At 41.4% G+C, this 72,089-nt stretch overlaps 4 protein-coding genes across 5 annotated transcripts in view; 1 reads left to right on the forward strand and 3 right to left on the reverse strand.

Annotated features, from left to right (window-relative positions):
* The window catches only part of cdkal1 (CDK5 regulatory subunit associated protein 1-like 1), a 230,243-nt gene extending 210,806 nt beyond the window's left edge, over window positions 1–19,437 (reverse strand). Inside the window, exons 1-3 of the mRNA XM_070967372.1 lie at window positions 19,294–19,437; window positions 17,159–17,319; window positions 16,045–16,157 (exon numbers count right to left, since the gene is read on the reverse strand). Coding sequence (XP_070823473.1) covers window positions 16,045–16,157; window positions 17,159–17,313 — 268 coding nt within the window. The 5' untranslated portion in view covers window positions 17,314–17,319; window positions 19,294–19,437. The remainder of the gene's footprint in view (window positions 1–16,044; window positions 16,158–17,158; window positions 17,320–19,293) is intronic.
* A 3,870-nt stretch (window positions 19,438–23,307) lies between these two features.
* LOC139333976 (transcription factor E2F3-like) lies at window positions 23,308–31,321 on the reverse strand. 2 transcript variants are annotated; one of them, XM_070966701.1, is made up of 8 exons: window positions 30,837–31,321; window positions 28,519–28,639; window positions 27,460–27,590; window positions 26,699–26,787; window positions 25,366–25,524; window positions 25,085–25,199; window positions 24,421–24,562; window positions 23,308–24,062 (listed from the first exon to the last, which is right to left on the reverse strand). In XM_070966701.1, the coding sequence occupies exons 1-8, from the start codon at window positions 31,116–31,118 to the stop codon at window positions 23,767–23,769; spliced, it is 1,335 nt and encodes a 444-aa protein (XP_070822802.1). In that variant the 5' UTR covers window positions 31,119–31,321; the 3' UTR covers window positions 23,308–23,766. The 2 variants fall into 2 exon arrangements, with proteins under 2 accessions (XP_070822802.1, XP_070822803.1); XM_070966702.1 differs by lacking the exon at window positions 30,837–31,321 and adding an exon at window positions 30,487–30,581.
* Window positions 31,322–34,204: 2,883 nt separating this feature from the next.
* Window positions 34,205–46,655, forward strand: mboat1 (membrane bound O-acyltransferase domain containing 1). Its single transcript, XM_070967148.1, has 13 exons — window positions 34,205–34,494; window positions 35,008–35,153; window positions 35,521–35,598; window positions 37,914–38,009; window positions 40,281–40,336; window positions 40,561–40,615; window positions 41,680–41,872; window positions 42,747–42,939; window positions 43,061–43,164; window positions 43,310–43,374; window positions 43,455–43,587; window positions 43,989–44,140; window positions 45,505–46,655. The coding sequence occupies exons 1-13, from the start codon at window positions 34,399–34,401 to the stop codon at window positions 45,686–45,688; spliced, it is 1,551 nt and encodes a 516-aa protein (XP_070823249.1). The 5' UTR covers window positions 34,205–34,398; the 3' UTR covers window positions 45,689–46,655.
* A 4,496-nt stretch (window positions 46,656–51,151) lies between these two features.
* LOC139334060 (transmembrane protein 65-like) overlaps window positions 51,152–72,089 on the reverse strand; it is a 36,896-nt gene continuing 15,958 nt past the window's right edge. Inside the window, exons 4-8 of the mRNA XM_070966801.1 lie at window positions 69,528–69,595; window positions 68,090–68,144; window positions 62,921–62,963; window positions 55,704–55,809; window positions 51,152–55,112 (exon numbers count right to left, since the gene is read on the reverse strand). Of these exons, the coding sequence (XP_070822902.1) occupies window positions 54,963–55,112; window positions 55,704–55,809; window positions 62,921–62,963; window positions 68,090–68,144; window positions 69,528–69,595 (422 nt within the window). The 3' untranslated portion in view covers window positions 51,152–54,962. The remainder of the gene's footprint in view (window positions 55,113–55,703; window positions 55,810–62,920; window positions 62,964–68,089; window positions 68,145–69,527; window positions 69,596–72,089) is intronic.

The raw sequence follows: 72,089 nt of genomic DNA on the forward strand, positions 1-72,089 counted from the left end.
TACTTCGGTGTCGTATACAACATTGTCAGGTTTATCACGCTGTCATATTGCTTATTACTAATGCAATACAAGCTGGATTTAGCACTGTTGGCACAGGTTGCTGATGTAGGCTACTTTCTAATTTGCCCGAACGTCTCATAATGACAAATGCCGGTTTAGTCTACTCACATAAAATCAAACCGATTTAAACTTGTACTCCAGACTGGACTGGCAAACCCGTAAACCGACCCAACCCTACCATGGTTAATTAAAGTTAAAATGGATGTCTCTGAGGAGTTCAACGGTGAACAGTTGTTTTCCCTAAAATAAAGAATCTACAAAACAAAAAGAGCCTTTTGACCAACACTGTTGGGAGAGGAAGGGATGATGCAAGGCGGGAAATCTGGCCAACTGCTCAGCCCGAAGATATGTGACCACAGACACACACACACACACACACACACACACACACACACACACACACACACACACACACACACACACACACACACACAAAACTGTATCATCACCATGCTAAAACAGTTTGCATTAAGAGCAAGTTGCCTCAGCTTGCTATTGCAGCTAATAACCCCTTTGCATATTTACGCTCCACATGTAAAGCGTCCTAATTCGATTAATAGTAATAATTAGACCTTCCACTGCTTTTTTATTTCTGGGTGGAATTGAAACAATTTAGGTCATCTGGCCCCTAATTCCCAGATCCAAGCTGTGGGACATGCAAATCAGATGCAAATGCCACAGAAAAGTGAAAACTAGTTATGGGCCCGGGTAATAAATACTGAATTTAGCCTCTTGGCATTCCGAAAACAGCCAGTTGGGGTTCATATGCAAATGGTATGCAAATAACCCAGACGCAGAGAGCTTTTATTTTTCTGTTACAGAGAACATAGCAGGGTTTCCAGGTGGTTTAGTAGGCAGAGGCACATAACATGTCCTTAAGATGTTGTGGGTTTGAAGCCAGCTCATGTGGCGATCCCCAGACTCTCGTACCTTTATTTTCACTCTCCAACTATCACATAGAGAGAGGGTAGACGAAAGGAAAGGAAGACGGAAGATGTTCAAGACGTTAGACGCGAGGAGGAGACAAGGAGAATGGGAGGCATGGCATGTAATTTCAAGAGTAAACCCCCGCCACTGCTGGCTGCTGATTAGAGGATCAGAGTGGAGATGAAGGCAGAGAGAGAAAGACAAAAGCTGTAACAGTAAGAGATGCCATTTGAATGTTGGAAGGAGGCAAATCAAACAAAAAGAGACAAAGGTTGGACATGAGTGTGCAAAGAGAAAGAAGAAAGGAGCTGTCAACTTTGAGACAGACACAAGTAAAATCCAGGAAAGTTGGAAATACATCAGAAAGATTCACCATGAGAGACAGAGAGAGACGGCCAGGGACAGAGAGAGACACAAGAGACAGAGAGATACATATACGAGAGCGGCTTTGAAAGTGTGAAGAGAAAATATAAAGACCACAGCTATTTGGATGGGGGAAGCTAGATAAACAAACACACGCACATTCAGACACAGAGTATGCTGAGCTGTTCATAAAATAAAATAGGGGGAAAGCTAGATGTAACAAATTAATCTGGAGGAAACACATTGTGCACGCACAGCACATGATAAGCTTAGTGGACCACCTTGTTCAATTGGCAATGTCTCCTTAAATTACATGCATCACTGACACACACACACACACAGACACACACACACACACACACACACACACACACACACACACACACACACACACACACACACACACACACACACACACACACACACACACACACACACACACACAGGTTCGTCTCCACCTGCCGTTCCACCATATTAGAAATAATCACTATAATGCTCTTAATTGAAACCCAGTGTTGCCCTGAACACATCACCTGATCTCTCCACCTGTAATGCCACCACATTCAAATGAACACCGCAAAGCTTTTAATCACAGCCTCCACCCTCCAACACATACACACACACACACACACACACACACACACACACACACACACACACACACACACACACACACACACACACACACACACACACACACACACACACACACACTCCCACGTACACAAGCTTGTTGCTGATGTGCTTAGCACTGAGTAGTGAAAGGAATGTGGATGTTGGCAGGTAGACTGGTGATTAGAAAGGCTGTTCTGCTGAAAATATGTAGACCTAAACATTTTACACCATACACACACACTAGTACAAATTGCGAGCCTAGCTAGTTCAGTATCTGGCCCAAGGACACATTGACATGTAGACTGTACGGGATAGGGATCCAACGACCAGCCTTCTGAGTAGTGGAGGACCACTGTACCTCCTGAGCCACAGTGAAACATCTATTAACAACAGATTGAGAGATAGGGACATTGCACACAAGAGTACCAAGTGTCAAAAAATGAGCAGGGGTCTTATGATTGTAATAATGTAGGAATCGAGCAAAAAAATCTCAGATTCTGTACATAAACATAAACAGATCCAAACTAAAGACCAATTTAAAAGCTAAGCTAACTAAAACAAATTTTAACAACAGCTTATTGGTTATTTCTCTGATTTTATCAGTTATACAAAATTAATGTGATCACACTCTCTCATTTTTCTTTCCCGTCATTCTCCCATGAGTCTAGCATTTTCACCCCACTTCTAAACTGCTGAGTCTCATTAAAAATACATGTTCTCAATCTCGCTGCCATCTTTGTATTTGAACAAGAAAATTGCAGTATTTATTAAAATCTGATTTATGAGAAATTACAATGGTCATCTCAATCGATCCTGTGCAACTGTTTTGTGTTTTAATAACACAAAGCTGCCGACAGCGTGTGTGTGTGTGTGTGTGTGTGTGTGTGTGTGTGTGTGTGTGTGTGTGTGTGTGTGTGCGCACGCGTACATGCTTGTTTGCATGTGTGCTTCCACACATCAGTACATGAATACATTAGCTAGGTGGGGCGGACATGAAGCCAGATCCCAGAGACTTTGCCTCCTAATTAATAAATCATTACAAAATAGAACAATTTAAAGTGTTTTCCATGGTAAATAATTTATGTCTTTGTTCATAGTCAGTGCTAATAATGGGTCTGCTTTTCTCTGGGGAAAAAAAATGGACAAAAAGGCATGAAAATCTGCATCGCAAATATAAATAACAGGCCTAAAAAAAGTACCAAGGACAATGCTAGAGAGCTAGGGGTTGCACAGACACACACAGATGTACACACACACTCCCTCTCCCTCCTGCAAATTCCACTGAAAACAAATGGCATCAGAATTATCTGATGTCCTGTCTCTGTCTTTTTATATGCTAATCCAGCTCCAACACACAACTGAGTCCCTTTAATCAGATATCAGGTCACAGGAGCTAAATCAAGCTGAGACAATCACGCTGCTCGCGTATTACAATACATTGAGACAGGCAGTCAGACAGCAACGTATCAATGCACTTAACGCTGTGAGACTCGGCGGGAGTTAACATAGCAAGGGTGATGTTGCTTTCACAGCCATCAGAGCTCTGATCGTGATGTTTCTGTCTGTATGCAATGTTACATTTGGCAGAAATATTAAGTAGAGTGAGCTAAATGAACATAAACAGACTTAAATAATGCTCATATGCTTTAAAAGTTCAAAGTAAGGTTACATATGTGTGGGGCTGATAACTCACTAATCATGAGCAACTCCTCGAGTTTGAGACCAAACTGACCTATTTTCAAAGCCAGCCATTCAGTCCCTTCCTTTTCACTTTCCAGCGTATACAGTCCAAGTAAAGTTCAAATAAATATTCACATCATTTCATTTATAAACTCAGGATACTGAAGCATGACTGATCTGTGACCAATAAAACAGAACTATATGCTTGTCATAACAGCCCAGGTCAACCATTGATCAACTATCACCCAGAGTCTGATGGTGACAAAAGTGAGACACATTGAAACCGCAACTGTAAAATACGCTACACACAATAAAAGGCTGACGAACCACACACACACGCACACACACAGGAGTCAGCAGGGGACTTCTGAGGACAGATTTATTGAGTTCATCCTTGGAAACCACACACGGATATACACACACTCCCACCCCCCACCCCGCCACGCACGCGCTCACGCACACAGTAATCATCAGATCAGATCAGATCAGATATCAAAAGGCAGTGTCTGTCTGGAAGATTAGAAGAGCCATCTGTCTGCCATGCGGAAAGCCTCGGATTATCAATAAACTTCACACACTTCTGTACGTGCATGTATCTGTGCGCTCGTGTGTTTGATCCAGCCACAGAGTGTGGAATGCAAATGAGAGACACAGAAACAGAAGCACAGAATAAATAACAATATAAATACCCACTTTTCCTTTCAGTTGACCTTAGTTTGGGCTGAAATCCACCCAGCCGAGTGCCATTCCTGACTTGGTCTGAATACTGCATCAAAAATGCATCCTGATACATTTTAGGGACCAAGCTCTTCCAAAAGCATTGATTTTCCATCGCAAGCAGACACACACAGACAGCAAGGAAATGACTTGTGGCCACACATAATGTGTAATCAATACATAGCTATCGATCTCATTCCTGGCTAAACATTACCTGTATTTACTCTGTTAACTTTCCCCTGTATAGATCTATACTGCTAATATAACTACAGGACAAGAGAGAAGAGCACGGCTGAATAAGAGCGAGAGCCTCAAAGAGAGGAAGCACAGCGAGAACATACGAGTGAATTAGAAGTGGTAGCCTCGATGGAAAGTGGATAAAAGTTTCTGTGCACACATGTGCGGGCACACACACACATACACACTCCTTCAAGCTCAATTATAACTTGTCTACACCCTGCCTTGCAGAGTGGACAGCAGACAAGCTATTAGGCCTATAACCTGTGGATGACCACACACACAAAGGCACACACATACACATACGCACTTAAATTCATTCACAATTTCTCTCTTGGTCAATCAAGGTCCTGCCGATGCTTCCAGTCAAGTCATCTTTTCTGCTTGGTGATCAAGGTTACTTTGTCCGATGATGATTCAAATTAAACCCACCGCTCAAATCATCTGCGGCTTTTAAATCCACTTTATCTAATATCTGTGCTCTCACATGGAAATCTAGCACATAGCTGATTCATTTATATGTATGAAGGAGAGATCAGACAGAGACACATGTAGAATTAATTTATCACAAAGGACAGAAGAGCACACATACCCAGGCACACTTACACACACACTCCCTCATGTTAAAAAACTTGTGAGGACCTCTGAATTCCTTAACCTACTAAAGCATCCCCTTATTCCTTCGTTTGTCATTCTGACTGGTCCTAACAAACCTCATAGAGTCATACAGCACACAAACGCTCACACTTCTCTCTTCAATGACAGGCAGCCAGTGCTTTCCTTTCAGCAGGTAGCCTCATGTGGAGATCCACACCGGATACAGGTCACCCCTGCTTTCCATTTCAGTGAGTGGTCAGTGAATAATGGCACTGCTGGCTGAACATTGGACATTCAGACAGAAAGCAGGGGTTATCATCCAAAACAGCACCAAAAGGGCCAAAGGGAAGCGAGAGAGAGAGAGAAAAAAGCTCAAAGGGGGCCTTGAGAAGTCATTTACTACATGCCCTTGAATGCCTAACTCTCAATTTCTTTGCTTTTTATTCATATGTCACCCACACGCTTTCTCCACCCACACCAACAGTCTAGCATGCCACTTTAATTACTAATGTCTTTCAAGCTTTCATTTCCTCTTCATGAGAGAAATTACATTTGTTTTCCTCCTTGGGTCCAGATGACAGGGAAAACAAAGAGGAGAGGACAAATTGGAAGTGAGAAAGACTAAAAAGTCTCTTTCAGCTTGTAAAATAACAGACAAGCTAATTATTCAAAAAACAGAGAAAGTGACAATGGGTTGTCAAATGTCAGAGAACATAGATCCTCTTGCTTTGGTCTTTTTAGCTCTACTGCCAAGGAGTCTGATACAATATTGCACTGTTTGTCCCCCAAGAGAGGAAAGTTAAGCGAGTCTCTGACATCACTCCACTGAACAAATTAAGTAACTGTATAAAAACACTGACATTTTGAAATGAGGATAGTTTGTATTGTCAAATTACTGTCAATTTGTCCTGCACTAACAATAATTAACACATTGTTAGCTCTGTCGTATATTTGTCAGGGAAACTCTCAATGCAAACTCATAGCTCTCGGTTGAAGAAGGCAAATGTTATATGACAGTGAACTGAGGCTCCACTATAATGGTACATGCCAAGTGGATAGATGTTCATTTTTTGCCTCGTTGTCAAAAAAAAATCCAATGAAAAGAGCAAAACCAACCACGCTCTGTCTTTAATAGTATCTGACTTCCACAGTCTGTCTTTGTAATTTGGCCCAAAGCCCATTTGTTCCTATTGAAGATGCAAATCTTTACAGGCCCAACACAATTACTCTGGCTGATTAGACCTCGAGTCAGGCTGAAGTTGGGTAGACCTATGCCTGTTTTGTATATGGCCTCAAAAATCCTGCGAGGAGGTCTAATCAAGGAACGTGAGTGAAAACGTCTGTGGAGGTGTGTTACGCATGTGTAGGGGCTTTAAAAACACGGCATGAGCATACAGTAGTTGGACAATGCTTGATTATTTCCTCAAAACAATTGGGCAGTGTAGTCTTTAGCAAACAGTACTCAAGGGGTAAATAGCTCAGGGAAATTTGTTGGGGACATGTTTCTGCCAATGTTGATCATAGTGACGGAACATCTCAGCCAGTGGTACAATGTGGCTCATTCAAGAGTGGAGCTCTACAGCACACAAGAATAAGCTATATCAAGCTTTAGCTACACAGATTTGAATTTTAAATCAGAGTAATTAATTAATTGTTGTTAGTAAAACTATTTTTGCAAAACATTCAACTTCTCTATATACCTATTACATATGAATAGAAGAAGAAGAAGAAGAAGAAGAAGAAGAAGAAGAAGAAGAAGAAGAAGAATCGGAGGGACAATCCTCTTTATTAGTCACACAACTACATACATGCTCTCACACGCCATGCAAATTGGTGAAATTTGTCCTCCGCCTTTAACCCATCCTGGTTGCCTTCCTCTGCGGCAGACCAGGAGCGGTGGGCTGCCATCCGACTGGCGCCCGGGGACCCAATCTCTTCCGTCACCGCTGGTGGTGATCTTCTTGCATGTTTTTAGTGGGTTTTTTTTAAGGAGGATATCCCAGTACCCAATTTTATTAACAACAAGTATCTTTTAGGCACAGCTGCCCAAGAAAAAACTTGCAACACAATTTGCATTTCTATTAACAGACATGAGCTGGCAAGACGAGGGAACGGAGGGTGGGTTACATACACACAACTGAGAGCTGCCCAACATATCCACAGGCATGTGGTGTTGCCCACTGAGCAGCTCAAGTTGAGACGCTGGGGGTTAAATGCCTTGTTAAATGGCACCTGATGCAACTTGTTGAAGAGGAGGGAAAGCAAAACTCCTTCAATCTCCTGCACCATGCAGATGTTTTCGTCTGAGATTTGAACTGTCAACCTGGAGGCCATTCGCATTTTTAGCATCGCCTCCCTGCTTTGATTTAAGGCTCAAGACTTTGGATGTGAGCAAAACCTGGCCTAACCCCTTTCCAGACATCCTCCTTGTTTCCTAGCCCCTATCTTCTCCAATCCCCTCCACCCCCAAGCCGTTCCCTTGGCTCTTGCCCAATCCCATTACTCACATCCCCTCCATGATATTCCCATTATATCCCTTCAGGGTATTCCCAATCCCTGTGGAATGAGGCCAGTGTTCCTGGGATAACAGGGGGTTGACTGGCTTGCTGGCTTCTGCTGGGAATAGGGAATAGGCTCCCTTCCTCTAGAGGGAAGCAGCTTCTATTCAGCTTCTCCCTTCATTTATCTCTAGTTTTCTTCATCAGAGAAATGGAAGTGCGAGTGAACAAATGAATGGACAGAGGCAAACCCGGAACAGTGATTCTTGCTTCCATTATTCTTCCTCTCCTACCTTTCCTGCTTCTTTCTGGGTTGAGAAACAAGGGTGAGATATCACCACCCTTTGGGGAATCAATTTGTTCTGTTTTTTGTTATTTCTCAGAGGAACAAGCAAGGGTCTCTCTTTCAGTCGACTGAGATTCTCTTTCCTTGCTCCTAAATCTCACGTATGGGATGAGCTGCGAGCAATAAAGGAGATCTTTTTATCCTTGGAGAAGAGGGAAAAATAATCCTTGTTTCCCTCCTGCAGTTCCTGCCAATCATTAGTGGGTAATTGATGTGTTGTTGTTTTACCTATTTAGTTATTTACCCATGATTCATTTAGTAATGAAGCTATGAGTCTAAATCCCAAAAAGGTTGACATCAATAAACTGATTTGACTAATTTTGTGGTTTTCAAGTCCCATGACAATTTCTTACTGAAATGTTTGTTCTGGTTTGGATCTGGTCAGTTTGCGATGCTGTCAAAATTCATTTCCTCAGAGTAATCAATGGATTAGATTGAGAAGTGATCCCTCCTTTCCTCGAGCTCCCCCGTTTTCCTTCTTCTCCTCTTCAGCTCCCTCAAGGGAATCTTAAGGCTGGTTGCGGTCCCTACTCCCATGGCCTAAATGGTTACTGGGTGCTGCGACATGTGGGTCACCTTGTAGGATCACCAAAACACACACACACACACACACGCACCGGCACACCATGCACACACATAGGCACACGGCTTGGGATCACTCTAATCTCCTGGCCTCTAAATGGTTACACTTGACTGCCTGGACTCATGGGTCTATTTGTAGGACTTAAGACAATTTCAAAGCCATGGAAACTGTGTGTGCGTGCGTGTGTGTGTGCATGTTGCTTTACAGAGACGGGAGAGGGCTATCCCACTACCATTTTAACATTATTGCTCTGTTAAAGTTACACTGACATAAATACGAAAATGGTTTGTCTTGTCTGAGCACACACTGATGTGTATGTGCGCAGGAAAACAACTACAGACCGACTGTGATAGAGTATAAGTAAGATAGCAAAAATTAATGCCACAAAGTAGTTTTGTGTGATTTCAAAATCCCCATGCATAGAACAACACCTGTTTTGCTAAATGACAACTTCAATAACCAAATGTATTTAACACCTCTGTCGCCATACAAATAATTGAAAATTCATATATGCATATTAACAGCTTGTCGACCCGTCAGGTGTTTGCTCTGAACTTGAGACTATCATATTTAATGTATTCAATACATTCAAGTGCAGCTGCAGGGATGAAAATGTATTTATTTCTAAAAAGCAGAATATACTTCTGTTCTATTTCTACTTTAGTTCCACACAATAAACATCATTTGATTGATATCCATGTCCATTGCTGCCAGCTTCCATTTTCCCATTCACTTAACCTCTTTTTTGATGCACTGACTTTCTCTCTCCTTACATCTCTCCTGTCGCCATGTCTTTCTCCTCTCCGTAATTCCTCCATTTATCCATCTCTCCATTTCCCGCTTCTGCAGATTTGCCAGAGTCTAGTTTGTGTTCCCTGGCAGCATACTGCCCTCCCTGTTCACCTCCCCTTTTCCAACCATCGCTTTGGCTGATTTTGGCTTCATGTGCATCTCTCTCTGTCGGCTGTACCCTTCATCCCAGCACCCAGCTCCCATTCCTGCTGACGCTTTCCTCGTCTTTCCTTATATTGCTTTCCCCTTCACTCTTTTCACCCCTTTCCCTCTCTCAATCTGATGCACGCTGTTGCGAGACAGCAGAAAGACAGAATGAGCATATAGTCTTTCTCACACACATTCGCACACTCGGTGATACGTCTAATCTTGCAGAATGACAGCTGTCAAAAACTGAACTGTCTCTCAAACATTTCCCCTGAAAAATATCAATTCCCACCACATCTGCAACTGTGTGTGAGACGAAGAAATGTGTGTGCGAGCTGGCGGTGTGTGCTAACGTGTGTATATGGGAGAGGTGGAGTCAGAGAGAACATTGTAAGTTTTCATTGGCTATAACATTGCGGCGTGTAATGTTGCGTAGCACGCAGTCAGCCAATCAGAAGATCCTCACACACTCTGTTTTATGAATGAGACGGCATGTATGCGAGGTACACACACACGCTCAGAGTGAGAATACTCTACAGTGATGTAATACAATCACACAGAGCAGCAGAAGCGCTCGTAACACAAATGCAGTATGAAATGAATCAGAACAGTACGACAATGTTGCATCTTGCATTTCTAAAGAATAAGAAATATTGTGGGAAATGTGTAGAAACGGGAAAAAAAATGAAATCCATTGCCTACAAATGACACATACCATAGGGTATACAACACTTTACAGTCAATGTCAATACATCTATATTAAATTTACAAACACACTGGATATTTCTCTTCCTGCTGTGCAACGTGCCTCCAGCATTCAGTGATTCATTTCAAATGGAAACTAAAAGCATTATGATACCTGCTAATCAATATAGCTTTCTTTCAAAGGTGATCATTAGTGTGTGTGTGTCTATATATATATGACCATTATTATTATTTAATTTTTTATCACTCATAATAATTTCAAAGCAGTTCAAACAGCACAGTAAAATCAAATTTTATGTTACACCTCTAGCCTTTTCTGTCCACAGTCATACCTGTAATACCTACTGATCAATAAAGTCCTCGTATCATTTTATCAGAGCAGCTCACACCCTCTCTCTGAAACTCATATCCTCCAACCGTCTGTGTCCAAACCAGGAACTGAGAATGGCTGATTTGGCTGACATTGTGTACCAGGGAGTAATTTTGCCTAACCGGTATGTAAAATCATAACTGAAGTGCTGTGTGTGCGGCTGGCTGGCAGAGAGGAGATTGGGAGGGGAGGAGAGCAGCCAAAAACAATCAAAATATCCTGGTGTGACTTTCCATGAAGGGTGTGTGTGTGTGTGTGTGTGTGTGTGTGTGTGTGTGTGTGTGTGTGTGTGTGTGTGTGTGTGTGTGTGTGTGTGTGTGTGTGTGTGTGTGAGACAGTCTGCGCGTGCCCATGTGTGAGCATACACGCCTTTCTATGAAGTCACTATTCGGCACATTGCTCTGCTGCTCAAATGCGGTTAATTTGTATGAGTGCAGCATCATCATGGGTCAACAGTGCCCTCTTTGGTAGTTCAGAAGAACAACAACTCACAGGGAGCCAGGCTGAACAAATAAAGGCAGCATAACAAATGTGGAGACAATGAAAGCAGAGAGGTGAAGTGACACAGGTTGCCACAGCATGTTTCAGTAGTTTTGAAGTAAAACAGACCAAAACACAAGCCCAAAGGAGAAAGTTTTCTCTTTAGACTGCCCAGAGTGACGAAATATTGTGTATTTTAGAATTGAATAAATTAACAGGCTGATTATTTATCACCTCGACTTGCCAGCACCATGAGCTTAAACATTTGATGTGAAGAAATACCATTTCATGTGTGTGCGTGCGTGCGTGCGTGCATGCGTGCATGCGTGCATGCGTGCTGAAGATGGTCTCTCCAGCTGAAGAATGAGGTGTGGTCTCCCTCAACCAAACACCAACATTTTTACAAGCATTTTGTATTAAACCTTCAGCTCTTGTTATGTAGAAGTCTACATGATGTTGAACAGTAATACATTATATTGATGTTGATACTGAGGTGAATAACAGTGTTAACAAACGGTAGCCCTCACTTTATTACCATTAATGATCATATCATGTGTAGCCTTGAAGGACTGAAAGTTAACACTTTTAAAACTATGAATGAGAATACAGAGTGTGTTTTTCAGAAGGATGACCTCATCCTGATATTGCAGTGTATTTCTTCTTTCATCACAAAGCTCTTTCCATGAGCCAAGGCTGCCACCTAGAGGCCAAGAGAAGAACTGCTACTACGTCTCACACCAGGTGATGTCATAGTTTAAGAAAGAAAGAAAGTATTGGAGAGGGGGATGAAAGAGGGACAGGGGAGTGCAGGGGGTGTGAAAGAGAGAAAACAGACAGGAAAGATAAGAGGGAGGGAGAGAAAGTGATGTCATGCTTTCGGAGAAGTGGAAGCTGTCTTTGTCCACACTCTTTCATTAAACTCTGCAGATCGACACTGCGGATCAGAACGACAGACACTACGCGGAGGTACCAGTCTGACATTCACATGATGTCACCATTTTCAACAGTTGTTCTGAAGAAGGACATAATGTTCAACCTACTCGAAGTCCTCATATTCAATCTGGCCAAAGACTAGACACTACGACCTTGAGGAGACCAATTCCGTCCTTGTTATTCCAGACTATTCCACTCCTTCCAATGCGCTCCCGACAATTTCATGCCATTCAAGACTGCACTGCATTCCATACTATGCCATTCAAAACAATCACAGCCTGTTCTGACTGTAACCTCCCCTGATTCTGGCCATGACAGGCAATTTCTCCTTCCAACAATCCGACAATCCCACAGTGAAAAATACTCCCACACCCAATGAAAGGGTGTGTGTGTGTGTGTGTGTGTGTGTGTGTGTGTGTGTGTGTGTGTGTGTGTGTGTGTGTGTGTGTGTGTGTGTGTGTGTGTGTTTGTGTGTTTGTGTGTGTGTGTGCGTGTGGGTGAGTGGGGAGTCGAAAGAAAAACAAAAAAGTAATGCAGGAGGAATGAGACTGACGAGGAGACAGGGAAGCAAACAAATGAAAAGACAGAAACCAAAGTAATCCTTTAGTTTAGCAGAGAGATACTGACCTTTAAATTACTTTGTTGAGAGGGGAGTGAGAGAGAAAAAGAGTCAACAAGGGAGAGTATTCTGAAGCCTCATCAGTGAAGAATCAAGTCATCTCTGAGCTACACACAAGGGTAAACAACCATATTAATTGAAGTAACACTGGACTGCTCTTTTCCTCTGTTACCTGTAGGACACGCACAGACACAAAAACATACACACCTAGCCATCACCTTAACCTACATCAGCAGTGGATGTGATGTTCTAACTGTGTTATTCTCACAATCTGAACACAATCAAGATACAAACACACACAGATAGACACATATTGATGGTTAAGAGACTGCAGCACCTCATCAGAACAGTGTCAGTCATAGAGGAAAGTAAGCCTACACACAATCCTACAAGGTCCCAATCTCCAGCAAATCATACAACACCATCACAGCCTCTTGCAACTGCATGTGGTTGTGCAAATTATATGCGAAGATAACCTGAAAGCCATTAAAACAACTGAACTAGTACAGCTGTGACCCATTTTCTTTGACCCTTGTAAATATTTACAACACCTGTTATTCTGTTTTAGTGTTCAGTGCTCTTTCTCACAGCCATACACACACCAAGTGACGTGCATAATCTCAAATAATAACAGATGTGAACATGCCCAAACAGAATAGAAAATATTAAACAGAAAAAAAAAATTAAATAGAAAGAATTCATTGCTGATTTAATACTGCATAATGGTCTGTATTGTAAGATATTGTTGAACACAGATATTCATAAAACTACTGTGAGTACTCGTTCTACAGCGCTGAAACCTAATGACATTAAACAGCTGTAATATTTGCTGAATACTGTCTGGAACCAGGATCCCTGTGTGGTCACAGCATGGTTCTACTTTAAGGAGACGAGGAGACAAAAAAACAACCGAATTCAGAGTTTAGACAAATTCAATATTCATAACATTCAGTTTAACCTCATTAACTTAAAGTGTGTTACATACACCATCCTGAAATTAGTCTATATCTGCTGAGGACCTTAAGACAACCAGAGAATATATGTACTGTCACCAGACTCTGAGAGAGATACATTTTTCTCATACAGAGCTCAAAGTGGTAAAAGCATACTCTCTTACTACAAATGGGTTTTCATCACACTCACTTCCTGAAAGACAATTGCCACCGTTCCACTAAATTACAGCGTCGAAACAGCTCTGTGGTAAGATAATTAGCACACTAAATATCAAGCCTTGGTGGATGCTTTAACATAGGAAACGGTACTGTGTCAAGGGGGGTGAGAGACAACAAAATGGAGAGACAGTGTGAGAGAGAGACAGGCTGTAACTGAGACAAGCTCGAGGGACCCAGAAAACTGTTAAAAACAAAGAGAGGTGGAAAAGATAAAGAGATCAAGGGTTTATGCTACCAATGAGGAAGGGAGACTGTTGGCCTGCGTTCATGAGTAAATCATGTCTTTTTTGTGTGTGTGTGTGTGTGTGTGTGTGTGTGTGTGTGTGTGTGTGTGTGTGTGTGTGTGTGTGTGTGTGTGTGTGTGTGTGTGTGTGAGAGAGAGAGAGTGTGAGTGAATGAGTACATCTGCATTTTTGAAGTGTGTGATTAATGTCTCTCTAAGGCTGTGGAGACCCCATGGAGAGAGAAACGCCTGAGGGGTTAATATTAACTTTCTCTCTCTCTCCCTCTCTCCTACAGACAGACAGACACACACACACACACACACACACACACACTCACACACACAAACGCACACCAAGCATCACAGCAGAAAGAAACACTCATTTACGTGTATCTACTATATAACAAATCACACGTAACCACACACACTTTCACAAAAACTGCTTACACTAGATTCGATAATGTGACAATCAATGTTTTATATGGAGGCTTTAAAACATCCACCATGAGAAAAAAAATCAAGAACAAAGGTTCCTGAAAATATTATGCCTTACTGAAAGACTTTGTTCTTTATTTAAAGTGGAAACGAACAACTTTTCAACCACCCCTATAGCATTTCCAAGTAGTATTATTGTTGGCGCCACTATCAGACAAAAGGATCGCTTTCTGTTTTGTTGAGAGCCCAGCAACTACCAACAACAAAGGAAACGCCACATTTGTTTCCAAATTTCCATGAAGAAGCAATCAGCACCACTTTAGAAATACAAGAGAAGAAAGAAGCATGTTCGCTGAAGAGGTAAAGTGAAATTGTCATAAGTTTATATTGAGTAATGACTCAGTCTGAGTATCGCTTCACGCAAACAAGTGACTTCAGCAGGGGTTGGAGTCGGGGTGGAGGGGGGAGTAGAAGAAAACATTAGGAGAAAAAGCATGATTCAATTCATTTAATCTGTAATTGAGACATGAAAGCAGACAGAAACCTTGGCAGCTGGACTGGATCGCTAGTCAGCTTAAATTTCATTGTGAAAGTGAGGCTTATAGGGAACCCATCTAAATGAAGATGGTGTCATTATTCTATAGCCATTACACTGTGCAATCAGCTTTCACTTCATAATAAGTCAAAGCAAAAGAACTGGGTTTTACAGAGTGGATAAAACAAAGAGTTACCGAGTGGATTTTTCAGCAAATACATTAGCATGCTGCATCCTAAATCTCAAAGCAGAAAGACCAAAATGTAAATTGTATACCATTGGCTCACATTTTGACCAGTGATATCACAGATGTCCTAACTTTAACTACTATTTGGACTAAAAAAAATGCAAGCACCGATTTAAGTCATATTCTATTCAAAGTGTTCAGAAAAAAATAAGTTGTCAAAAGGCAGGTCAATTTGACGCATTAACCAGCTTTGTTTACATGTAATGCTGGTCCTCAGTGGACTTCAGCCTAAATTGAGCCTCACTTGGAGACTTTCTGCTCAAGAAAAGACAAATTCTGCCTGGTTACTGAGGATTAGCAGACTTCAAACATGACATTCAAACTCTCACAAACTTCAAACATGACGTCCAAACCCTCCCATGAACCTTCTCTGGCCAAATACATTAGCTTGGTTGAGTTTAATGAGGACAATACACAGCCTGGGAAGCTAAATTCAGGTCTTAACAAAGTCTTCCACTGGATGAATACACAGGGTACAGCTAACCTACAAGGCAAGAGTGCCCCCTTGTGTTTAATAACAATAACAATGATGACAATGGCGTCAGTTCCATGGTTAACTAAGATAGAATAATTACACAATTTTACCATTTCACCTGTTCTTTTACTTTTACATTCATTTACTTGTCTTCAATCAGTCTGAAACCCCTCCATCCTTCTATCTTAGTATTATTCTCTTAGAGTCTATTTGTAGTCTCATTCTATTAAATTGTTCTTTGTATCGTGTTATGCATTGACATCCAGTCACAACTAAACAATCTCTTACCAGTGATCTTGTATCCGCTGGCAGCTAGCTGTCCGGCCATGTACTCTCCATCTGAGTTGTTGTGACTGCAGCCCCACGTTTTCATCCAGATTTTTTGGGTGCCAGGGATTAAACTAAACACAATAACATTGAAATATGAGGTGAGGAAATGATAAAATCTATATCTTAGACTTTATATATATATATATTGCCATTAAAATGTCAATCCAAAGATCAACTGATAAGAACTTTTCGACTTTAACCTCTGTTTACTGTCTAACTTTAATGCGACAGATTTCAAGGAGGACAGATTTTCCTTCATTTATGAAAAAGTGAAAAGAAGTTAAGAGAGGGGTGTATTAAGCTTGTGTCCTACACAGTGAAATTTAGCAGTTCTCCAATAAAAAGTGAGAGAAACATAAAAAGTCCCCTGCTTCTGTCCTGTTTTCATTGGTGCATCATTATTCATTACATATGCGGTCCAGTGGCAAACTGAACCAACAATGCTGACAATCAATCATTTCACCATGAGATATTTGTGCCACCAATGAAGTTAAATATAAACAAGGAGCAGTAAAGGGCTGTTTGACTGGTTCTCCTCAGCAGATCCATGTAGCCTTGATGATACAAGTTGACAGTCACCATAACAGTCCAAAGAATGAGACACTTGTCGCTCCACATGGCTTCATATTTACATAACTTGGTTCATTTGTAATAAGTCTGTGTGAACACAAAACAGACCAGAACTGAAAGGCAACAGTATGTCAGATCTTTCTTGGGTCTGGATTAAGTGAGCTGGAGCTTCATGTACAACAAGCTGCACATGGCACAATTCTAAAAATGCAATGTTCTGCACGGCTTACTTCCATGCTTCTTTGACTAAACCTGTATAACATCACGGTTTAATCTTTTTTTTAAGATTATCAACGTATCATGAACATGTATCACAATACATTTGATACACTGAAAAGCTTGAAATTAAGACAGGCTGGTTGCAAAACTACTAAGTTGCAAGGCATTTAGAATTAACTTCCCCATCATCGTACATTATCATGTACACGTTGTATACAAAAGCATTATCACAATAAACTCACATCCTCAACTTCTGTATCACTGCATCAAAGATCTGACATACCTGTCAGCTTGAAGCTCCTCGTCGCTCGGCTCTTTTTTCTTCCTGGACCTCGGTATGATACTCTTTCTCGCAGACTGTCTCTCATGAGGTGTGGGGTCACTAGCAGACACCATGTCCTCAATGTCTTCAATCAGAGAGTCACAGGCAGACGGCATGATGGTCTGAAAATCAGACAAAGTTTTGGTCAGCACATCATTAATCTAATCTAAATTAATCTTTCCCAGATCACATTTTTACTAACTGCTAGTCATGTATGAGCCATACTCAATGACACAGCCGATACGCATCGTATTTGTTTTGCTATAGCAGCTGGTATAGCAGTATTTCAGGTCACTTTAACTGCTCTGTAGTGCACTGGAATCTCCCAGTGGCAACATAACCTCATCTATAAATGTTGGGTGACTGTACAGTGCCAAGTCAGGAACCACAAAAAGTCAAAGTTTTGGGGTTTTCATTCTGTCAACATGTTTTTACAATAGTCCATTCAATGAACAGAGCAGTACAGCAGTACTTCCTCTTACAATGTGCGCATGTGGGGCAGTCGCTGCTCGGTACAGGAGTGAGCGTAGTTGTAGTGAGGTATTAGCCAAAGTGAGTACCTGCAGAGTACCTAGAAACTTAATCAAAAAAATTACACAAATTAATTGTATGAATAAAATGTCCAATAATCAAATATATTTACTTAACTATAAGACTCTTCGAGACACTCCCCTCTGGCAGGAGGCTGCGGTCCATCAGGACCAAAACCTCACGCCACAAGAACAGTTTTTTCCTGTCTGCTGTCAGCCTTATCAACACCCCCGTCCCCCACCCCCCGACACTCTTCACACTCCACCTCTGCCTGTACTTGTCACATTGACACTGCCACAACTCTATGCGTTACATTAATGCTCAGCTTGGACTTCCTTGTTTACTGTATCACTGCCAGCTGTACTGCTCTTTTTATTCTGAAAAACAGACTGTGCATATATATTTATATTATTATATTTTTTTTTACTTTTTAATGCATGCCCCAACATCACCAAAACAAATTCCTTGTATGTGTCATACAAGGAATACTTGTCAATAAAGCTTTTTCTGATTCTAATTCTGACAAGGAAAAGCAGCAAATTTCACATCTGAGAAGCAGAGAGCAGTGACTTTTTGGACAGGTATTAACAGACCATGGTTGAATCATAGAAATTATTTGGAATCTTAAATTTCACTATTTTTAATAAAAATAGGATCACTTTACCTGCATGTCTAAAGTTCTTCACGCTGGTGATTAAATCCAAGATACAACGTCAGATTTTCTACATGATAACAGTATGCTGCCTCCTTACTCAGGTTATGTGGAATATAAGTTTCCGAGCTGCTGGTGATAGCCACTGATGATGCACCTGCCTACTGACCGGCTAAAAGCCTCATACCTCCAGATATGCAGTACATGATGCAGTGTTTGGATAAATGTTTAGAATTAGATATTTAATAAATACTGTTTATGGTGGTCAGAATAATTTTCTAAGGAAGGAAATACATTTCCTGCATGATCAGTGAACATGACATGGCCATGCTGATTAGCGCAGAACACCTGTGTCTACTGAGACACCTGAGTTAATCAGGCCGTCGCATTTACAGAGAAGGTCTTCTAACGAACAGAGATTTTGTCGTTGAGATCACCTAAAGAAATTTTTAGCACATCTTTTCAACTATGTCTCCCAGTATACTTATCCAATTATTCGTCCCTTGATTTAGCTGCTGCGATTGACAATAACGTACATAAACGGCTACACAATGATAGGTGACATCTGCGTAACTGCGTAGCATAAGTGTTTCTTAGGTATACACCGACGACACTTAGGTTAAAGTTGACTGTTGCAAGAGCCTTCTTAGCCGGTGTAATATTTTTGTTTGAGGATAACGCAACCGCATACGCACGCCAGACGTTAAACACTGACTTCGACTGATACAAACGAGATACCCCTGTGAAAATGTTTTATCTGACAGATACCTCGTAACCTGTAGTTGCATTTTGGTAGGTAGCATGGGTAAGACAGCTATTAGCTTGGCTAGCCTCATTAGCTAGCTACTAACTTACCCACGTGCCCATATTTTTGGATAGACGGACACCTTAAGATACTGTGTAAGTCCCTTACCTGAATTGCAATGTGGTTGTTAGTTCAGATAAATACGAATTCCGAGCAAAAAACGTTTTAGAAATGGAAAAAATTATTCTTTAAACCATCAAAACAGTTGCCACAACTCTCAAGCCGCCATATTTGAGCGTCGTTACGGTAAGCAAAGAGGGACAAACGAGACACGTGTATTTTACGCATTTAGGGACCGGGTGAATAATGCATTAAAAAATAATAATAATAATAATTTGAGGCATACAACTAAGATCAGCCATAATTAGTTAACTCAAAACATAGGCTTGTTTTTTTTTTCTATTTAATTTGTGCCTTTAAAGTCGCTGCTCTTATCTCTCAACAGAAGTGTCAAACAGTGTGTTCTCTGCCTGATTTTTCCCTGTACTTACTTTTCACGATCATCCCTAAAGGCATCATACACAAAACATATTCCATATTCATATTGCCTTTATTCAAATTTTCATTACAAACACCCAGTACAAAAACAAACCCATTACCCCCCCCGCCAAAAAAAAAACAAAAAAAACAAATGCAACTCAGATTCCTCATTTAATAGATGTTAAAGAAACGTATATAACTGAACACACATCAAGTCATCACATTAGTTTACCTTAAACATTCAACAGCACACCAATACTTTCACCCATGCGTTCAAATTGCAAAAACAAAAGTAATGTGATATTACAGCTCTTTTTTCTGTAATTAGTGGAAACAGGCAGCAATATTATAATTTTACAGTCAATCCTTTCCTATCAAATAGTTAACTTTTCACATAACCTTTACAGAATATTTATGGATCAGTATATTGTATTTGGTAACAGCTTAAGAATAACCATAGGAAAATAGCAGGAAAACAGTGCTCTTTCAATCTTGCCTATAGTTAACACCACATTTAGCCTAACGATAACTGTCTGTAAGGACTAATCACACATCAGAATCACACATTAGAAATGAAGGTGTTGTAATTTTGAGTGACCCACAATACATTTTCTGACTGACTGGCAATGAAAGTAGCTTTAGCGGTGCATTAAAATCTTTCACACTCCATTAGAAACCCGTGAAAACATGCAATCTTTCCAAAAAAATCATGTTTCCATCATGTAAAAGTGAATAAAATATTGTGACCAAATTGTGGTCGCTTCAAATAGATGGAGGAAAATATAATTACCAATGTAAATGGTCTTAGAAAATAGCACAACTATGGTTAGTGAACCAAATGGGGAAAAATGCTGAACTTGACTTTTCCATAAATGCATATAAAATACACCGATATAAATATGACTATAGGTAATTTGTGATCTATGAATCGGGGCACTTCTGTGTATTTAAGTCAAATTCTGTTCACTTAGGATAGCAGCGCTAATTAAGCTAAATTATATTGCCTACGAAACTGTATTTTTGAATGGGTGAAGTTTACATTAACAATTGGGGTTTGCTTGTGCAAAGTCAAAATGCTGTTTCAAGCGGCCTCAATACTCTCCATCAAAGTGAAAAAAAAGAGAAAGTTAATAGAAAAGTGGGACAGACTCCCTCACAATATTCCAAAAATAAAACGGACACACAGTGTCACAGAAGCAATGCCCCCGACCCCCTCACACTTCAGCGGAGGACACAAGTCACTGATCCTGGTTCAGTGATGTATATGGACATAGCAATGTCTCCTAATCACCAGTAAAGGGCAGATAGGCTAACTGTGAATGAACAGGATGCACACAGAATTAAATGTGTATTTGTTTTCTGGTCTAACGGTTGTTCTGCATTTCACAAAAGGATAATTTATGGAAAATACAAAAGAAACAAAACAAAGATATTGCGATTATTATTATCAGCTGTTGTATCCGTTGAATGTGCACCCCATCATTCAAATTCAAGATGCAAGAGACTGGTTTAAGAGCAAAGGCATACTCATCATATGGAGGTGGAGAGGGGAGTCTCACACTCACCAAAAAAGAAAAGGGTGATGTAATATCCAACATCACATCGCAAAAATATAAGGGTCATTTTTTGGACAAAAGGGAATTTTAAAGACTCAAACACACTATGGCATTTACCTCTATGTCTTATTACTATTGTCCAACATTAAGTGGGAGGTAGCCTACAGTACCTTGTGCACTGAAAATTTAGAAAACTGTACATCAATTTACACATGGCAGGCTTACTCTTTAGCAAGCTTGATCTTAGACATAACTCACACATGCTGCACACACAGTTACTCAAGCGCACATCAATCAGGTCAGGGGAAGAGTTAACACTACCAGCAGCGATATTACCCATGGCAGGTTCCTCTAGTTGAAAAGCCAGGGTTTCACACACAAAGTGTTTGCGTTTTGTTTTTCATCATGGATGTCATCTATAAGAATAGCAATGGTGTTCCAAGAGAAACAAAGAAAAAAAAAAAAGTCACATTCCCACAGCTCCTCTAGCTGGCTTTTGTTGATTGACCACTGAAGACTCAGAGGCCCTGAACAACCCAGGACAGTACAGCCAAACTTAGTATGAAACGTGGCATGGCTGCACTGAAATTGCTCCAATTATGAAGCAGGTCTATTTGTCTTTTTGCTCACTTTTTTTAATATCCTGCAAGAAGTAAAGCCCTTCATTACATGCTGAAGCCTAAATTAGTGGCTATCCGGCCCCTTGTTTGGGTGACTGTGATATCATTAGTTATTCTACAGCATTAAAATCCATTAAAATTCAACACTTATTAAACCTAAAAAGACTAATACGCGCCTGTCCTGTCTCCTACACTGCTTTCAGCACACACCAAGTAGGCAATGTGTGACAGTAAGTGGCTCAAAGTCAAATTTCTCTGATTAGCTCTCAAACCACAGAATAATTTCACAGCACACAGTCTAAGTGAGGAGGCATTAGGGGAAGTTTGGTTACGGCAGCTTCTGCTGATGAAGATGGAGGGGACAGGCAAAAAGCAAGTCAGTAGAAGTTTGCATCCTGCATTCACAAAGTATCAATAGGAGTAGAAATTACAATATCTGTTGATCTTCAAGTCTGAACATAAGGTGTGCTAACGGGCTGGATTCTACAAGTACGTCTGGTGGTTTTTGCTTAAGCCCACATTGCCCAGGTATGATGGCTTTTGTGCTGTTAGCACACAGGTCATGTAAGGTTAAACATCACAATATGCGTTGACATGTTGACAGTTTTATATTCACTGACTTGTAAATTTCTACTGAGTGTACAAACCATGAAGGTGTCCAATTAATCAGTAGACTGAACAGTAGTGAAGCGGTGGCAAAAGTCCCTTATTCTACCAATTAAATCCATTTTAAAAATGGAGGAAATAGAACAAGAGAAATAAATTCTGTGCCACAAGGCATTCTGTAAATATTTCGTACACTTGTGGAGGCTACACTTCGTCTTCTTATAGAGCATTTAGAGTACACAGTCACATTATTTTCATTGCCATTTTACAGTTTCCTTTCATGTGCACTCCAAAACACTATATGGACTTCCATGCAGCTCTTAATTCAACTAAATAGAGCTTAAATGTACAAAAATACTCATACTAATGATTATAAGCCCAAATAGCACAACTGGTAACCTGACAAGGCACATCCTGCCTGTCCTAACCATGAAATAATTGTAGTTGTGAATGCTGTACACCAAATGGCCTTCTTATCTTCATTTAATTTCTAAAATCTTCTACACCTGAACACACAAAATGCCTAGTTAACAGTCAGCAGTATGAGTCTTGAATCACAGATCATTGGTGTAATAGAATGCAATCACTGAGAATCCCCTCAGCCCCCACAGCACTTGGCATTAACACATCTTAAACTCAAGGATATGTCAAAGGATGGGTTACCTGAATGAATTTGGACACCTGACAAGAAAATGCATCACTGGGAATAAACAGATCCTCATTCACAGGATCCTTCAAGATTCCAACAGTAAAAACCATTTACTGCCCCCCTACTCCTCAGTATTGTACTCATGGCTTGGGTGATCATATCTGTGCACCTCGGGTGCATTTACACTTGGATTTTATTCTAAAGCCAACCCAATCACCCATGTGTTAATGGCAAGTGATGTGAGCGTGTTTTCCTCTCAGCTGTTCTGTCTTTGTTGGTCTCTCTGTACAGTGACATGAAGCTTGTGTCACACAGAGAGATGGGTATCCTTCCCCTCCCCATTTACACTGAAACAAACAGACGGCAAAGGCTTTCAGGTGTCCCCGAGCGCCCAGCTACACTGGAGGCCTTACATAGCCTGAGACAAAGGGTAATGGATACGTCTTCACACTGACCCGTCACGTCTTTGTGTGAAATCATGCAAGACCATTTAGCTCTCACACCATGAAAAGTACATGGCATTTAGTCCCATTGGGACTGCCCTCAATGTTTCATTTCCAACTATTTAGAATTGACTTCCACTAACTACACAGTCAGTCACAGGCATCAAAACCCACACTGATTCTCCATCTCTCTCCCATGCAATTATCTGAATTTCTTTTACCTAATGCTAGCTGCACAGGAGATCATCCAGGCCAAGAGAGGGCATTTTATCAAAGTCACAGGCGTCAAACAAATCGCTAATTCCCTGGTCATCTCCCAAACCTAAAAGGTAGTCATCTTGGTCCAGAAGAGGAGGCCCGAGGTTTAAAAAAGGCCCCAGGGCTGAGGGGATCTGGTCTTCTGTCTGCTGGAGAAGACTGGTGTAAGGGGACGATATGGGGGAGAGAGTAGTGACGGAGACAGCTGAGGAAGAGGCAGATGGAGCCAAGGAGGAGCTGGGAGAAGCGGCCGTGCAGCTGGGATCTGGGAAAGAAAACCAAGTCGAAAAGTTATTATGTCTACATGGCCAAGGTAACCAGACCAGACTTTGTATGCCAAAAGTGGACCCATGCTGACCAGCGTTATGGTGCTTGTTGTTCTGGAGATCAATGTGGCTACAAACAAATGCAAAGACTGTGGTTGTGATTCACTTATACTAGCCTTTCCAGGCTGGAGAACTGTCCTAAACTCCCATCAGTCACAGTGTCAGGCTTTATGTCAACATGCAAATTACAAGCATGTTTGTGTTGTATGAGTAAAAGGACCCAGTTACATATAAAGTCAATGAAGCCTCTTCACAATAAAAAACACTGCTGCACACCAATGTCCATCTGACACAAACCTTGAAGGACTTTAAGGAAAGGCGAGTTCCCATTGATGTCCATGGTGCCATTTTTCACAGGACTCCTGGGGTCGTTCTCTTCGTCTTGGCACAGCAGGACTTCTATAGGACCCTTAGTGCTGGTCAGATGGATGGACAGACTCTGGAGACAGTAAAAACTCAGATTAAAAAAAAAAAAACAAAAACAACTACGAGTCTCCTTTCCACGTGCCCTGAACTTGTGAATGTGCCAACGTATATGTATATGTATGTATGTGTGTGTGTGTTATACACACACAAAGAGTAATGGATACATCACACTCACACACACACACACACACACACACACACACACACACACACACACACACACACACACACACACACACACACACACACACACACACACACACACACACACACACACACACACACACACACACACACACACACACACACACACACACACACACACACACACACCAAAGGTGGTGGAGTCAGTAGGTTGTCCCAGACCCACATCTTGATTATTCATACTAATATCTCTATGCATAATCAGAGGTGAGTTTCCCCAAATGTCCAAAGGTTTCTTTAAGGGACATACAAGTCACACTTCGAGTGACAAGTGATCAAGAAGCAGACGTTTGATCAGGAGAGTAACGACAGATCCAGCTTGTCCACGTACCTCATCGGGGTCTGGTACTTCTAGTTTGGTGTCTGTGGGCGCTTTGACGACAATTACGGTCTGGTCTCTGAGGTTTCCCAGCTGTTTGATGTCTTGGTATGTGACATAGGCATACGTGGAGACAAAAGGGTTAAAGAAAAGCACTACACCATCAGTACATGTTAACACTGAAAACACACAAGCCTGAATCACTGAGCACGCATGCAGACGATCCTACACCGCCATCAATTTTACGCTAGCTAAAAATCTTTTAAACTTTTGAGCTAACAACAAAAGGATATTTCTGGTTGCTTGGCAACTCGCTCATGTGTCTCATATCCAGGCTGCATCTCTGGATGAGTTGTTCGAGCCGCTGCTCTTCTTCTCCCAGTGCAGAAACTTCCGCTGTCAGTCTCTGTCTCTGGCTCAGTGCCCCCTCGACCTCCAGCAGGCTACAGCCCCTGTGAGTGAGAGAGGAGTGAACTGAAGCAGATCTACCAGTGGCTCCAGCTCTTCCCTCGTCCCTGTATCGCAGTCTCTTCCTCGTGTTTCAAATATTTGGTTGCAAAAAAAAGTGATCAGTTTTCTTTGAACTGCCATGTTTGGTGGAGTTGGTATACCACAGATTTATGTGAGCAGACATTGCAGAGGATAATGTGATCCAGAAATTGTGGGATTGTACTTGAAAACAGTATTTTCAACAGGCAAAAAATGTCCCTTGGTTTCCTTTGTAACCTAAAAATATACTTGCAAGGCACAAGTCGAACATCTCACCATATGAGCAATATAAATGCATGACTATCAAATACTTTATCACGGTCATTTTATCCAAAATTAGCACAATAATTCATTCAGCAACTGTAACGGGTTGAATGTATTTTATCATTTTTATTATCAAAATCCTCAAACACAAGAGAGAAAATGTTCAAGGCTCACACACAGGAGCTCCAGACCTATTCCTGAAGTGCATGTGCTCTGCATGTGATTACTGAACAAACGAGGGTAGAATTAAAATGTACAAATTAGAAAGAAGCAAGGTCTGGTATCCTCATCCTCTGATGCAGCAGCAGCTTGCATGCAGCCACCTGCCTTCCTGTGCTCTCCAGGCTAAGGAACACAATCTGTTGATATGGCGAAAGGATTCATAACACTTTTGTCACGCCAGCCAAAGATAAACCCACTCGGATTTTCTGAGACTTTAAAAAGCTTCGACTGCAAAACTGTTTGATCACTTCTCACAAATACAACTGCTCAGTTCATGTTTTTGCGACTTAAACTAATCTAATGTTTCATTATTTATAGTAATTTGATCAATCTGTGATTATTTTTAAACTGTGTTCCAGCTGTGTATTTCTACAGCTTGTAGAAATAAAAAGTACAAAGTTGTGCAAGAGAGGAAGAGAAAGAAACTGCGCTGGACTCAAATAGACCTGGCCTTGATTACGACTATGAGAGCTATGGAGGGAAAGGACGGAGATATGGTACGAAACACAGGAGACAATAAAAGATGGACAAGACACAAACATGGAGGAACCATGATGGGATGAATTACACAAGCAGTGTCAATTCTAGTGGGTGTTTGGGTTTACAGATGACACAAAACATAGAATAAGACTGAGAAAGAAGAACACTTACATCCACTGAATGTTGTTCTTTGATTTCTTCTTAATGAGGTGAATGCCTTCTAGTACGTTGGTGATGTCATACAGCCGCCTTTTCTGGACCTGAATAAAGAGGACACAGGTCTCATCAGTTACCCACTTAGAGGTTGATTTAACTGGAAATTGCCAACTAGAGCAACAGTATCCAAAACCTTTTCAATGCTTGGAACTAAGGATGTCAGTTTCAGATCATTTTGCCCAACACCCACGAACCAGAAACCAATGGGTTCACGTTTAAGAAAAAACTGGAGCAATGATTTTGCTGCTATTGTGGACGCAGGTCAAGAAGCAGCCATTCAGGGCCCTTGCCTCCACCACATCAGTCAGCCTGTCTGCCAAGTTTATGTGTTGGCTGGAGGGAGAGGCTCTGAGTGAGGAGAACACTGGGCTGATGAAGTGACCGCTAGCTGTGATGTGGCTGTCGTTAGCGAGAGCTGTCCAGCAGTCTGTGGTCAGAGCTCACTTGTCTGCCCTGGCTAGCTTGACTTTTTTTTCTCACAGTAGCATAACGTACTCAAGCTCAAGGTACTGAACCAGCTCTTTGAATTCCCTGTCCTCTACCGCATTAAATATCAGCATATCAGCCTCCATCATCTGGCAAACCAACTGGGTGATGGCCTTGGATCAACACACGTTGCACATTCTCCCCAGGGCTAGCACCAACGTGATCTTCTTTACATACCCATTCTCCCTCCAACACTCCCTTTCTTTTTCTCAGTTTGGACTTGAAATTACCTGTAAGGTTTCAGCAGCCAGGTTAAGGTCCAAAACGCCATCAGAGGACTGAGCAAGGAGGTCCACAAACTTCTTTGTCAACAGTCCCAGAGAAGTGTCGTACCGAGTCTTCTCTGGTGGAGATTTGGGTGCTGTGGTGGAGGAAAAGGGGACGATGAATTTCAGCGTAAAACTCCAAGGGAGGTAAAACACAAAATGTCTGAATAACAGTTTTACTGGGCAGCAGCAAGTCCAAGTCTATCCATAATGTGAAAAAGCAAACCTGATCACAGGGCTGCTATACTCACCATGAGTTAAAAAACCAACAGTCGAACAGCCGCAGGTGTCAGAAAAAAGTAAACAACAGGTAAAACTACACAATTTAATCAACATGGCCACGCTGCAAGATATCCAACCTGGATGAAGCTGTCGTGTTCAGTCTGTGTCTCGACTGTGTCACAAAGATGTAGATTCTTTGTGGACATTTAGGGGAACCGGTGTGGTGATTTTGTACCAAACAGGTTTAACGGCTGAAGGATGAATCGTGCTGGGAAAACTGAAAGTGATTTGGGGGATTTTCCAGTCAGGAAATGTTGGAGGCAAATGACTCAATCAGTCATAATCAGTTGGGAATGTGTGATATACATGAAAAAGGGATTGCAAGCTACTCTACTCTACAAACAATGTGTTGAAGTTAACTTTGATAATCACCAGCTGGAAACATTTTACGTAAAGCACCAAAGTAAATGTTTACCAGCTGGGCTTGTATTTCAGTATCAATAGCTCTGTGTTGGTTAGCATCAGTTCCTCTCATCACAGGGTTACAACATGTCACCTGTTGCACCCTCAAACACATTCTGTGGCTGTAATGAACTCTATATTACACTGCTGCAAATGCCACATATTATGTACAAAATAACTGATGCACAGATTTTGTTTCTGTTCTCAGGTCCAATCATATTCTAGTTTGGCAGACTGTACATGAGACAGAAAAAGAAGGGCCACCTGAAAGGGCATCCTGGTGGGGTTTTAATGCAACACTAGGTTACATTACTTTACATCCTTGGAACTGATTCTTACTTCTGGGTGTCTTTAGCCTTGCTCCATTGGCTGCCACTGTCCCTCCCCTGCCTCTTGGAGTCCTGGCTGGTTCTGACTGGTACTGGTGGTCTGAATCATCGAGCGCCAACCGCCTTTTTGCCTAAGGGGACAAAACATACTGTTAGCAACACAGGCAGGCATTTTTGGTCACTTGGCAGGCCTCTAATCTGTGAGGCCGCCTCGCAAGAAATAACGCAGAATGCTAAATGCATAACTTTCAGATTATGTGTCTCCAGTGTCAGTCATCTCAAGTGTCCTACAGCAAAGTATTTTACTTTAATCAAAGAGTTTCAAAATCAATACAGCGCACTTGCAATGCAAGTTCGAGTGTTTGCTTCCTTTTGGTCATTAAATCTGAGATGGACTAGTCAAAGACAAATCGTAAAATAGTTCCAGATGTTTTTCATTAAAATTCCAATGAATCACGGAGAAACCGTGTCACTCCAATGACGTGGCGAAAATTAGTAGTCGTGATTTCTTCTTTTTTCTGTTTGATCACATTGCTGCACAACGATGGCAAAGAAAACCACTACAAATATACTTAAAGACACCAGATAGCCCATTACTAACACAGAAACTGTAAAGAGATCCCAATCTACTGTCCAAGAATGAACCCCCCCCCAAAAAAAATCATTTTCTGTATCCTATTCAGCCATTTATCAAAGCCGAGTAATAATTTCCCCTCTGAACATCTGCTTGGGAGCTTATGGAGCATTTGGATCTAAACCTGCACTCCAAGCACCGCTGGCCACATCCGTCACTTCAAAGCTACATGTCAATATCTAAGCTGTCACAACCAATTTGTTCTGTTGCAGTGCTAGTGTGGCCCGGCAAAGGTGCAGCCTGTTCATTACCTATAGTTTCAGGAACAGCAGGCATTTGAATTGATCATCAGTGATCAGCACCACTGTGACACAGCAATTAAGCCATTTTAGACTGTTTTCAGCAATATGTTTTCGACCACAACCCAAATTTCATTTCCTATCAACCATCGTGGTTACACAGCACAGTGGTTGAGTGAATACCCTCCTCGACCAGGGAACTCGTGGACATTTGTGTTGGTGAGGATCCATCCTGTTTTAGTGTCTTTGAGCAACACACACACACACACACACACACACACACACACACACACACACACACACACACACACACACACACACACAGGGTGCTGGTCTACTGCATTTCCCTCTAAACCCTTCTTAAGTGATAAGTCAATTTACCTTCAGGAAATGGAGTATATTGAGGGAAAACCAAATCTATAATACTTTCTCTTACTTAATCTTGCTCAAGTCTGAGTAAGAATAATATGCCCTCTGTTGACAGTCAAAATGTCAGCCATTTTATATCAGCAAGCAGCTTCCCCCCACCCCCTGCCTGGTCATGGCTACAGCCTGAGATACACAGGCTGGTTTAGTTCATGAAAGATGAACAGCCAGGAACAAACCAACACCCTGAATGCTGCTGAAACTATTTTGTGTGGTTTGTGCAGGTTGAGAATACAGGAAACGTGCAGTCAGCACTAAAGCAACAAACTCGAGTTTCACTTTACTTGGCATGAAAGGCACCATAGCTTTACACTTTATTTACAAAAAGAGGGGCATGAAACACTTGTGCAAAATTAAGATCAAGGCCGACAACGAGTAATGTTGTCCTCTGATAATCAATACTGCTGTTAGCCTTGAAAGCTAACACATTTTCAAGCTTCATCCAAGTTGGCTTGCATGTTCAGAGACGACTGGGAGAAATATCTATCGAGTAGTTTCAAAACTGAAGTCAAGCTTTAGCCACGTATTAGCCCATGTCTTTGCAAGTTTAGCCATTTGGGTCTCGTAAGAAAGCTAAAAAACTAGCTAACTAAGAGCAAGGCAGCCCAACAATCCCCCCAACCCCCAAATTAAGACAACAGCAGCCACTAGGCCACCGCTAACGTTACTCATCTCTTACCAATATTTCCATCTGGCTGCAAGGGTGAAGCGGACTCAAAAGCACCATGAAGTTAGCATAGCACGCTATTAGGTGACAGGTCTACGTTACTGTAAACGCAAAACTAACTTAAACTCGCCTTTTGCTTTCCTACAGTCAACAAAATACTTAACCAGCCCACTTGGGTAACTTAGCTAGCGGTAGTTAGTTAGCCACCTCGCTAGGCTGTGTCGTGGGAATGCCCTGGCTAAGCAGCTAACGTTAGCTTATCGAACAACAAGCTCAGCTAGCATAGCAAGCTAACATTTTGACGTGTTTGTGGCTAGTTGTAGCAAGCCAAATATGTTCAAACGAGCTGTATAGATGGTTACCGGCGGTCTTCCCAGAGCGGGTCGTTGTCCTGCTCCGTTTGCTGCAGCTTGTTGTGGAGTTGTGTAAATGTTGTTTATCTGAGGTTCGGATAAACACACATTTGATGTCTGTGTAACGTTGCAAGGCGGTGAGGTGGTTATTATTTGGATAAACGTAGCGTTGGATTGACCAGGGTTTAAACGATCCGAGAGAGTTGTTAAAATGATATTATTGTCCAGAGGAGAGCCCCCAACCCCCGCTAAAATCACTTTGTCCGGAGCCGAGGAGATCCCTCTTCTCATCTTGCGTATTCGGGGTAACCCCTTTCTTGTCTCTGTACTTTCAAGCCCGTATGGCTGCTAATCCGCCGCAATAGATACAAAAATAATCAGACCAAAGTAAAGATGAGAGTCTGATTTGCCGACTTTTGTAAAGTATTTTTCCTTGAGAAGGTGCATTTAGGCAGATGCAACGGATTAAAAAGTAGCGCAACTCTCGTTTCCCCCGTCTAGAAATGGCTTCAGGAAACGGCCTGATGAATGAAGGGATACGGTTTACGCGCTCAAGAGCCCTCCCGCGAAACTCAGATTTCCCGGGAAAGTTTCAAACGGAATTTGCATGTCAAACGCTATTGGTCCTTCTGAGAAGAATCCCCGCCCGTATAACTACGGTATTGACCAGTAACGGCTCAAGATTCGGTGCGCCACGTGTTCATTGGCAGTTGTAAACAGGTAACGTCACTCGTCACGCCTTGCGTGTTCCCTGACAGGACGCTAAGTGGCGCAAGTGACCAAATGTGGTGTAGAGACTGGCGAAGGAGTAAAATATAGACCTACCTACTGAACAGATCTATTCGTCATATAATATATTTCAATATTTTTTTCTATATACTTCACATATACAAATGCGCCTCTGTGTGTATATATATCTTATTATTATAGTAAGATTTCTGTCTGTGTACAGCAGGAGTAGAGCCCCTGATATTTTTTTTTTTGTTGGACCTTATAAGTCAGTGGCAAGATCATCTTTGGGCAATAAATACTGACCTCCTCCTCCAGGTGACTGCATATCAGTGTTACACTGGAAATATAATATTAACATAATATTACAAATATATTTAATATTACTATTACGTTAGTTTTTGTGTATTATGTTTTATGCTTGACTCTTTTCAGTGCCTGTATGTATCTCATGCAGGGTAGTTTTTGTTTTGTTTTGAACATTCAACTTCTTTATCAATAAAGCTTTACATTCAGTGGTAGGATGTAACTAAATGTATTTACTCAAGTATTGTATTCAAGTACAATTCTGAGTATTTCCATTGCAATGCTACTTCGTATTTCTTCAGAGGGAAATATTGTAGTTTCAATTCGATTCAATTCAATTCAATTCAATATTCCTTTATTCATCCCTCGAGGGGAAATTCCAAATTTCACAGCAGCATCAATAAGTGAATAGAATATTCAAAAAGACAACAAGTGCGTTGTTTGCACCACTACATTTATTTAAAGCTATAGCTAAGATCCCACAAACGTAATATGTGTCCACATAAAGAAATATGATGTGTGTTTCTAGATCTCTAGGGTGTTTTACATTTCTACTCCGGTAAAGGATTTGAATAAACTTTTTTGAATAACAAAAAAGTTGAGAAGCATAAATAGAAATGGAATGCAATTATTTGCAAGACCTTTCAACCAATATTCAGTAGAATACAGCAGAAAGAAAATATATTTAATTATCAAACTGATAAACGTTATTTTTTCAAAATGGATGCTCATTCTGGATTTGATGACTTCAACACATTCTAAAACAGTTGACACAGGAGAATGTTCACCACTGTGTTAAGACATCCTTTCTTTTAACAACACTCAGTAAGCATTTGGGAACTGAGGACACTAATTGTTGGAGTTTTGAAAGTGAAATTCTTTCCCATTCTTGCTTAATACATGACTTCACAGGGTCAACAGTCTGGGGTCTCCATTGTCACACTTTTCCACTTTGCATCAGTCCATCTCAGATGAGCTTGGGCCCAGAGAAGTCAAGATTTCTGGATGTCATTGATAGGCTTTATGATTTTCTGCAATATTGCACTGCGATATTGCACATTCGGTCTACTTGCACAAAATGTTTTGCTGTTTTTTGTTGTAAATACTATTTGTATACCTAGTTATATTGTATTTTTATTATATGATATTATATAATAAGTATTATGTATTATTATACATATCATATAACCATATTTAGTTCTACTTAGTTATATTTTTATTTTCATTCCTGTTTGCTGTATGTTTAATTGCTACTGCAACAAAATAATTTCCCAAATTGGGATCAATAAAGAAACCACCTAAGTCTAAGTCTCATTTTCACCTGAGTCTTAAGTTGCATTTGCAGATGTAACAAACTGTGTTTACTGGTTTTCTGAAATGTACCAGAGCACATGTAGTAATAGCCTTACATAACCATGTTATGTAGATTCTATGGACTGTATTTGCCCGTGCAGCTTTTTCATAAAGTGATAAAATAGTAGTTACCAGGATAACTCTTTTTCTTTGAGTATGTGTTTAAGCTTCTAACGGTGTAGAAGAACAAATGTTTGTGCTCACTGTCTAATCAGGGGGTGTTTCCTCCCCATATAAAACCCCTGTGCACATGTTGCTCGTCTCTCTTTTAAACTCAGCAACAGAGCCTGGGCCAGCTGGGCCAGTATTTAGAGGGCTATGCATGTACTGAACAAGTCTCTAAATGTTATGTTAATGTGTGACTGTCTGAGGTCTCCCTGTTGTCCAACTTTGAGACCTTTGGGCTCCTAACTGTGAAGAAGGCCCTTGTTAGAAAATTCCTTCACACTTCGTCTGAAAATACAATGTAAATAGATTATGAAATATGGTGGTATTAAGCTTAAGGATGCTGGAGCTCCAACATGGAGCCCTCAGGAGCCAGTGTTTCATTTATCCATCATATCCATTGGCTGCTGGAGAAACATGGCAGTGAAGGTCCACTCTGCTTGTAGATGTACACTTCTTATTTTCAGGCACTTATAAACTAATTGAAACAGGCTTATATTTTATGCCAAGCTTGGAAGAAAGCCGGAATAATACCGGAAGTCATGTGAAATAGCTTTCATAGGGTTTGTTTTTCATATAAGGAGGACACAAAAGCAAAATTTGAATTATTGTAATAAAAACTTTGCTTTTATAGTGGCGGGTCTGTGAGTACGTTGTGGGGCAAACAAGAATGCAGAGCAGGTTTCCCATTACAGTCAGTATTTGTTTTCTGCTTGTAGCACACGCAACTTTGTATTTTTGCACATTCGTCAATCCAGCTTTTATTTTGGAAGCAATAACCGGAAAAGCAAAATGTCTTCTGTCTTTATCTATCAGGCGTAACTAGTGCTGAGTCTGAAGAGAGGGAGAAGGGAGTAGCTCTACCTGGTCTGTCATACAGTGGACTGGTTTGAGTTGTCAGCGGACCTTTCCGGCAAACAATGTATTTTAGTCACAGAAAGTAGTGATTTGTCAGCTGAAAAAGGAGATAAAAGACAGCTGGGAACACTGAGGTGTCGCTTTGGAAAATATACGTAGGATGGGCGAGCGCGCGGACACTGCGTTTAACATTAATACCACTGGATCAAAGTGGCTGCTGCCTGTCAGTGAACACCTGGGCTTTCCTCTTGATCAGGTAGGAGTATCTGCTCATGAAATTGAGTTAATAGACAGCATTTCCTGAGCTATGTTAAAATAACATTCTGTGTTACAAATAAATAGTCTGTCAATTAAGGTTGTGTCACATGTTGGAGAGACATGCAGTGATTCACTAACTGTCATCGACGCCCACATTGCAGTTCATAATCGTGATGGTACACAGGAGATTAGAGGATTTACGTGTTCTTGTCTCTGCCCAAAGTGGTGTCAGACAGTGAAGTCTCGCATGCCAAAGTGTAAAAAGTAGGCTGCTTCTTCACAGTTATAGTCAGCTATTTGATCGGCTGTTACACAAAATCCACAGCAAAGCTATAATCCCCGTGAAAGAGATAAGACAGCACTGAGGACGATGAAATGAGTGTGGAAAAACATTTAAATCCTTCACTATCCTGTCAGAATATGTTCCTTTAGGAGTGTGAGGAGGAGTTGTTTTTTTTTGTCAGGTCTAGAAAGGCAGATATTTGGTTGAATGTATATCTCTTCCATACAGGTGAATTTTTTGGCCTGTCAGCTGTTTGCCCTGGCTGCTGCTTTCTGGTTTCGTCTCTACCTCAGTCCTAACCATGCCAATCCCCTGGTCAGGCACGCTGTGGCCACTCTCCTTGGCATTGCCTTTCTCATCTTCTGCTTTGGATGGTACTGTATGATACAGTTAGAGACACGCTCACACAGTAGTCCATTCAGTTCCTCTCATACGATGCTGCGCCTCTTCTTTTTTTCTTCGCTGAGTCAGTAACAGCTTTGATCATCAACATGTTTTCAGTATACAGAGCAGATGCCCCAAGTGCAAGGGTCCAGTGCTGAATGGCTTATAATTATTGGAGGACAATCAGGCTGTGGACAATGAGAGCGCACAGAAAGGAGATAGACAGGAGAAAAGTTTGTGGTGGCATTTGGTCCACAACTAGCAGGTTTAAGGGGAAAATGTGCCCAGACTGCATTGATGCACTCTACCATAACATAATAATGCACATTTTCTGATAGTGTGTGTCTTTTTCTGCAGGTACTCAGCTCACATCCTTACAGTGGTGGTTGCAAGCTACCTGATCATTGTCCAAGCTGACATCAACAATGTACACAGGTAAGTGTTGCTCGTCATACTTCAATGGAAAATCCACTTAAGAGACTGGGGTAAAGCTATGTTATGGAGACAAAACGAGGGATTGTAAAATGGGATATGAACTGTTACAGCACAGAAATGTGTTGGAATTAGTTACATTGAAACACATCAAATATTAGGTGGAATTAACTGTGTTACTGTACATACTGTGTGTAGTTATTCAGCGCCACAAAAGTGTGAACACCTGTTGATATATACTTGTTCCCTTTGTCTGGGAGCCTGGTTGGTTTGGTTCCAGAAAAACAAAATCCTGTTGTACTCCATAATCAATAAGTTGCTACAAGTGTTGTTTGACCTGTTTTGACCTGTCTGTCTGTCATCATAGCAGCAGGTGGGTGGCTGCCACAACAGCAACATCTCATTTCCACAGTGCTGTATATTGGTGCTTTTCTAGGTAATGTTGTCTTCTGGTTAAACTTGTCAGACAAGAACAGTCCTGAAGCTGCTGATGTCAAAAGTTTTCATTCTGAGTGGCTAGATTGCTAGGACTAGATAGTGGCAGTGAAATTGATAACTTATTTGTTGTTGTAAGGCAGTTGTTGAAATGTTAATCTGACAAACAAAAATTTTTTGTTCTTCACGCCTCTTGAAGCCACCCGTTCATTTACTCCCTCGCACACCTTCCAATGCAGACTGCAGGTCAAAGCACTCCATCCCATTATGTTTCTGTTAAAATGTAGCCTGAACAGAAACACTGTTGTTTAAAGAAACCAACATTAAACATGACACATGAAAGGCAGCCTGACATGCCAGCCGGACCAGTCTGTTAGATCAGTGCAGACAGTCGGACTGTGTGAGTGTGTGTGAGTGTGGATTTTTCAGTACCTACTCTTTGCAGCCATGTGTGTACCTTAGCAAATGTGCATACAGTAAATGCTACTTCATATTTGGTAGGTTGAAACAACTTGGCAAGTGTGTCAATTGTAGTTATTTTTCTCCTTTGTGAATTCAACAACATAATGATGTTTGGTTAGATTGCTCTGGCATTCATGAGTAAAGGGATTACCTGCAGACAGAGGAAGATAAAGTCAGTATTGTTCTGTAGGTGTGGAGGCAAAAGACATTGTAAACTGTCCCAGGTTAAACCTATGATACATACCACATTACACACCTCTGAAGGTGCAAAATGTGTGTTTAAAAATTCCAGAATTAACTAGAATGGCAGGATTGCAGGCTGGGAGCTCACTGCGTTTCACAAACTCTCTTGGCATTTTTAGATTGTTAAATACACAAAGTGAACTCCCAAAATGTTTTTCCTTATTTTACAGAAAAATACAACTTTACGCCTTTTGAGTTCAAGTTTCTTTCTTTTACTGAACCAAGACAAGCTTAATTGATTTGTTAACTAATCATGAAGCACAAGGAAAAAAAAAAAACAGCGAAAGCAGTGGCACAGTAGGGTCAAGATAGATTGTATAAAGATGTGAAAATCCCCACCGCTGATGCCCAATGTTCCTGTCGCTCCTCTCCCACTTCACACCTCTGCTGTGCTGGTTGGAGCTGCTGTAAATCACCTCGGTACCATATTCCCTGCCATCAAACTGGCCTCTGTTGGTCTTGGAGGCTCTGTTCACTGTGACGCTGCTGAGTCGGGCTCTGAGCTAATAGCGCGACTAGCTGCACAGCTAATTGAGCTATCTAGCAAACTGCAGATAGTAGCCACAGCAAAGAGTACCGTGAGCTGCAGCTAGCAGGTAGGCGTTTGTTGTGGCGACCCCGGTGTTAAACTTTTTTCTGACCCGCCATCTTAACCCAGATGTTTAGTGATAATTTAGTCTTCATGTATCTTAGATGAGGTCAGTTCTTACATGTGCATGGTCTCAAGTAGCAGCTTCTCTCATCTTTAAAAATGAACCATTTGTAATTTTCAAGTGTGCAGCTTGCAGCCACAGCAAATAAAAGATAAAATTCTGCTTTGATGATGATTTTCTAAGGAAAATTGATCACACTAAGATAACAAGTATGAAATTCGTAGAATCCTGCTTTAGCAAGAACTGGTATTCATTCAAGTACAGTAGACATACATGAACTGAGCTAAGCTCATCTGCTTGCATGTAAGAAAGGCATCCATCAGTCCCTGTGACTGTCTGAGTATGCAGAGAAAACAGCATGAGTTCCACAAACCCTCTAATGACTAATAGTTTTATCAGCATAAAAAGAGCAGACAGTAAGTACATTTCTGAAGCGTCCTGATAATATTCACAGGTATTACGTCTATCACCGAAACATCTCAACTGTCTTGTGTGATTTAGATTTATTCATTCCTCCACATGCAGGTATTCCATGGTGATGGCTATGGGCTACTTGACAATGTGCCAAGTGAGCAGAGTCTTCATCTTTAACTATGGGATACTGTCCACTGACTTCTCTGGGTAAGGAAAAGCTTAATCACTCTGTTGTCTCGACTTGTTTCCTCTCTCGTGGTCACACCTTGTTGGTGACAGCATATTAGTCATTTTCATTCTAGCGCAGTTATATTGTTATCAGGTAACGTCTCCAAACTGTGTTGTACCTGCTTGCACAGTCACCAGTGCCACAGCCTTTTGTCAATACAACCCCGCTGATTAAAAAGCAGCGGTGTGGATTGTTCACAGTTGGCTCTGCCCAGCCAGGTAGAGTTCAGGTATCCACTGCCTCCCAGCAACTGTGATTTGTTGTGTTAGAAACGAGGCTGCCTTTAAACGGACAGGCAGGTCACTCCTTAGTATGTTTCTCTTTATTTGAAGGATTTCCTTTCATTACAGCATTACATGCTCTTTATCAAACTCTGTGGGGATCATGAAGGATCTAAAAGAAGAACTTAGTGAAGCAGGAGTAGAAGATGTGCAGTGACTTCTCTGTCGTTGCTCGTTATTCTCTAAATGAAAGATGGATAGAAAGAGCATTAACTTCATTCCTAAGCTACTTTCACATTGATATGAAGTTGTTAACAAACTGGTGATACCGTACAGAGAGCTGGGCCTGGCAGGATTCACAAAAAACAGACAAATATTTAACTGGACATGGAGCTGCACATGCATCGGGATAATGCCTGAGGTGGTGCCCTTCATACCAGTGAAAGTGGACCATGGTGTTTTCTGTGTGCAGTTGTTCCTTTAAAAGGTGACAGCACTTTGGTGGCTCCTGTGTTCAGCAACTTCTTTGCCCAGCTCTGGTTTGGATGAATTTGCTGGCAGCCTCATTTGTGCTCCGCGTGACTTTTGGTGATGAGCAGCCAGGCCTGTGCGTCAGCCTTTGGTATGGTCATATATTGAATTAGAGATCCATCTTCTTCGAGCTTTCAGGCTGGACAGATTCATGGTTGTCAGAGGTGGTGTTCATATGTGAAATTACTCACATTGGTTTTGATGAAGTACCCCAGTGCCAGAGGAAACACTTTAAGCAAAGGTTCTTTCACTTAGTGGTCTTATTTTTTCACACCATTCATTTATGTTGGTAATTAGCTGTTTTACGCTGTTGTGCTATCCTCATTATCACCTTGATATGCTGTGTTGTTCTCCCAGTTGGAGGATGTTAATCTAGTCTCCGTGCTATTCTCCCGTTTGTCAATCAGCATTTCCATAAACCGATCTTGTCTGATTTTGGCAGAAAGGCAGCACAACTGAAACTGAACTGGGTCAGAATCTTGTGTACTCTGCCAACTTTCGAGTCGAGGTGGAAAAACAGAGTCTGCAAGCTACAGTGGTGGAGGGTTGCAGACCCTGAAAATGTTTCCCTAAAGCCAACTGCCAGCCCTCATTGAGCTGGCACTGCCAGCCGCTCGGCCAACCCCTCTCTGCCTCGGTTTTCCATGCAGTGCTTACAATGCAGTCCACTCATACACAGGAACCAGTGTGTGTGTGTGTGTGTGTGTGTGTGTGTGTGTGTGTGAGTGTGTGTGTGTGAGAGAGAGAGAGATGTAGTTTATGTGTGCCTTTGTGCACACACGCTCACATTCTTGGAACAGAGAGGTCTCTATCTGTGAATGAAACCAGGAGAGGGGGTGTGAAACTTGTTTGTTCAGACTTTACTGTACTGGACCACAAAGCCCACCACCATCACCTCATTTTCACTTTGTGTATGTATGTTGCTTTCCATCACAGTGAAAAGTGCATGCAAGTTATCACGTTACTGTTTGGTACATTGCAGATAAGTGTGGAAATCATCCAGTATTTGATGGGTGATGGATTGGTAGAATCAACTTTAGAACATGAACCTGTTTGGAACACTGTGAGCTTAACAAGATGAAGATGAAGATCAGGCTGTGCTGGTTTCGAAGAAAGACGACGGATTTGAATGAAGTCTACTGGATTAATAAGTGACCACCTGACTTGACACCATGGGAAAAGAATGAAGTGATTCACTGCGGGAAATAATTCTGTAGCGTCAGACAGATGCTCAGTAGGCGTGCGTTCGGGACGTGCTTTGTTTTTTTCCCATGGTGTCACTGAAAGGGCTGTCCTGCTGCTCATCAGACGAACACGCTGATCTGTCAGTGGTCTCTGCCTCTGAGTTTAAAAACACGATACCTGTCCTGACACTTTGTCAACATTGCCCACCTACGTCAGACAGCCTTTGCGCGACTGAAAACACCAGAATATTTTTTGCTGCTCAGAAACAGTCTCTTCTTGTTACCTTGTTGTATGTTCGTTTTTCCTACTCAGGCCCCTGATGATAGTCACACAGAAGATCACCACACTGGCGTTTCAGCTCCATGATGGTAAAGCAGACAATACACACACACACGCACACACACATACACACACACAAACTTTTTTCGCTGCTGAATTTCTGACAGTATGACCGTGAACCAACATGCACAACACCCGGACCCTGAAACTGAAGCAGCAAAACTGAATTCAGCCATCATTCATGTTATGATTTGCTGAAGGGTTAGGGTTAGTAATACTACTACCACTGAGAACTTCATCATTTGTTTTTCAGGTATGTGTAAGAAATCTGAACAGTTGACCTCGGAGCAGAAGCTTCTGGCTGTAAAGTAAGTTCTTACTGTGTGTAAAACATACTAATCACTCCAGTCATTTTGTGACACACTGGTAATTACACATTGCAGTGTGAAACGTCAGAGCACTGTGCTCTGTGATTAATGATAAGGTGCAGGTGTCTGGTGTCATTTCTCACCATTTTTCTTGGCTGAATTTAGCTGATTTTCTTCTAAACCTGACTATTGGGGCGCACATTTTGACACTGTAGGAGTGATATGTATCTGGATCCAGTGTCCCCATCAGTCATGAATGCACAGAAGGTTGCATCTGAATGAACACCTTATTTAAAGAATAAATAACTGTCTCTTTTTCTTTAGCCACGAAGAGCAATGACAAGGAGATGCAATCATGGTGAATAGCTTGTTTATGTAAAAAGCATGCTGGGAACTTGGAAAAGAGGACTCATTCTGTTTATGCATGTGAATCTCTAAAACCACATTCATCAGTGTACCATGCATGCTATCTTAAAAAAGTTTTTTTAAAGTATAAAAAAGATCATAACACATAGTGTTGCTCTTATGATAGTCCCGCAGCTTTAAATTTGGTGATTGTCTCATGTTTGTTAGCTCACTTTTAGATTCCTGTGCTTCCTGTGGATTTGGATATCACTTAGATTTTATTAAGCCCCATTCAGATTTTACTTATCACTTCTGGTTATACTATAAACGTTACATAGAAGCTTTGATGCATGTGAGCAGCAATGTAGACAGAAGTTCAGTGATACTCTGCTTCCAGCTATCAGTAAGCTTACTGAAAAGCAGACTTCTTCATTTTCAACTAGTTCATGATACCCAAACCTGGCTCCCTGAAAGGCTACGCAGCTGCTGTAATTGCAGGGCCAAAGGCTAAGTCAAAGCTAATTTATTGGATATTTTGAATATTTGGATTGTCAAAAAATTGGTAACTTTATTTAAAAATAAATGGCATGCTTTTTTCATGTTTCCACCCAACATAGATGGAAATAGCCAGTCATACTGTTGTATTTCGCCTGAAGTGAAACCGTCACTGCTATGCTATTGAAAATGAAGTGGTTTCCAATGCTTTGTCCTGTCTGCAGTGTGAGGCCTTCTCTCATCGAGTACCTGAGTTACAATTTGAACTTCCTGAGTATCTTGGTGGGACCATGCAGTAACTATAAGGACTACATAGACTTCATAGAGGGCAGACACATCAGCAGCAGGCTCAGGCAGCAGTCTGGCACATGTAATGGGCAGAACGGCTATGATAAGACACTGGAGCCGTCACCTCTGGTAAGTTCATGAATGCATGCCTGTTGCTGCTTGGTCTTGTGATTGCACTTTTCTGCTCTTTTCTTGTAGCCTTCTCCTAGTTTCATTTTTGTACTCACTGAGACTTCTCCAGTTTGTATTGTGAGACAGAGCACACTGTCTCTGGCTCTGTCTGAAAATGTCATTAACCTCATGTTAAATTCTGAAATAAACTTATCATAATAAGAACAGGCATTACTTGGCTGGTGTGGACTAGCCAGGGACAGCGTCTCCTAAACAGCTGGAGTGATTCAAATGTGGCTCATTTAGACTTGTCACCTCTAGGATGAATAGGATTGTACACAGATCCAATCAGTTCCAACCAATGGGAACAGCTTGTAGTTTAAGGAAAGAAGTGTAACCTGAGCTTTGCCAGAGTGAATGCACATAGTGAATGGATTCAGTGGAGTGGTGCAACAACCCAGTATTTGGTTTCTGTCTTTATGTTACTGATTGTGGTTTGAAGCCAAAGAAGAAAAGAACTGAGAAAAGTGTTTGCTCTGAAGTGGCGAGTACAAGAAATCCTCATAACACGCATCATTCCACCATTAGTAGTTTATTCATTATTCAGCATAGTTCCAACCTGCTCTGTTTAAAAAAAAAAATGCTACAGCCAGTAATAAAAGGAAAAGACAGAAATGGTCCCTCACCCGGCTTTTTGTAGACCCATCAACATGCAGCAATGCAGTCTTCAGTTTTTGCATCTTGTCCTACTGCTGTCGTTATTTCAGCCTCCGTAATAGATATAATTCATTTCCTCTGGTCTAAATTTGACCTCATTTTGGAGTGACTTGGACAGTCCAGTGGTCTTCATGCTGATTCTTAATGTGTATTTCCATCACCATTTTCCCTGCAGAACACTGTCTGTCGAAAATTGCTGGTCTGCGGCGGCTGTATGCTGTTTTTCCTCACTGTGACTCGGTCCTTGCCGATAACGTACAACGTCGACCCCCACTTTGTCAGCAATACCCCCTTCCTCACCAGACTCACCTATGCTTTCTTCTCTATACAAGCAGCAAGGCCCAAATTCTACTTTGCCTGGACACTAGGTGAGCGCTGTGTGTGTGTGTGTTTCAGCTGTCATTCGTCAGTTATCAGCTGGTACCATGATGGGAACATGAGCTGCATTGTTATTGCCATGTGATTTGTTTTTTCACTCCGTCCTGTCAGCTGATGCAGTCAACAATGCTGCTGGTTATGGTTTCTTGGGCATGGATGAAAATGGAAAGCCATCTTGGGGCCTCATGTGCAACCTCAACATCGTGGGGATTGAGGTGATTCACATGATTGAAAACCAGCACATAGTCCCTCTGTACTGTGTTTAACGTCGCAATAGTCAGTCCCAAGTCTGACAATAACTTGGGTTGGATTGATGCACACAGTTACTGTTACGTGGTTATTTATTAAGCTTTTTTTCAGACGGCAACCAGCTTCAAGACATTTATTGACAACTGGAATATTCGAACAGGAATTTGGCTCAAAACGTGAGTACTGCAAACACATTTACTCAGCTTTCCATATCACAAACGCTTTTTAACATGTCTGGTTCCTGTCATCTCCTCAGGGTGTGTTATGACCGAGCGCCCAAGCACAGGTTGGCTTTGACCTTCATCCTGTCTGCCCTGTGGCACGGTGTTTATCCAGGGTACTATTTCACCTTTATCACTGCCATCCCCATCACGATAGCAGCACGGAATGTGAGTACTCTGCCCCCTCAGGAAATTCACATTAGTACTTCAGTGTACAACTGGAAGGAAATAAATACTCCAGTTTTCCAATTACATCCACTATCTCATTATAACTATATCGTATAAGCATACTTGTTAATTTGTATTGACTTGTTATTCCAAAGCTGGCAGTTTCTCTCTTTCATGTGTGTGAGGTCAGGTTGGATGAGTTTATCTGAGTTTCAGAGAAAAAACAATAAGTACACCTGAGTGACCTGTGGGTGAGAGTGGACGTTATTATACCACAGCAAAATATAACAGACAGAGAAAAACTTTTAAAGGAAGATGATAAACTTAGTTGGGGAAGCTGGAATTACATTACTAGTCCTTTTACAGGTGTACAAATTTCTTCGTCTGTCTCTACCCGCCAGGTACGGAAATCTGTTCGCCACTGCTTCCTGGGCTCCAGAGGCTCCAAGCTGGCTTACGACATCTTAACTTGGGCAGCCACTCAGCTGGCCATCTGCTACACTGTCATGCCTTTTCTGCTTCTTGCAGTAGAGCCCACGTTGGTTTACTACAGGTGTGTAATTCTCATCTTTAGTCCTCTTATCCTCTGAAGCCTGCTTGCCATGTTTGTGAGGTCGTCTGCCCACTGGCCAAAGTTGTTACTGTGCAAACTGTACGCAGTCCAAGCACGTCAGCTGTGCATGTTCCAAGAACTGTTCATGGCTCTCCTCACTGATGCACCTCCTCTCTACAGAAGACAAAGCAGCTCTTCTTCTTGGTGTTGTGAGGTTGCCATCTTGTTTTCTTGTGTGTATGTGAAGAATGCATCCACATACGCAGACTCCCTCCCCCTCCTCCGTATGTATGTTGTCTGTGTTGAAGCCTGTGTTTATCTGCTGTGCAAGTATGCAGCTAACCACATCCAGACTGAAGTTTCAACAAAACCTTTACATGATAAGGGAGAATCAGTGTGATGTGGTTGTGAGATATGAGTACCAGTGCACTCCTTGTCCAATAGTTTTAAATGCTTTATGGTAACTGGTGGCCCTGACTTTGTGGGCTTCTAAGTCCACTAAGTGGGACATTCTTGCAGAGTGTGCATGGTATTTTGCAACAAATTTGTCAACAGCGTTCAAGTTTAAGAAAGTATTTCTGAGGATGCATCAAACAGACTGTGAAAATGTCATTCTTAAAAGATCAGTGTGTAGGATTTAGTGGCATCTAGTGGTAAGGTTGCACTTTGCAACCAACTGAATTCACCTCGCCTTGTCCCTCCCTTTCCAAGCATGTAGAGGTATCTATGGTGGCTGCTAAAATACTAAAAATGTGATAGGCGATCTCTGGAGCCAGCGTTTGGTTTGACCATTCAGGGCTACTGTAGAAATATGGCCAATAGACCAGGTTAAATCCTACACACTGGACATTTAAAATAATTTTATTTGTCTTCAAAACATCAAGGTGATGTCTTGAAATGTCTTGTTTCGTCCAACCAGCAGTCTAAAACCCAGAGACATTCAGTTTACTGTCACAGAGGACTAAACCAACCAGGAAGTACACACATTTCAGAAGTTGGAACCATTAAAAATGAACCAAAAAGATTAATCAATCCTGAAAACAGCGGTTGGTTAGTTTTTTTTGTCACTAATCGCTGCAGCTTTAGAATAAATATATTTGCAGGCTTTTAGTGGCATATTGGTGATTTATTAAGAGCCAGTATGCCAGAAGTGCTGTTTCTTCTGGCTGATGATGGGTATGAAGGTTGAGCCCCAGAATTCTTCTTTTTCTTCTTTTTCAAAGTGTTCCACATTTCAGTTTTTAACATGATAATTTGTGGCCTGCTCTTAACTCGTAAATGAAGTCACACTTTCCTACTCGTCAACATTTCTCTGTGGTACATTAATATAAGCTGCATTCTGTTTTTCATCTTTTCTTTCCTAGATCTATGTACTTCCACGTGCACATCATTAGCATTCTGGCTGCGATCGCCCTGCATCAGAAACACAAACCCAGGGAACCCTCTGCCACCACTGAAACGTTTTCCTCCGCCTCCTCCTCCCTCTCGTCTTCGTGCTCAGCTCAGTGCCAGCTTGTTCACTCCAACAACAATGACAAAGTAGATTGAAAACCCCCTCTGCACGTTCTTTTACCAGGCTCTCAGTCCACTGTGTGTTTTCAAAGACAAGTGAATATCCCTGTTAGGGAAAGCAGTTCACCTTCCAGCAAGGTGCCTCAACTGCTCTCCTTTTAAATCCACGCCAGTCCAGCCTATTCAGCATCAGCCACTCCACACTGCACCCACCTTGACCAGCAGCATTCTAACCTTACAAGACAAGAAACAACCTACGAGGACAACAGCCAACCATCCCCGTCTTTACAAAACAAGACCCAAGCGAGTTTGCTCACGTCCGGTTAGCCTTAGAGAACCTGCTACTACATGATGCCAGTGGACTATTTAAGTATCATGTGTTATTAGACCACTTGAAGTAGGAAGAAGCCTGCCTGGTTGTAGACTCCTTCCTCAGTTTTCTCACTCCACACTCAGACAGATCATGGCAGCACTTACCGAAAGATTTTGAGCGCCCCCATCAGTTAGCCTTAAATAAGATAGCTGCTTTTCCAGATGCAACAGACATCCAGCATGGACACTTAGTAGGGTTTGAGTGCTTTGCCTTGCAAATACAAGCACTGGTGGGCCTACTCAACACCCCTGGACAAGAGGACAATGTGGAATTGCAGTGTGACTCACATGTGCCTCATCTCACCTTCATTACGGTCCCTAAAGGGCATACAGCCAATTTAAAATGGGAAAACTTTGTGTTATTTATTGTTTGGGACAGAGGAAAGAGGACAACAACTGTGATGGAACAATATAATACAGGATTTCAACCTATGGCACTGGATGTACATGGGGAGAGCTTTTCTGCCATATTATAAGATTAAGATAAATACATAAAAAAAAGCTCAGCAGGCAGAGTAGAAAGACAAAAAATAGCTGAAGGAACATCTCTGGTACCACCACCAGGATGCTGGCCTCTCTCTTTTTTTCCTCTCCACCTGTCACCCCCTCTCCTCCACGGTCGCCCTCCCATGCCCATCTCAACACCAGCCTGCCTGCTCCAACAACAATGCAACAGTGTGAAGAGTGAAAGGAGGCTCACTTTCTGTCCTGTCCTCTATCTGGGCTGTCTTGCCAAATGGTGGGATCTGAGCCAGCACAGTGGGAGAGCAGCTCATAAGCAGGGCACAAATACCAGGACACACACACACACACACACACACACACACACACACACACACACACAAACAAACTCATGAATAAACAGACAAATATGCACATACTCTTTTAGACACGCTCATACTTGGTCTTAGTCTGATACAAAGGCTGCCCTTGTGTGGCCTCAACAAAAGAGCATACCAAGAGGAGAGAGAGGCCTGGTGTGTGTGTGTGTGTGTGTGTGTGTGTGTGTGTGTGTGTGTGTGTGTGTGTGTGTGTGTGTGTGTGTGTGTGTGTGTCTCGTTTACCCTCTGATACCGATCCTGTGAACGTGCACTGTGGACTGTGCCGGTATTTCTCCCACTCTTAGTTTGTACTGGCTCAGTGGAATGACACTTGAAATACCAATTAGACCACGCAGCTCTCAAACTGTCCAGTGAAACCATCACTAATGAAGTATTTTAAGGCAGGATGGCAGCTCCTCCTGGTGAGGAGACTTGACTATTCTGTAAAATAGAAGTAAACTCTTTACTATAGTTTCTATGGATAATCATGGGCATTAAAACGTAAAGGAAACGCTGACGTAGTTTTAAGTAGTTATAGAATATGTGATGCAATGATAAGCTCCAGTTTTTGCTGTATTGCATACACAGTTGTAAGTGATGAGATGAGCACACACTGATTAAGAGTTGAGAGAACAAACATACAATTTTCAGTTATTTAATGAGCATAGTTGGACTTTCCCCAAGAAGCCTTTGTTTGTGCTGAAGAAGTTGGGAATTTAATGGTGACATCGTTCTCAATGTATTTACCATGTGAACGGTGCTGGATAGCCATTATCATGGTTTCAAGTAATTGAACAAGATGCTGTGGAAGTTTCTCTTTTTGGGAGCAAACTGATGCACACTGAGTGAATGGAAAATATGATCATAAATAGGACATTTTAAATCAAATGCATTTCTTCTCAGTGGGAGCAGGGTGCTGCGTTTGCTCTGAGTCTCTGTGAGAAAGAACACGTTTCAAAACTGTTGATTTACCAGAACTTATCAGCTGCTGCAGGTTGATTTAACAGAGACGTCTGCACCATGCTGACTTAAGTAATGAAGGTAAGCCAACTGGGACTGACTGAAACTGTCACGCTACAGCATCTCCCAATGCAACTTCACACCCACCATGAGCAGGAAGCACATGTTTCCACAGATACTGCAGTTTCACACCAAAATTCACAATTTCTTCTTTTTGCTAGCTTTTTACTTTTGCACAATCAAAGTTGATGCATCAGAGGGCTTATGATAAGAGATGAGCTAATGATGGTGAATAGGAAAAGATGCATTCGCATTATGAAATGATTCATTTTATTATTTTTAATTATCAAGAAGTTATCACTCCTGAGAGGTTTGGGAGCACTGGGAGTTTTATAAGTGGCACAGTAGCTTGGATGGTACTGGTGCTATCTGCTGCATGCTAGCATGTTAGCCTTCAGCTACATTTATGGGCTGGTTAGAATAAGGTTTGCTAACAGTGCTAACAAATTGCAACGCAAGAATATTTTTTAGTAGTTAGGTAACAATGCCTTGTGAAGAAAAATGACGTCACCCTGAAAATGTCAGGTTGTCCCTTTAAATGCCTTTCGAGGGTTGGCTAATGTGTGGAGCACATTAACAGTGTGTTTATCTGTTTCACCATGTTGGAGACACAATCTTAATTCATTTTATTACCTGCTTTAGAATTTAATCTCAAATTCCTGAAAATATGTAGACTCAGAGTAGACAGTGTTAGACTCAGTTTACAGATGGCCTCAAGCCTCTAGTTGTTCATACATAAAGCCACAGATTAGAGCCTGTTTATACATGAAAAAAAAAATCGAAAAGAATTTACAATGTAATGTTTTTTGTCACGACAAAAGTGTCACATAAAATAGACACTAATAATCTTAACTGTGACAGAAACCCAGTTGACAGACAAGTGTTGACATGAGGAGAGGGCGGGAATAACACAAATTATTAAGTAATAATAGCGTAGGGGAATTATTCAAGATTTTAAGAAGACAAGGGGAACGTGCATATTTAACTATTCTCCCTTAGCTAATTAGAACAAATCTTGTTATGACTAAATCTTGTAGCGTTTGGCTCATTTGGACTAGAGATGGGGATATTTAATTTGTTTGTTGATTGTTTTAATGTTTAACTGCACAGTAGTACCTCTTGTAGCATCAGTAGTGACTGCTCTGGGGACCACTAAGCTCAGCTATTTTTTTTTTTTGTCTGCAATTATAAATGTTTAGACCTGAAAAACGAAAATAAATAAATAAAAATGCTGGTGCTAAATTCCAATGGTAATACGGTTAGTCCCCATGACAGCTCCTGTCAGAGGCTGACTGCCCCCAAACTACTCAAGAGGTGCTGAAAAGTGAAAACACTCATCCCAAGTATGGCTTTGCTCTAGCATAGACTTGTTTTTGTGAGACAAAGCCCTGAACTGAAATCTGTTTTGTCAGTAACATGTTCATGTTTCCGTATGTGTGAATGTTGCTAACGTGTTTAGTGCGGGGAAAGGAGCACTGAGTGGCACATAAACAGTTTGAATGTGTTGTTAGAATGAGCAGCTATTTGAACGACTTGATACTGATTATAAAGATATTTTTGTATGTGTTTTTGCTGATGTATGTGTGATCGGATATACTGTGTGTGTGTGTGTGTGTGTGTGTGTGTGTGTGTGTGTGTGTGTGTGTGTGTGTGTGTGTGTGTGTGTGTGTGTGTGTGTGTGTGTGAGAGAGAGAGAGAGAGAGAGAGGGAGGGAGATTATTACCCATTGCTCCATTTTAGTGTTGTTTGTATAGAGGAAGTGAGTGGTATAAGAACATTTGAGCAACTAATAAAAGCTTCAGTGAAACAAACCTTTGTGTCAGAGTTTGAATTGTCTGATATAAACATCTTGTTTCCAGTGGGTATATAATTATAAATAATGAGGAATTATAATCCATGATGAAGACAAACTTTTTTTTTATTGAGATTTAAGTAAAATCAAGTGTCTTTTTTAAAAAAAGTAAAAGCTCCATTTAATAATTCCAGGTGTAAGTGAGTCATATTTGTTTTCCATCTGTTACACTCAAAGCCTCTCTATGCAACACCTGCCCCAAGATGTTTAATCTCTGATGATACTCTCAAAGTGACTGCCTTTCTGTCCCATGTGTCACGAATGTGTGTGTGTGTGTGTGTGTGTGTGTGTGTGTGTGTGTGTGTGTGTGTGTGTGTGTGTGTGTGTGTGTGTGTGTGTGTGTGTGTGTGTGTGTGTGTGTGTGTGTGTGTGCACGCTCTTGCTGTTTTGCCTGAGCTCACAGGCTAATGACAACCAGGGGGAAAGAAGAAGGTGGGACAAAGATGACAACAAGCAACAGTGAGATATATTTAAACCACTGCAAGGCTGGAGTCCACTTCAGTAGATTACTTGGCAAAGTAGCTGAAATATTTGACATATTATTTCAAACTTAATGTATCTATATATAAGTCAAACTACAACAATAGTATACTATACTGTATTATTATAGTATATGGTATAATAATATGACTAATATGAAAGAGAAGGTATTGTCTGCCATATGCATATAATCATATTATATTATATTTCCAACATTATAATGCCAGTTATTATTCATAATCATAGAGGAGCCCTCACACAGTACTCTTCCATTATCTCCCATTTCATTATGCAGCTCCAGCAGATTATCACCATTGTTACTGGCTCTCAGTACTTTCTCAGCCTAATAATCAAAGAAGCTCACTGCTGCATCATATAATGATTGTTCAGGATTACAGTCAGCCTGCTGTGACAAGTGTCAGATAATGTCTTTATCAGTTTCAGTAAAACTAATAATTCATGAGATCAGAATGTCTTGACACGCAGGAGATCTCACATCATCTTAAACCTAAGAAGCTAATGAGCACATAGCGAGGTTAAGTTGCGGGCAGCCACAAAAAAAAAGTTGGATCCAGCATTTTATCTGCTTTCAGTGAACTCATGTCAGCAGGTAATAGAAACGTTTTCTCCTCTGGTAAAGAAGGAGCTAGTTTAGTAAAACAGAACACTTAAATTAGTGTGAAATCATCAATCAAAGCTCGCCTACAGTACATCCCCACAGGTGTTTCCACTCTATCTGCCTGATGAGACCTCTGTCAGGACTGTGTATGTACTTATGTATGGACTGAATACAGATGTGTGGAACATCTCACCAGCCTTGACCGTATATTTACAGTACATATGCATATGATCATACAGAATTTTCTGGGAAAGTCCACACCAGGCCAGATGTTTGCAGCCAGGTGATAATAGTTTCATCAAAGCTGACAAAGAAAAATCACACAGAAACAGACTCCTATTCTCTACTCCATGTTTTCTCTGTATTATATTGAGACTCAGTAAATTTTTATTTGTGTTCTCTTTACATATGTACAGGGCACACACTGGATGTTTTCTGTGGAGCAAAGGAAATGTCAAGCTTTAGCACGGCACTGACAGAAAGCAATTTGATTTTTTTTTAGCACCATGAACTGTGTCATAAAGTAAAGTTATCCATTCTGTCAAACATACTGCAAATGAAAGTGCTACAAAGACACAAGAACACAGGAAGAAATCAGATTTTTAACCCACATTATGCAGATTGTGTCTCATTGCTTTTAAACTGATTTAGCCTCACTGCTAAACGGGGGAAATTCTTGTACTATGTAGCGGAGAATAGACCAAAGCTGTGTGCATGTGACACAGTTCTGCAAAATTCATGAATAATTCATCACATTTTTGTGGATTTTATGTTTTAACGTTTGAGTTGACTTTGAAGGATTACATGGAAAACTGTCCCACTTTCAGGTTATGACACAGAGGGTAAACTCAAATCTCATGAAGGCTACATTAAAAAGAGTTTTTGATGTAACAGCAGCTATTCATTGCTCTATAAATGCTAAGGTAATTTTGACCAATAGAGACACAGCTCACACCTCACTAGAAGAAGGACACTGGAGGAAACAGGTCAGTAAACTTCATTCTCCAGGGACCATGAATGTCTGTACAAAATTTCATGGTAATCCATTTAATAGTGGACATTAACATGGCTGAATTGTCCCTTTCATTTTAGAAGATTTCAGCATGCAACTCCAACACTGACAGTTTTTTTTGGAGTTACAGACTGTGGAAAATAAGATGGGCGATATGGTCTGTAAATTCTGGAGCATGTTTAATAAACTGCAGGACAGAAATGTCTACATCCTGTATACTGAAATATCTCTGGATAATGACTCCTGTGTGTCCAAATCTCCAACTACTAAAGCTTTCCAAATCCCCTGAAACTAAAGCAAGTCCATACAAACGCTGAAAATGAAACCAAAATTATTATAGGCAGCCAGCTCACAGTAAATAAAACTCCAGCAGATATCAAATAAAATAAGGTCCTTACGTTTGCACCCAAGACTTGAAACATACAGTATTTCACACATCAAGGAGGAAAGGCTGATTGAACATGCTTTTTAGTCGTTTGTGATTTAACATTCCACCTGTTTATCAAAGTTAATGCGATATTGATTAAAGATAATGTTGTATCACTGAGCTTTCATGAACTGCAGCTCTCTTTTGCTTTCCTGCCAATAATGCAAATACGTTTAGTGCAACGTGAAAGAGAGAACAGCCCCTAAATGACAGTGTTTTGTTACAGACTATATTCTCCTACCATGACTGACTATGCATTTAAGACACTCTTAAAGCACTGAGACAGGCAATTGAATGATCCAATGCAAGGAGGCAAACTGCTGCTATCACTGGGAACTATCATCACTTTTTACCCAACAAGCAGAGTTTTCTCATACCCTCTACACTGCATTTACCAGTTCATCTGTCACAAATCTGCAAAACCTCTGCAGGACTGCACAAAAACAAACAATCTTATTTGCAACCATCTGTGTTCATGACTGGCTGTTTGAAAAGAGAAACACAAGATTTTTTGTGCTTTGTTATTGTTTAAACAGCCATAAATATGTATATATATTTTTTTACAATAGTCAAAAATCTCATCTTGTCCATGTTAATCCAGCCTGAGTTAGCTGCAGTGATTCAGATCCTCCTTCAATACGTCATTTTAGAACATACTCAGTTTTCTTTTAATTATCATTCTTTACAAAGTCAACATGTACAATAGGGTTTTGTTTATTATCGGTGCATGCAAGGTGGAAATCAAGCAATCAGATCAAAAATCTTAACTACATAAATATGTTGAACTTTTTATACATTTTCTTCATTCTTTCACGTATTATGATCACTGCTACCCACATATTAAATATCTAGAACAATCTTACAGAGGATAAGTCTTCGGAGCATCTTTAGTAAATTTAGTTGTAACATACAGCGACAGGTCCTTCCTGCTGACGAATGTCACACCTGTGGGTGTGTTTGTGTGCATCTTCTACTCTTTAACATTGTCCTTGGTGATAGAGAATATACAATGGGAACGTGCACAAATGCAAGTATGAATATTGTAACAAAAATAAATACATTTTCTGCAAGGAAAACCCATTCAGTGACACGTGGCTGCTTCCTTTCATTGCAACTTCTTAACAGATTCGACGCCATAAACAAACAGTCCTTAGTTCTCCTGATGGGACGAGCAGCCTGTGCCGAGCAGGTGACACCCAGAACTCTTCAAAAGATAAACTAGGAAATCAGTAACAGTTGAATTACGACTCGTAAATGTATCCTGTCTGCCTTTGTGTTTCCTGGCTGGCAGATAGTGCTGATGACCTACTTTGCATTTCAAAATAAGAGCACTAATTAAGAACAACAACCACACAGTGATGATTAAAGCCAGAGAAGCTTAGCAGCTAATAAGAGTCTGAATACTAAACAGGTGATGATTTATAACTGTGAGTGTGTGGCAGGTGTAAACTGATCTAAACTGAAAGAAACTGACAACTGTCTGAGTGTCAGCCAGTGGAGGGCAGTAGAGCACAGACAATATGATATATCCATAGGTTTTGGAAAGGATTAGAGTTGTTAAAAAGCATTAACAAACAGAGTGTTTTCACTGAATGGATACAGGGTAACAATCATCTCATCTAGTGTGACTCCAAATTGAATCTGCTGGTCCACAGAAACTGGACTAGAGGCCGGGTGCTGTCCCACCATTCATCAAAGATGTGTGTCAGAGTTCAGCTGCAGCTCGGTTAATGCAGAAATGGAGGAGATGAACTGTGTGCTGGGAGATGTTTTGTGCATGTCACTGCTTTGAGTGATTATCACAAAGCATACAATATCATAAAGTTCATCAGCAACAGAAAACATGAAAATCTAAAGAAGCAGCAGGTAAACCAGCTGCACTAAAAGAAGCCGCCTGGTTGTGATGGTGTGAATGAGGCAGAGCCAGGACTTTTTAAGACTTTTCCATCTTCAAAAAACACAGAGATGCTTCCAAAACTGACGAATTATGGACTCGTTATGGAAGGGAGCATCTTCATATGCACTAGTGACCCTCTTTCCTTGATTCATCACCCGCAGAAATAATTAGGAAACACAGAATGTTCTTCAAAGCATAGCTTTCAACACTGCTGAATCAAGCCTCTTCTGACAATATTCAGGAAAACCCTCAATGTCAAAATGTCATGAAAGATATTTTCCAGATTTTTTTTTTCTGAATGAGCTCTGAAAGTGTTTTTTTTCTTGCATTGGTTCCAAAGTTTGTTGTGATACTTCAGTGAGCCCTCAAATGATAAAGTACTTTTAGTTGACCAGCCCGTGTCAGAGGTTTATATACTCAACAGACTCAGAGCAGAGCAGAAAACAAGGTCACTGCAGTGTGTTTTAGATAAATGAGTTTCAGCCCGTGTCGATCAGTCAAAACATGGTGAGGTTACAGTGCAACAATTGGAGTAGCAGCAGTCCAATAAATCAACCGTCTCTCGTCAAGAGACAGCTCAGGTCTCTGTGCTTTAGTTCAAAGTCTACAGTCAAATAATATCTAAAATCCTCTTCAGAATACCTTTGATAGTTTGACTGGGCCTTGCAAAGTTAAGTACCCGGTGATTAGACTGTATGGGGTTCAGTGACAGTGCCATACACTCCAGTCCACCAGACACAGCCAATCAGCTCCAGTTTAAAGTATTCTAATGGATTCCAAATAGTATTTGTCTCCAGCGAGTGGACAGTCTCAGTTTTTGCTGCTCTCTGTTGGAGCAGGTGGTGGTTGTGTTTTCTCCTTCGCCTCCGTCTGGCCTTCTTTCTTCTCCTCGTCGTCCTTGAAGAACAGAAGAGGAAACATGCCGAGGATACAGCCGATGCCAACACCGATGGCTTTACCCTGCACACACGAAGACAGATTAGGAGAGGCTGATGTGAGGCACTGAGTTCCCGTTCCATCTTTTCTGTATATATTAAAATAATCTCTGAAACAAAAATCATACATGAAAATAAAACAAGCGTTCTGCGACCTGCCGGAACGAGTGCCATGACCTTCTGCAATCAGCTTTTAGAGCCAGACTAATCACTCAACCTAATTTAAGTTAATTACATTACACACTTCAGCAGTCACTGCATATTAAAATCATTCAGGTCTAATTTTCTCACACAATGAACAAGTGAAAGAAAAGGGACATCAGAGAGCCTTGTGTCTCTGTCGCCTGCCCTGGTGTTTGTGAGGCATTACACAACAAGCAGATTCATTAATATCACTCTGGGTTTATGTCGAGTGTTTGTCCGTTTGATAGGCTTTTGTCAGTATTTTCACACACACACACACACACACACACACACACACACACACACACACACACACACACACACACACACACACACACACACAAGCACAGACGTGCTTATACTGGAAGAGTGACAGACACAGTTAGAAAGCAGTGTCGCGGTTAATGTTTGTTGGTTTTATGACGATACCAACCGAGTGAGAGCTGACTCTGGTCTGCCACATGTCAGCCTGTTTTGGGCTCAAGTCAGGAATCTGCATTCCCAGCCGAGACGCCAGGGCCTCCACATATCCTGCCAGCCTGAAGAGATGAACAGACAGAGAGAAAGCGGACGCAGAGAGAGAACGGAGCTGTAAAAGTGAGCTGAAGCAACACTGCAAAAACAAGAAAAAAGCAGTGAAATGGAGGAATTATTGCTTAATATAAGCAACATTATGTGCTAAGAGAACAGGGAAATTTCACTTAGCGAGTCTCAAAGAACCCATCCCCTCTTAAACTTGATGCAGACAGACTAAAAACAAGCAGGCACCAGATACAACAAAATTCTGATCTGACAAAGCAGTTTTGTACTCGTGTCGATCAGATCAGCTTTAGAATTCTGGAAATTCTACTTTCAAGCATGAAGTTCCTCAGAACCAGGAACAAAATCTCAGTAAGAAGTTAAAAGATAGTCATGGACAAAATAGTTTGAAACAAGTGAAATGCTCTCTCATAAAAACTGCCGGGTAAGAAGATATATATTGCCCAGCAGATATTGCCTTGATTTAAATGAATGAATTGCTCTAATCAGTGAGCCATTCAGGTGCTCTGATAAATGAACTCACTGAGAATGATCATCTATCCTTTCACTTTCTCAAGTGTACAACTGAATCCTTTTATTTTGACTTTTCACAAGATGGACAACCTGTTCAAGCAAAGCAGAGGGACAATAACAGGGACATGTAAATCAGTTAGAGACAGAAAAGTCTCAGTATGTGAGTGAATGTGTTCAGGAGAACATTCCTAAAGGTGCAATGTGGAAAAACTGGCCACCTGTTGAACGTTGCTCCAAAGAAATACAAAGCAACATGTCACCTGAGTAACAGCTAACTGCTGCTCTTTGTTGTAGTTGTCTTTGACTGTGGCTTCGAGCTGTCGTTAGCTAGGTAGCTCAGTCAGCTGTGCAGCTATCGGTCCTGTCACAGTCCGTCTCCCTTTCTTCTCTTTAGCCATATTCCTGTTTTCCCTGGCCCTTTTTCTTTCTGTATCTCCCAATCACACACCTGTTCTCACTTCCCTCATGTGCTCTGCGGTTGCCTGGACTTCCCCTCCCTCCTCACTGTTTGACCTTTTGCCTGTTAATTGGATGTTGGATCTCTGCCTGCTCCTTATTGGATTTGTATGCTTGTGTTGGACAGCCGTCTGACGGCTGGACTGAGACCGAACACACCCTCTGACCAATGAAGGCCAGTCACATGACAGGAAATACAGTACTGAGTGATTTACAGCAGCTCCAACCAGGAGTCTAACTCTGAGGGGATGATGAAGACACGACGGGCCGGGACAGGAGAGGAGTGAACCAGGAAAGCAGCGAGAAGAAGGTCAGGCATCAGAAGCGTGCAGAGCCAGAACACTTTCACATCTAATTCAGTAAATTAAAGGTTTATTTTGACCAAACCAGAGTTCCTGATGAACACTGAATTGAATATTTTGAACTAAAATTTCAGCCACATCTTACATATTGCACCTTTTAAGCCCTAAGATCTAAGCTTAAGATTTTATTATAATATGATGAAAAAAGTCAAAGGAAATATCATGAACATCCTGTTAACACGGCTACAATGACTTAGGGAAATAAATCATTAAAATAAATGTGCTACACACACTCAGTTCAGCATGAGGCCTCAAATCACCCACATGACAACACTCAGCAAAGCAAACTACACAAGTTAAGTAATCAATAACAGCAAAAAACAAAATAAATCAGTAGATGAATGTTCCAATCTGTTCTCTCTTGCTGCCATCTGTCATGCACCCAGCAGGACGTCAGATGTCAGAGAGCCTCCAGTGTGTGTGAATGAAATCATTCGGAGCACTCCTCAGTGTGTTACACAGATGGCAGAACAAGGGCAGATAAAGAACAGTTTTCACGAGTAATGAAGTAACATTAGAAAGTCATCAATCCTCCATTATTGTTCATGTCAGTTCAAGTTGTAAGTTTTGTCTGATGTGAGTATTATTGAATAGTCAACTATGACAACACCAAATATAGATAAAGTATATGTATATATATATATATGATGCAGATGTTCTTCATTAACAGTTTGTAGTTTGGGGGAAATCTTCTATCACTTGCATCCAGAAAGTGAGACATCGGCCTGATGTGGAGACTGTTTAAAGGTAATCTATAGACTTTCTATAGTGCACTGATAACCTACTGAACAGAGAGGGAGGAAATGGCCAATAGTGCCCTCCGTGAGGATAAAGGTGACATGTTTTATGTCAACATGAAAAACAATGCGAGAGAGGAAAAGAAACAACAGAGTATAATGTTCCTGTTGGAAAAGCTAGAGTCAGATAATCCTGGTTCCATAATAAGACAGAGGACGGCTGAGGGTTTACACTTGGACACTTTGCCCACTTCATAAACCAGCCTTGCTAATATACACAAATGCGCACACAATGCAATAACATGCTGTGTAAAACAAAAGCAATGACAAGGACATATGATGTGGTCGATGTGATGTGTCCTGTTTGACATATACTCATATACTTATTTACATTTCACCCAACTTTTTTTTGGAATCAGGGGTTGTAATGAGCAAAATACTAACTGAAAATGTAAATCTTTGGAGAGCTGCTGTACTTTACTGTCATGCGCCTGAGGCTGCTGGAGCACAAAACGTACAGTGCAGGTGAAGCAGCTCCGGTGCGAGAATAGAAATTTAAGTCAGTATTTGGACCCAGGTCTGGTTCAGGCACCGGCACTAATGGATCCTCAGTTCACTGCGCACACAAATAAGCTGCAGCTGGAGCCGTCGAGTCAGGGGAGCGATAAGTAGCAGGTAGAATATTTCAGAGAAAGATACAGAGACAAGGAGAGGAAGCTGCTGTGTGTGTGTGTGTGTGTGTGTGTGTGTGTGTGTGTGTGTGTGTGTGTGTGTGTGTGTGTGTGTGTGTGTGTGTGTGTGTGTTGAGCTGCACCTGTGTAGCAGGTGTATGTCAGTACTGTTTCATCACAGTAGCGCAGAAATAGGATTTTTTTTTAATCAACATAGCTGATGGACTGTTAAGCTATAAATACAAATGGATCGTGATGACAATAATTACACATATCACGACAACGGGGGCAGGAATCGATTCTCTAGTTTCATGGTCAGAAAAATCTATATATGTCTTCTATTTGTATTCTGCTCTGACTCTCACACTTCAAAACTTCAGTCCGGTAAACCCTGCGACAGCGTTTGAGTCAAGTCCAGCCCATGTATTTCACATACTTGCAACAGCAGAAGAAATCAGGACGGCATCAGAGAACAAAATACCTGCAGTATTCAAAACACTGAAATGATGAAATTCACTGAAAGCAGCGTCAGCTACAGCACACTGAGACTCAACCTGGCTGCACCATAAGCAATAAACACTGAAACTAAACTTTTTTCTGGGAGAACAACTGAATCTGCTCTCAAAGCATTTCCTTAAATGTGGGCAACGACAAACTGCTCTGCTTCGCTGCACTCAAACAGTTAAATGGCACAGCTGCTGTTTGTATTAGTGGTGATATCTGGAGCAGTGTTGGATGCAGACAGCAGCGGTGCCATTGGCAGGGACGTGAATCAAACTCGAAGAGAAAGATAAACTATGAGGAGCGATGATGAATGGGCTATAGTTGATGGTGTGCTTCAAAATAGGTGGTTAGAGTGTTGGAGCATCATCATACAAATCCTCCTTCGAAAGGATAAACTAGGGTTATGCCACAATTTAAACACACATTAGCCCTACTGAGCAAAACACTGAATGCCTTCTGGTCTGTAGCAGATACTTTGCTGTAAACCTCTTTAGAGGAGAGCAAGCAAAACTAGATTTTCCCCCACGGGAACAATAAGGTATCAAACCATTACATTTATGTGGAAAAAAAGCAGAGAAATTTACCCATCAATCAGCCACGATTCATTCGTTGCCTTCATGCTCATTTTATAATACTCTACAAGGGTGTGGAATATGCTCCAAGTTACCCAGCATGCACTAGTTTAGAGGTATAAGGTTTAGAGAGATGACATGAAGAGTTGAGGAGGAGGCTGGGAATCAAAGTTGGGCCCCCATTTTTTATTCCCTGGAGCAGACTAATGTGATTCTGGGAGTTGTTGTCCTGTTTTTCCCAACTCAGATGGATGCAACAATGCTTTAGTGGGCGCCATGTCTGCCCCAGAAAGCCACTGATGCATTGTGGCCATAAGGACAGCGGCTGAGACGAAGCAGCGCAGGAGCATCAGTAACGACTGGCTGAACGGTCAGCATGATTTACAAGCTGAAGTATGGACTTCAACGAGGATATGCTGGCTTCCTAAATCTGTCAAAACACACGCACACACACCCCTACACATTCACTCAACATTAAAAATGGACACACACAAACACATATGTGGATATAGCAGCACAGCTTGCTCACCATAGGCCCACAACACACACACACACACACACACACACACACACACACACACACACACACACACACACACACACACACACACACACACATATTTCATACGGGAGCAGGGAGTCACAGCAGCAGAGCTCAGTCTCTGTCTCTTGCTCGAGGAAAACAGACGTTGAGTGGGCGGATTTGCAAACAATCACTGCGAAGTAATCACTACAATATTGACCAAACATACTCTTGATGAACATCCTGTCGTGACAGCTACATCTATTTGTGCCTTTCGATTACGTGACTGAGAAAAATCACACTTTGAAAGAGAAAGCGGTGGCTTTGACTATGACAGGGAGGTCTTGTGGATCAGAGGGCTAACATGCACATGGACCTCATGGCCCCTGCTCACACCGCTGTGTTTCCTGTCTGTTCATATCAACTCTTACTAGACAGGTGAAAATGACATGAAATTATCTAGAACAATTCAAAAACAATCAGAAGATATTTGTGTAAAGTGTGATCCACCCGGTGTCATCTAAATATACAACAGTGCTACCTGTACTGGAGGGTTTGTGTATCACAAAGGTTCACAGTTTCTGACTGAATGAAAGCAAAATGAAAGTTCAGACAGACAAACAGACACAATCTCTGACTGTTTCCAGCAAATGCAAACCAAACGATTAGCAGCATTTTAATCAGCCTCTAGAGCTTTTAATTTGGCTCATTCAGGCACATGAGAACAATCCTAATTGGACACATTGCACTCTGGCGATGGGCATCTTGATCCAGTTCCAAGTGAACTGCAGTGCAGTTTGTTCAAAGTGAGAACCTAATCCAAGCCGACAACAGGAAACAACCCACAAAATATGCAAATTCATGCATACAAGGACAGACTCACAATTCAGGTATTTCTAATTTTGCTCTTAGCAAAGACACTTGGTTGAGAACAGCAAAGTATACATAGATTCTCTTTAGATTTTGGGCTGTTGTTCAACAATAAAAGTTAGTTTTGTCTCGTAAAACATAAGGGCACAGGGATAAGAAAGTGTTTTGACATGCAACTGTCTCTAACTTGGTGTAGTAAGGTCCAAAAAGACTATTCATGTGGTTCATTTGCAGATAGGGCGGAGTGGATCTGAGCAAGCTAACCACCAAAACTGCAACAAGTCTGCAGTAAAGAGGCATCTGGGGCCTCCTCATCTGTCAGCTTCAGGTCAGAGTTTACCCACAACATGTGCAGAAAGTCTGCAGCGCCTCCTCCTCAGCTCTCAACTGCTACTAAAGTGCCCGACTCCCAGTGTCATCTAAAACATGGCATTTTATAGGTGCGCACTTTAAAATGAACAAAAGCTGCAATGCAAATGTTGCAGTGAAGGACACCTGGAGGAGCTCCACTGAGACTGTGTGGCAGACACACAGCCTTCACACTCGCTGCTATGAATCTATCAAAATGAGAAAAAATCTTGTCTGCTCTCATCGAGTCTCACCTTGACAAAATGCGCCACAAAGGCTCTGCTTTCCATTTATGATTGAGTGGCAAACACAGACGCACACACACAGTTTTGCCGGTGTGTGTGTCTACTGAGAGCACTTTCAAGAGCCAGAACATCTTAGCTAATCCATCACACTAAAACGCAGCAAAGGCACCAGCACAGTCTCTATAACTGTCTTTCTGCCTGTTTGTGTTGCCTTGCTGGTTCTGCTGACTCTCTGTATTCAAAAGAGAAAGAGTTAGAATCAATTATATCACTGATAGCCACTGAAACACAGCCAGGAGGCTGCTGGTGGCACATGGGTGGAGGCGTCTTCTCTGACTGTAAGCGCTACGGTTGGTTAAGCACATGAAGCAGGAGGGGAAGCTGATTGTGGTCCCAGTGGCCACCAGGAGGCTCTGAGGTGCATAAGAGTCATGAAGCAGCTGACTGAACCCATGACACATTGCAAACATTTGAAAGGATTCAAGACACATTCATGCTGAAAACCTCTCCTGTATCACTAAGCTTCTGATCAAACCTGATCTCATGCTGCACACTGCTGCAGTTCATGCTCTGATTCATGCTTATGTGTAAAACACACATCATTTTAGAGGAAGGGAGAAAGACACTAGTCTCTATGTAAATGTGCGTTGTATTCAAGACACAACTCAAAACAATACACGTGAATCCAGATTTATTTTAATGGGGAAATTCTAGGAGGTTGAATATTTTTCACATTACCAGAAATGTATATGTGCATAGTTATGCAAAAAAACAAATTGTTGTACAAACCCCAAATGTATGTCAATACATTACAGGCTGACAACATGTGCCTGACCACACCGATCAGACATGGGCCGCTTCCACACCATGAATAAATAATGTTGCATAAAATCTTCCCAGCTCCCAGTACAACAAAACCCAATGTGATCTCTGCACGATCAAGCAAACGAGGAACAAAATGGCAATAACCAATTCAGACATTTTTCTCATAATCAATAATTCTGTTTAATACTAAGCAACATAATGACTTAGTATTTATTAATGGGAGTGGAGCAGCATGGTTAACCTCTTCACTGATAATATCCCTCAAAAAAGTACTTTGTAAATCATAATTCATGCATACTTGGGTGGAAAAAAACACTGCACTGCTTTGCCAGTTTGTCATCATCATGATCATCATTTCAGCTGAACCATTTGAATCCGTCCTCCCACAATGTGCCATGATTTGCAGAAACTTTAAGTTTCCTGCTCCTGCATTCTTGTTTGTGAGTTTGTGAGTTTGTGTGTGTGCATGTGTGACTTTTCTTACCCTAGTCCTGCCAGATCAGACACCAGGTTGCCAAGGGCAGCAGCTGCAGAAAATGTGAGGAGAGAAAGTGACACGATTTCAAAATGAGTTGGGAAATAGAGGTTTGCGAGGACAGCCAAAAGGCACAACACACAGAATGTTTTTCATCATGTCAAACACTTTTCTGTCGAACACTCAGAGGCATGTAGCTGCCAGCAGAAAGTGCGCCATCCATACGGACAGGTTGCTAAATTCATTTCCCTCATTAACAACAACTGTTGAGCTTCATGAAATGTACAAATTCTGGAGGACAGAGTGCGGCTGCAGCGTTGTTTAAGTACATCAGAATTACTGGCGGTGATGATGTCCCCTGAAATCTCCTGTGCCCTCTTCAGACTACAGGAACACAACTTTATTAAAGCATGAATCTGTAATTGAAGACAAGTCCTGCGATAATCTCCACATACCTTCCTCTGCTTCCCTTTGGTACTGGATCAAACGACACTAAATGTTACCTGAGTGGCCACTTGCAGTGCAGAGGAGCTGAGCAAGAAGCAGCATGTTTGACCAGCAAGCACAATATTTAGCCTCATAGTTAACCATAAAGCCCCCAGAATCATTTCTACATATAAAAGAGTAAACATGGGTCAGTGAATGATTTTTCACAATAACCTTCTATGGCTTTTTTTTTTTTTTTTGTAACCATGTTGCACAGGATATGATGGACAACCACAATGTACTCTGGCCTCATTAAGAAGGCAGAAGCACTGCTGAAGCCCACAGGGCTGTTGACTTGCTCCCTGAGCCTAATAGCTTCACATGATAATAACTTCACATGAATAAAGCAGAGCAGCACTTCACGGGGCGCCCACGGAGAAGAGGATGAGGGTACGTTGACATGACTAATGAAACAACAGCAAAGGAGCAGACGTGTGTGTCATTATCACTGAATATATCCAAGGCTCGCTCTGTTGCCTATACGTTACTGCAGTAGTGGCTTTTAAAAGACAGGATTAAGTCTCTACTGTGCTGTTCTCTCTGTTGTCCATGACCCTGAGTTCAGGGTATCGCTGCAGCCGCTGCAGTGGCCCAGATACCCTCCCTCAGGGGAACAGAAACAAAGCAGCAGTGCCATCTCTGCTAAGGTACAATCCCCATCCAACTCTACCAGGAGGTCTTAAGTGCTTCATTCCAAATGACTTTCGGCTACTGTCGCAACAAGGTTGACGGTAACATAGAGCATAATGTACCCAAATGAGACTTCTGTCTGCTGACAATCTGTCACCGTACATCTGAAGAAAACACCCACGGGACCTGCACCCACATTAATAAGCACAGAGGAATTCAGATAAGACCTTTAAAGAGTCGCAGTGTAATTAGAGGAGTCTGTGTGTGGCGGGATTTGGGAAGGTGTTGTTTACTGTGTCTCAGCAGGCCTGTGAGCGTGACCTCTCTGAAGAGAGATTCGCCCGCCTGCTGGAACAAAAGATCAATGTTAATAAGCTGCTCGTCTGTCTGTGTTTGGCTCGAAATGAGCATGTTAGCTTGCTGCTCTGAGAGAAGCTCTTTGGAAACGGTGCTAGTTCCTAATTCTTGGCCAATCACTCAGTGCCAAAACACACACAGTAGATTTGTGCTAAATGAGGAGGTTGTTCAGGAGGTTTGCACTGGGCAGGATCCAAGTGTGACCGAATAACTGCGAAACACGGTCTGTCTGAAGAGAGAACAATGTGATTTATGTGGGACTGAAGATGAAGTCCAGCTCATATTCTATTGTTCGCTCTATGATGATTAAAGGACTTCATTCTTTAGTGAAATGCCTTTCACTGTGAGGACTTCCTCTGATGGATCATTATTAAAAACCTGAGCAGTGTTTTATCTGTCTTGTGGCAGACTTTATTGCTCACACCAGGGACAGAAGACAAATCATTTGTTTGCAATTTGTCTGCAAATGTTGCACGACAGTAGCAGTATTTCTGGCTGAAAAAATAACTGTCTGGCTGCAACAGACACTAAAATGCATATTTTCATAGTTAGCTTTGACACATTTCTTCCTTTATAGTCTCTCTAAAATTTAGAGGATGATACTTAAGAGCTATCACATCTAATTTTACACAGTGTGTCCTCAATATGACACACACGCACTTGAAATGTACTTTAAGTAATAAATAAGTAATACTTTCATTTCCATGAAACTTCAAGTAAACTTTGCTTTTCCATTTGTTGTTGTGTCTGTTCTGGGTCACTGTCTCCTGGTAGTGATGGAAGTTTGTTTGAAGTAGAACAAAGAAGGTTACAGAGTTAAGATTACATGCAGTAACAAGCTAATGTGCTGTCATTATACATCATACCTCAGTGCAAACCCCTGAAGAGGCAGCTGTAATGACAAGCCAAGGGCAGCTGCCTTTAACTCACTGCTGTCTCTGCCTCTCGCTGCGCTGCACCTGATTCAGTCCACCTCCACAGGCCGGTGAGGTGCAATCACACTCATGCAACAACAGTGATTCTGAGGTGATATACATAGATATACATTATTACCATGTAACAGAAGGTTTCACAATGTGCTGCGAGTAATATAAGCCTTCATCCACCACTCTCATTCATTAGATAAACTAAAGGAAGACAGGTAAAGGATGACTAAACTGGGTCTGGGCTGAAGTGAAAGAGACAGTTTTTATATTTCTTTGGGTGGATTTTCCCTTCAGGGTAAAAATAAACTAATATCAGACCATTTAGCCAATGCAGAAATATTTCAGCTCCCTTCCCTGTTCTTCTGTTAATTTTGCTTTAGTTATAGTGGATACTTTCACAGGAACTTTCGAAAACTTTCCACACTTGTGGTTGTGTCTGCGCGTCTATTGGTCGATAAATGGTCTGTGAAACAATGCAAAATAACAAATGGTGGCGGTGGTGGTGGAGGGGGGGACTTGATGTCTCTTGTTTTTGTCTGCAAGGCTCACTAAGCAGCTGTGGGTCATAATGTTCACAGACTAAGAAATGTGAGGTTGCTTATGAGCATCACCTTTCTGTACCTGCAGGTGTTCTACTGCAACAATAACACATAAAAAAGCACACAACACGTAACTGCACAGTGGCTTCAGGCGGGTGAGTGTGGAAGCTGAGATTTGACGGCAAGTGTCGGCAGAGCAGGGGGATTCTGAGAGTTAATCATCTTAGTTGTAATTTTTAATGGATTTAATCCAATTTGGAGTTTTTCCACATCATTACCTCTGTTTAAATCACGTAATTGGCCCAAATCAGTGGAAGAGCCTTTTCTAACGTTGCAGCCTCCATTTTCATGGAGCCAGGCGAGCCTCGTTTTCCCTCCTAGAAAACGTGTGATTGGGGGTCTTGACTTCAGACTTGACACGAGTGCTAAATCACTCTGGACCACGCTAGATAGCTGCAGCCTCTTGATTTGCAGACCTCCAAATGTCCCCAGTGTCACAGGAATGAGAGACAATACTACGGCTGTGAAAACAGAGTCTGACTGATAGAAGCTGGGTTGAGGCTGTGCTTGAGGAAAGAGCAGAAGCTCTTCATGTTTTTATCAGTGGCTGTGTGGTAGTTTCATGCATTTTTAATATCATTTTTTTTCTCAAATTTCTAATTAACGGGGGATTTCTGCAGCTGGGGCTCACTTTCAGACCTGGAATTGAAAAATCTCTTTATGCCACTCAGAGATAAGAGGCTCCGCCTGTCAAACTACTATCAGCCAAACACATTCTACTTTTTCTGTCTGAGTGTGCAGCCTGATAAGCCTCTTGTCTATAAATCCCACCAGGCCTGAAATCGCTCCTGTGGCTTAATCAAACTCCCAATCATCCAAGTTATGGAAGAAACTGAATATTTCAAAATTGAAAAGCTGGTTTGAAATGTAAATCTACAAAAGCAGGATCAAATGAAAAGCTTGTTTAATATATTACGCGACGATTCAGATGCCTCCTCTCTGCAGCATACCCCTGAGAGATCCACCTCTCCTTGCTTTAGTCCGCACTGGTCAAGTTTCCTACATCTCTGCAGCTCGCCTTGGAGCAGAATAAGAACAGCTACAGGCCTCCGCCTCCTCTGCTCTGTTACAGCATCTGCTTTGCCTCCTTTGAGTGACAGATCACTTTACTGAGTCTGTTTGATCTTTAAAAGCCCCAAACAAACAAAAAAACACTGCTAGCACCACCAGCAGGAACAAAACCATCAGAAGAGGAATGGAAGACTTCAGCGTCAGGTGGAGTAGAAGCACCAGCTGCTCTTAAAACTGTAAAATGGAATTTTTACAGCAAAGTAAAGGGACTGAGATGGAGCGGGATGAAATACTCTGGTTTAATGCATAATTCATTTCAATACTGACTGAGAGATGGTGGCGATTAGCCGGAAGACACAATTATACATCAGTTCTTCATGTTTTTACCACTATTAAATATGTAAATATTGACAGACTTCATGCTTCACCTTGCAGCACAGCTGAGGCTATCATCAGTGTGCTGCATTCACACTCAGTGTCGTGTAACATGATAACCTCAGTATCTCGAGCAAATACACCGAACACAAGTAACATGCAAATGTGCCTCTGAGCGAAGTGGCTGTTACTGCAGCTACTTCCAGTATTTGATTTCCAGTATCGTTGCTTACGATACATTTTCCTCAACAAACCTTGTCTACTGTTAGAGTGATGGCACACCAAATCACAGTGGACTCCCAACTCTTCAAAGTGAAATAGGAGGTGGCATCTTCCATTACAGCGTCAACAGAAGTCACCGTCTCATAATGAGGCAAGAAAGTGAGATAACACTGGAGACGGGAAGAGGGTCGAGAGACACTGACTGGTCTGCGTAATGATAATTTCACAAATGCAATCATGCTGTTTACAGATTACAGTGTTTTTACTAGAGGGAAGGATCAAATTTTATTTTGCAGCAAAGCAACAGGGATGCTTCTCTTGCTGTGCATGCACCATTACAATCCTCAATCACATTTCACATTATTAAAAACCTAAACAGTGTTTACATCATGAAAACCATTCATGGCTTTAAAGGACTATAAAATAACTAAAAACCAAAGCACTCAACAGCGCGTCTGCCTCAGACACACATGCCCAGTGTGATGGATTCACTGACCTCACTGATCTCAATTAAAAGGATAAACATTTCTTCTTAGATATCAAGTTACATTAGGATCATGAGCTTCTCTTACCAGCCATAGTTGAAATGCCGAGGATCACGCCGATGGATAACTCAATCTGCGTGCCCTGCAAAACACGCACACATGCACACACACACATCATATCATTCTGTAATGCAAACCATCAGAGCAAGCTGAAGTACGGCTATGACATGTACCTGTTCATGATATTCTGAGTGAAATGCAGACATGATGGCTAACATCGCATCCCCTCTGCGTCGTCATAAAGGGTTAATTCTGGACTATAAATGACAGTGTTGTGCTCTGAAAGTTAGTTCTGTTCCAGGCCAATAGGTGGCGTTATGTAGCTGCTGTTATACTTCTTGATAAGAGGGAAAGACAGGGAGTACAGCAGTGAGGGGAGATGGGAAATCAGCCATAGTAACGTAATATGTAACCTTATCCAGTTTTTAAGTACTTTACTACAAACACATGACAAAACAGCCAATGAGGATGGCTGTAGCTACCACTCCTTCACCTCCCACTTTGCTACAGCGCCCACTCTGTGATGTCAGGATGCTTTAATCTCTTGTAATGACAAATTACTCTGTTTTAAAGCCTCATTACATTGACTAAAGGTCTCTCCCCTGTTTACTGTTTCGCTTAAAGGTCTTATTTATAATGCAACAGCAGAATATTTAACAAAATGGCCAATGGCAGCTTCCAACCAAAGTCTGCTTGCTTTTTAAGATTTTCCAAAAGCTTGCAGCCTCTCAGTTTACTGTTTCCTGCTTTAGTGCATCTTCAGACAGGGTGTATTAGTGTGTCTCACAGTCTGGACTGAAAGACGTAGGCAGATCTTTATAGTAACTTACTTAAACTTTTCACAGACAGGGTGCATCCAGCCCCAGAGTGTGATGACTTTTTCAGAGTCTGCTTTGTGTAATATCTCCTTCTTCTTCTCATGTTACAGTACATTGGTTTTGGGGCAAAGCTACACCATTTCATTATGTTCTGTTTAGGTTTAATCTCTTTTGTTTGTTTCTCTTGTATACATTTGTCACTACTTGTCTTCTCATCTCCTTGTAGAACCCCCCTTAAGAATTCATCATATCACTGTAATAGAACACCCCCTCTGTGCAAGCAAACTTTGACTTAAGACAATAAATTCATTCTGCTCCACAGGGTTTAGATTTCATTATTTGATCAACTTCACAAAGACTAAATAATGAGCAGAGAGCTTGTGGCAGGCGAATGACTAAAACTTGTATGGGATGTTCAAAGACAAAGAGGAGGAAGGACTCTGAGAAACAGTGACTGAGAGCAAACAGGAAATCTACTGAGAGACAAATGCACCAAACATAAAAGCTTTATTTCTCCCGCTCTCTGTCCAGGCTTCTCTCTAATGCTTCCTACTGTATAACATATTCTTTATACGCAAGTTCTCCTGTGGACATATGACTGAGTAAATCTTTAAGCCCACTGAGCCTCATGAGGCTGACAGACTTACAGCAACAATCATGATGCAGTTGTCCAGGAATCCAAAGCCAACAAAAGGGAGTGCATTGTGCAGTAGAACTGTAAAATAACAAACAATATATCATCAACAGGCGACATAAACAGGAAGTACGCAGGTCATGTTTGAGTCTGCAGTAAAAAATAAACCATTAGACACGACTGAGCCTGCAGACACGGAGATACAAGAAGATAAAATACTTGAATTCTGTGGAGCAGCTGTTTGACATGAACTGAAGACCATAACTCTTGTTATTTATGATTGTTTCATACTTTTTTTATATGTTGCAATAACAGATTAAATTTTGGAAGCCTCAAATGTACTAAATGTGCAGATTTGAGTTAAATGCATCTTCTTAATGCAACAAGTGACGTTAAATGAACTCCCAGAAAGAATCGCTTTGAAACATTAGTCGATAAACATCTGAGGCAAAACTCAAGATTACATTGATTGGAACCATCAATGGTCGCTATGTTAAGCAGCAGTTCATATTTTATGATGCTTTTAATGCCTTCTTTTATGGAGAGTTGTGCCAATGTCTTATATTGGTACATGCTTTGCTGGCAAGACCACAAGATACGGAACATATTTTCCAATTTCATAAGCTTGAGGGCTCAATTATATGACATATAAAACAAGGTACATGAAAGTGTGAGGCAATATAAGACTGAAACTGCTCTCACATGAAGATATCTGAAGTGTTACAGCAGCAATAGTCATTAGTCAATTATCCATCAGTATCATGCAGGAAAATGTAATGCATACTATATTACCATACTAAAAGTGCCATAATTCAGCAGGTAAGTAAATCTTATTTCTGTAGCACAGTCAGGGCTATTGGTACAACTGGCCACCTCACAGGTAAAACAACGAAGCATTTTCCTGAACTGGAATGGATTTCATCTGAGAATATTAAAGAAGGCTTAACTTTGACCTTTAGTGGAAACAGTGCTATCAATACCAAGCATCAGAATGGAACTACGTCTGCATACAGTAATGCATTAGCTGCATAAAGAGAGTCCCTGTGTGTGTGTGTTGTGTGTTTAGAAAAGAAATACAATGCAACCTTGTACTGTATTTTAAATGTCACCCACCGCTCCAGCAAAGTTTATTCTATTCTAGCTGAAGTTCAAGTGACTGACATGCAGAGGTGCTCAGAGCGGAGTCATTACTGAGCAGCAGGCATTTCTTCTCTCCAGCTCTTATTCTGCTGCAGCTCTGTTTCACTACAAATCAGCAATTTTCAGTCTTGCTGTTTGAGCCTCAACAAACAAAACACCGACTGGCTCAGATCTTAAACACAGACTTTACTTTAATGCTACACCAGGGACAGCTTGGACTGGATTGTGAAGAGCACTTCATCTCGTGGTACGGAGAGCTGTGGAGTCTAATCCTGGCGTTTGGTTTGGATACTTCGCTGCAGAAATCTAACAAGTCACGTTAACAGCTGCTAGTGAAGTCACTGCAGAGAAAGTTTCAAATCCTCAAAATATAATTTCCCAATCAGCCCCCTTATCTCCCCTGGACATGGCTGTTTTCCAGGCTGTGTTAACTAGTTAAACCTTTGAGGCTAAAGTGTGTTTTTATCAAATATCCTCCAGGTCAGACGGGGAAATTAAAGATGAACTCTTCTGACAAGGACTGCACTTTTTGTTGGACTGAAGCTGTTTGGGAAACAATTATTTATCGTTAGTGGGGAAATTGGAATAACTAGAATTACGGTCTCATGGCTGCAAAGCTTTAAATTGTAAAATGTGGATGCTTAACACACATCTTCAACACAGCAGCACAATCACCAGTTTCAAGGTGGACACCCAAGGTTAGTGACACCAATTCAGTATCTGACCACATGTGAAATATGGTCACAATCTCCCCTTCTGTTCCTGAGTTATGGCACTGAATAATGGCCAGAAAAGAGTTTTTCTACAGAACTTTATGATGTCACAGTATAGCCGACCTTGGACCTTTTGGATATAAAATGTTTTTTATTTTATCTCATTTTTTTGTGAAATTTAGTCAAAATCGGCATATGAATTCTTGAAATGCTGTTCCTGCTTTGGCTCTGGAATAAAGACAATCCAGCTGAGCTTTAGAGGAGGCGTTTCTCACATGATGTCTCTGTTTTAGTCACAAAAACCTCTTTGTTAAACGATCACCGTAAGAAACAAAGACAGGAAGACAAACACGAGTGGACATGAAGTCCACTGGGTTAACCAGCAGGTTGACCGACCTCTCAGTAAGAGCAGAGGAGGAGAGAGATGTGAGGTCATGTCAGTAACTGAGCCCTGCAGAGTGAAGCGTGGCTGCACAAGCTTTTACAGTTGAGTGTGTGCAGGTGGATTACATATGTGCAAGTGGATGACCTTCCATGGGTCTACAGGAGTTATCTGTGAGACACTGTTATATGATTGGAAACTATTACCAGCTCACATCAAATACAAAGAGCTTCAAACTGGAAGTGAAACACATTTTCTGCAAGATGATCGCAAATCAGTCTTGTTTTAAACTGTTGTTGTGTCATTTTTCTTTTAGGTGTTTTGCATTTAACATTCATGC

Source organism: Chaetodon trifascialis, chromosome 7, assembly GCF_039877785.1.
Source record: "Chaetodon trifascialis isolate fChaTrf1 chromosome 7, fChaTrf1.hap1, whole genome shotgun sequence".
In the NCBI taxonomy this organism is placed as follows: domain Eukaryota; kingdom Metazoa; phylum Chordata; class Actinopteri; order Chaetodontiformes; family Chaetodontidae; genus Chaetodon; species Chaetodon trifascialis.

Bases quoted from the DNA above. Each gene is read 5' to 3' on its own strand.
- LOC139333976 (XM_070966701.1), bottom strand. From the start codon at position 31,118: ATGAGAAGAGGGATCTCCTCGGCTCCGGACAAAGTGATTTTAGCGGGG. The intron at 26,788-27,459 runs GTAATTTCAAGT...CTCTTTATTCAG, and splicing joins TGGCTGCTGAAACCTTACAG to GTCCAGAAAAGGCGGCTGTA. The intron at 24,563-25,084 runs GTACGTGGACAA...TACTGTCTCCAG, and splicing joins AAGTACCAGACCCCGATGAG to AGTCTGTCCATCCATCTGAC.
- mboat1 (XM_070967148.1), top strand. From the start codon at position 34,399: ATGGGCGAGCGCGCGGACACTGCGTTTAACATTAATACCACTGGATCA. The intron at 35,599-37,913 runs GTAAGTGTTGCT...CTCCACATGCAG, and splicing joins GACATCAACAATGTACACAG to GTATTCCATGGTGATGGCTA. The intron at 43,375-43,454 runs GTGAGTACTGCA...TCATCTCCTCAG, and splicing joins ACAGGAATTTGGCTCAAAAC to GGTGTGTTATGACCGAGCGC.